This window comes from Carassius carassius, chromosome 47 (genome assembly GCF_963082965.1).
Source record: "Carassius carassius chromosome 47, fCarCar2.1, whole genome shotgun sequence".
Taxonomy (NCBI): Eukaryota; Metazoa; Chordata; class Actinopteri; order Cypriniformes; family Cyprinidae; genus Carassius; species Carassius carassius.
Genome location: NC_081801.1, coordinates 9,552,236 through 9,623,168, shown reverse-complemented (window position 1 = coordinate 9,623,168; position 70,933 = coordinate 9,552,236). Strand labels below are relative to the sequence as shown.

Here is a 70,933-nt window from a genome sequence, read left to right as displayed (position 1 = left end):
ATTCAGTGGGATTACTATAAGGATGAATCAGAATGTTATCAAGAGAAGTATTGTTTGAAGCCAAACAGTCTTTAAAGTGTAAAGTCAAGTTTTAATAAATTTCACAAAATATGATTCTATCACAATCTTCAAGCATAAGAAAATATGTCTTGCTCTATAAAATCTATTTTCTAAATTTGAAAAACACTACTGTTCAAAAGTTTGGGTTCAGTAAGTTTCAATTCAATCAAAATGACAGTGAAGACATTTAAAAAGTTTCAAAAGATTTCTGTCAAATGAATGCCATTCTTTTGAAATTTCTATTCATGAAAAAAAATATGTATCTTTTTCCACAAAAACGATCAAGCAGCACAATGGTCTGCAACATTGATAATAATAACACATGTTTATTGAACACCAAATAAGCATATAAGAATGATTTCTGAAGGATCATGTGAAACTGAAGACTGGAGTAATGGCTGTAGAAAATCCAACTTCCATCACAGGGATATTTAAAGCAGATTTAAACAATTTAAAGCTATTTAAAGTTAATTTAAACTACAATAATATTTCACAATATTACGGTTTTTAAAAGTAAAGCATAATTTATACTGCACCAACATATGCATACCAATACAATGGTCCCCAGATTACAGTACGTCATTTCAACACCCAAAAACACCAATTCAATAGGCAAAAATAAGAGCTGACCAATTGAATTGGCCTTAAGTGACAAAAACAAAACTAACTGACTAAATACAGGCCATAAAACAGCTATCTGTATCATTATAAGGCCACTACCATGTTCACCAAGTGTTACATTTTATACAAATAGCGAATGCGATATCACAACAGATAACTTTATCTTAAGCTTAATCATTAATTGGTTTTATCCTAATACTATTATCTTGGCTCATCAACGCTGCCTAGCAAATAGGTAAAGGCAAATATTAATTAGTCTATGACTCACACTCAGCTATTCTTGCTAAAGGCACTTATTAGTCAAGGATTTCAATTCAGAACCAAAAGTGGTACACTTTTATCCACTACAAATAAAATGCCCTCACAATCCTATTATTAATTCAGAACAGTCTTAAAAAATGACTCAATATTAAATATCTTTGTAGAATGAGGTTGCTGACAAAAAATAGGGATGTTAAAATTAACACAGAATATTTCTAATAGGCTTTAATTAAATCCCACTTGATTCTCTCTACAGCGATTACAAATGAGAGTTGAAATATTCGGACATTTTAACTTAAAAGCCCAGACTCATTCAGACCACTTCCACAGCAGCATCCACTTATTCACAAGGGAGCGTAATTTTGTTCTCAAATGCCCCCTCACACTCACTCAACGAGACAGAGGAGTCCAAGTGATCAGATTCCTTCTCTGCATCGCTGGCCACAAAGTGTAATGATTCTCCAGTCAGTCTTTGATTTATAGCCGCGCTTTAACTTCGTTACACTCTATGATACCAGCAGACAAGAGCTGTTCTATTTGCGCTTGCTCGAACCCATACTCTTTCAGCACAGAGCGAGTGTGCTCTCCGATGAAGGGGTCCCGGGAGAGGCAGGGCTCTGCAGGGGAGCGGGACAGAACGGGTGCAGGTCGGGGGCAAATTTCCCCCTGAGAGTCCTTAAAGAACGACCCCCGGGTCTGGTTGTGGGGGTGAGAGAGTACCTCATCCAGTGACAGCACAGGGGTGATACAGGCATCTGTCCCATCGAAAATCTGACTCCACTCTGCTTGTGTCTTGGTTGCAAACACCCGGGTGAATGTCTGCCTGAGCTGCGGCCAATCAGATACACTCATTTGTGCGGGCAGGTCAGCATCATCCAAGCCCAGACCTGTGGTGAATTAGATAATGAAGATAAAAAAGGCGAGGAAATCAATAAAGGAGTTTAGAGGACAAAGATCAAAGAGATCATGAAAGACTTTGAATACAGAAGCCATTAGTACATTGCACTGGCCACAGTAGGTGACTTATTAGGAGACTTTCTTCTTTTGAGGGCCAAACATGAATAGCAATAGAGTCATTATGGTTTCAAAGCAAGATTAAGTACGCGGCATTAGCACTTGGGTCATCGGGTCATAGGGGGAACACCTATGCACATACTAATGAAGCATCCTGTGGCTTTTCCCAAATGTCTACATGCCTATGCAAAATTGACAGCCATGTAGACAAATGCGACCCTGAGAATCTTGTGGTTAATTGTACTGAGATGTCACTGGGGTTATAGTTTTATTTCAGATGAATGAAAAGCAGAAAGTAACACACAGAGCTAAGCTAAAAAAAAAAAATAACACCATAAAATTCCAAAATAATAGAATAAATATTTAAAAAGATCAAGAAAATAATACCAAAAATTATAAAAGAAAAAAAAATCTATAGAAATAAGAAAAAAAAAGAAATATATATATTATTTTTTTTAATATATGATATTTTTACAATTTAAAAAAAAATATATATATATATATATATATATATATATATATATATATATATATATATATATATATATATATATATATATATATATATATATATATATATATATATATATACACACACACATATATATATTATATTTTTACAATTTATAATATATATATATTATATTACATAATATATTACATCTGAAAACTATCCTGAAGAAGACAGCAAGCATTCATATCACCGTTCACACAATGAGAACATCCACCGTATTCAGAAGATGACATACAGGAATATATTAAGAAGAAATATAATGCACAGACCTTTAATAAGCTGTTGATAGAACTGAGGTTCAATCGCTCCCACTGCCATATACTTTCCATCAGACGTACGGTACGTATCATAGAATGGAGCGCCACTATCCAGCATGTTTTCCCCACGAGGACGATTCCACAGGCCGAGGCTACGGGACTTCCACATGAAGGAGCCGACATATGCTGCACCTTCCACCTGCACATAAAACAGAGTTTTATTAAAACTGTAGTTGTTATACATGTTCATCAGATTCAGTTTACAATAACTTCATATGAAGCACATGGTGCAGATAATCACATATAGTTAACTTACATACATGAATGCAATGAACAAGATAGAAATGTGGTACGACAGGGGAAGATTTAAGCATCTTTGTAATTTAAGCACACCACAGTAAAACACAACCTTCATTTCTGTAGAGGTTTGTCAGTAGTTGAATTTCTACATCCAGGGCACAGCAGGACTAGAAAGCAACCATATCATGAGTAATCAAAATGTCTTTTATCTTTTATACATAATAAAGCTTGATGTCCATATGAAAACATAATGTAACCCTCACATATTTCATCCTCAGTCCACAAAAAGCATTAATTGATAATAAATATAAAAAATTTAGTTACTTTTGCAGCGATATGCAGAATTTATTAAATACATGACCATCCTTGCTGATAAAAAATTGATAGCATTTATTTTTAACAAGGTCCCTGATCTTTTTAGTGTGATTTAAAGAGTTTGTATGGTATATTAATACTGTAGTCTTCACAAAAGGCTGGTATTAAAAGAAGGGTAAGGTAAAAACTATATTTGAAACAACAATAAACTCTCAAAGGCAGCTGCACAGAAAGCAATACATATTGTTTATAATTTCAAATGCAATGGGGACATTTCACAAAACAATAAAGAATTAAATAAAAAACAGGCTGTTTATTTCAGAGAAAGAGTGAAACTGGCAATGAAATCTAGAATATGACTATCTCACACAAATAAACTTACTAGCACGAGTAGACTTATGTCAAATATGTATAATATGACCCCTTTAAAGAATAACAGCACTTAGATCTTGAACTTAATCTTTTCTGAATGATAAATTTGGCATCAAGCCTGAGGTTAAAGGGTCTGTAGCAAGTGTTCCAGAAACATTTTCACACATGAAAAGAAATGTTTGTGGGTCAAATCCTCCAGACTCATGCATAAAAATAAATATATATGCATTTCAAAGACTGTGACCTTGCCAAATTAACTTTAATGTGGATATACTTCATATAATCCCCAGTGAACCCAGCCTTCAAAGAGACTTTGACAATCTGGGTTTCTATTTGAGCCCATGATTGGCCTGACCACAAAGAAGTCACTCTCCCGCTAGTCGCTTGGCCTAATACTGAATGAGTGTTCACATTTTTTTTCCGGGTTTTTTTTTTTTTTTCCCCTCACACTTCCACCTTTCATTTTGGTCAGAGAAAGACATGTGGAGCAAAGTAGAATATTTAGCTCTATAGCTCTGAAAAATAATGAGTTAATGTAAAGTGTGTTAACTCACTTGTTGCCTATGACTTATTTGGATGTCAATGTGAAGATGACAGTGGTCAAACACTATTTAGGATATAAACTGAAACATAGTAACATAACCCCAAAACAAATGAATAGCTAATGAAACACCCAGGCCGCCTTTTAAATTTCCAATAAGCATTTAAATGAAAAACTTTGCATAAAGCATAACGTTTGCAGTTTATAATAAAAGCAATGTGCCGCCTTGCGTGTTAATAACACTGACATTGCTAAAAGCGGCTGTCAGTATCAAACCACATGTTATCAAAGAGTGGCAAGGTGACTCTCACAGGAACGTGCTTCAGATATCTTTACTGCCTAACAGACAAACATCTAATCATCATTTTCACAGCTCCTGCCCACACTGACATTAGAATCTTTATTGTCATTATACATCCTATTTCAACATACACTAAAATAAATAAATAAAAGACCAATATGTTTATAATACATACAACCATCCATAAACACACATGCACATGTATTTACAGTAAAAATAAGTAAAAATAATAATATATATACAGTATATACTTTAAGCAGCAATAGTTACATATCCATCACAGTTGCAGCAGCTTTTGAATACACCACTGTGAATAATTGCAGAGTTCATTTGCACTACAATCATCATTACAATCACTAACATTAGCTTGGCGCACACGCGGCTATCAGGAGAAACTCTCCACTAGCACTGCAGCTCTGCTCCAGGTCTGAATTGCTGATGTGAGAGGAGCTTAAATATTGAATGGTCACATATTAAGTTTTATGTTTACCACAGCTTATTTCCTTAAGGGTTTAAAGTGGCGGAGATCAGACTGTGTTAGAACAAACTACATAACCTCAGTTGAATTAGAGCTCCACTGTCTGGTTGAGGTTTTCTAATGCATAAAAATGCACATATAATGTCATAATGTCATGTTTAATTAACAGAAGCAGAATAGCAATTGCTAAACGCCATTATTTTTCAGCTGAACCCAGTGTAGTGTGAACATTGTGCCAACAAACCTTAAACTGCTTTTTTCCCCAACTGCTTCAACAAACACCAACAGGGTTAGCACAGAGATTTAATGCCGCAAGTGTGAACTAGACCCTAGCGGTTTTAACAACCCTTTATGTGTGCTAAATGATTCACCAGAAAAACCTAAATGAATTACTCACTTAATTAATTATAATCAAATACAACTTAAATGTTAAGTCACCCTGCAAATACTTCAGATTGATGCCAACTATGGTTGTAATTGCTGCCAAACATGTTGCATCTGCTTAACTGAATAAATGACTTTTTAACCACATAAAATGTCTTATACTATATATTACTTCCGTATGAATATTGCTTTGATATTTTCTAATACAGAATACGTCCTAAATGTAACACTGAAACAAGCATTTTCTGTGATTTGCTGCTTTATATCAATATTGTAGAAAGTGCTATATAAATTAACTTGCATTTAATTTTTTTCCCACTGCTTGCTCATTTTCATGTCATAACATATGTATGCATGTATGTATGCATGTATATATATATATATATATATATATATATATATATATATATATATATATATTACAAAGTATTACAAATATAGGGAATGCAGTATGAGAATCTCAGTGAGCTGTAAAATAACATCAAGATTGTAATTTCTCATGGTTAAGCGACCTACTCCTTAGTTATTATACTTTATTGGTTAGCGAGCATTAATGATGAGCCTTGCAGCCGAATATTTCAAGTCCAAATTCAAACGCATATTATCAGTGAATACCTAGATAAACAATTTAGTTTCTTGATTTTTTTTCAAAATGAATTACAGTACACTGATTTGGAGGCACGTTTAGTTTCTCAAGGACCCAATGGACAGGCAAGACTATGATATTAGCTTTTCCTTACCTACTGGGTAATCCTTACATGGAAAATAACCATTCTAACAGTACTCACAAATAGCTGTGGGAATGAAAATAGATTTTGCCAATATAAGCAACTTGAAAGGAAAAAACCGAGCAATTATTGGAAAATCCAGATTGCAGAAAACTATTGACAGGCTGGTCAGAACATGGGGTGATCTTATTGAGATAAACAAGGCTTATAATTCCCTTATTCAATGCAGTGCTTGCTCAAAACGTTTTTTTTAGCACTGTGGGGAGAAAACAATTTCACAACACCCTCAGTAGGATAAAACTTTGATGGTAGGGAATTAAAGCAAGTCAGCACAATTCCTCCTTTTTCCTGTAACTCTTTAACTTTAGCTTTACCAGCCCAAAAGAGTCTGTAGGAAACAGGAAATTGTTCTATTGGTATTTCAAAGAAAAGTTAATAAAAATTTGTAAGCAGAAACCCATTTTAAGACGAAGTGCTGTATCTTACCATGCTGGCATCAATGATCTGGCCTTGTCCTGACCTGCTCCTTTCCAGGAGAGCCAACACAATCCCAAAAGCACACGTGAGACCTCCTCCAGCAAAGTCTGCCACCAAATTCAGTGGAGCGTAGGGTTTCTCTGAGCTGCGGCCCAGCATGGACAGTAACCCTATTACAGACAGAGAAGGATATAGACATGTTGAGAACTGTATAATGAAGAATAGCTGAATAATTACTGTAACAGTTATTTTTAAATTACAGTTAAAGGTCAGCTAAAAATATCACCAATTATGCCAACTGCCTCACATGCGATCATTAGAGCACAACCTCTGTGCTTCTGTTCAGTGGTGTTAAGAATAGTGTAGCGGATGAACAAAAATAAAACAATTATCACAAAGGAAAGCATTAAATAATTCAGATTTAACACACATAGACTTACTGATAATAAGGTAACAAATGTGCATTGTACTGTTTGCAAACATAATGTCACAGCAAATAGACAACAAAGGGCTCAAAAAAGGGCCAAACGTTGGGCCAGACTTGACCTTCACAAACTATTGACAGCACCTGAATGAAAAGAACGCAACAGAACCATGGCAATGTACAGTAGTTCACAGTTATAGTCTGGCAAGGTTCCTTGACACCAATAAAACTGTTATTTGACACATCAATGGTTCAAAATCAGGTATCGTCTTTTTGCATGAAAGCAACACTGATGCACAGTATGGCTTTATTTTATGGATATTTTGTATCCAAAGCAGCTTAAAATGAATTTTCAGTATACACTAACTATTATTATTTATAAAGCTTTTATTGTAATAATGACTGCATTGTATTCAGATTAAAATGATGATTTCAAAGTGGAAACATACATTATTAATGCATTTTCTCTCGCAATGCCTGAATATATAGTGTACTCATTAGGCCTGTAATTCCTGCATCTTTTCAGGCTTCCACATATTCTGCGGCTAACAGAAACAAATTAATTTAAAATATTAGCACTGGACGCCTCTAGGCTAAAACTGCACCTTATCTTATTGGTTGATCAGCAGCAGTCAGTTACACAATATGCTAAAAATAGATATTCAGTAAAAGTTTGGACTGAGTACCCATCATGCATGCGTATGCAAAAACTCCAACCAGGCCAACTGATCTTTTTTTAGCAAAAAAAACCCTCAGAAATTCCCTTAAAGACGACAGTTTTGGGGCACTGTTAATAATGTACCTACAAATTGTAGAACGTTATTATCAAATGTAATTTTTTGGAAGTCTTTTAGGAAGCTGCATTCAAAATTTATTTGGCTCAAAAATCTGAGAGGGCACATTTGAATGGACTTGGCGCCTCTGGAGCTATGTGTAAATCATAAAATATTCAAAAAGAAAAATAATTTAAAAATCCTCTCATGATCAAAGATCAACACAGCTTAATTTGCATTGAAATTATTTTAATTAATAACATCACAGACCCACACTGGTCCACATGGCTTCAGTCTGCATGCAATCTGAGAAGGGCTGGTTCACAGTCATGTCTTAGTGTGGAGGACACACTGACTCTGTTTGTATAAAAAGTGGAAGAAAAGTTTTCCACCAAAGATATTTTGAACTTCACATGACTCTAATCTTCTCTGTTTTACAACCACTGCGCCTAAAGGCAGTCTGGGGAAAGCTTACTAGTCAGGCTCCTCTGTAGCGGTTTAACACTGGTGTTTACCTGACATGGCCAGATAGTTGATATCATGGCCGGCAGCCTTGGCGTAGGATCCGCTCTGACCGTAGCCTGTGAGTCGTGCATAGATCAGGCGCGGGTTCTCTTTTAGTAAATCTGCAGGACCTAATCCCATCTTCTCCATAACACCTTAATTATACCGGAGAGAGATATAACATCGAAGCATGAAAAGAAAAAAGCCTTGCAGGTAAATAAATTTGAATTTAGAAGACCAGAGGTTAAAAGGTAGCTAATAATTCGTGCTTGGATGTAAAATCAGGAAAGAAATCGCAATTGTAAATTTAAGTCAGGGACATTTTTATTTATTTATTTATTTACGTTAATCAACAATGCTTTCATTAAAGCAAGTGAATGTATTTAGACAAAATAAACAATATGGCCAGAGGTTAATGGTTTAAAAAACAAAGAGTAATTAATTCGGAAACAAAAAGAACTAATTGTGCTACAACATGCTGTACAATCTTGCATTAAAATGGAAGAACGTTGGTTTGCTAGAAGTTGATTAACTGGAAGATGCTCTGTCGACATATGTAGAACATTATAAGAATTAACCATGTGAAAGTGGAGTCATGTTTCCTTCTTTTAATTAAGACATTGACCTTTACGATAGGGCTCCAGAAGCACATCTGACTGGACACACAGTCTTCTGAAAACAGCCACACCTTTGGGATTCTTCAGATTCAAGGCCACTGATCGTTTGCCTCTTGCCTGAGTATCTACAGTCATTGTCCCCTTCGTCCGATCTACCCGGATCACTCTTGCACCGAAGTCCGCCAGTATCATCCCGCAGAAGGGTGCAGGGGCCAGTCCCGCGAGCTCTATTACACGCACTCCTGCCAGAGCCATAATGTATTCTGTTCATAAATAAACACGTGAAATAAATACTTTAAAAATATTATACTGTGTAGGAGTGGAGGAAACACACTGAAACATGTAGGCCTATCTACTTTATAATGACACAATATGCGATGCTCGGAGAAAAAAAAAAATATTAATAAAGCACCACAAACAAATGATCTTGTTATTTGGGTCACAGTTCACTCCAGCTGTCAATTTCAAACGTATTATAAAACTAATATAGCACTAAATAACAACAGTTCTTTATCTATGTTTTCTGTCCAAAACACCTCTGAGCAAACAACATAAGATAAAACACTACGAGACACGACTTTGATACAAAGTAAACACTACATACCTTTTAAATGTTGAACTTCGAAAGTAGCGGACCGGCGCGCGTTTATGACGTATGCACAGGATTGTGGTTGTTGTAGTTTTAATGATCTCTTTTAAAGACGTATACATTTCAATAATATAAATTGTGTAACTGACAAAGTTACTGATAAAAGAATAAAATAAAGATAATGTAAATTTTTTGTGACCATTGTGTGATTGGGTTAGGCTTTTCAACTTTCATCCATTTTTATTTGATTGGTTCAGGATTTATAACTATAAATAAAACTAAACTTTTTTAAATTTTTATTTGTTTAGAAAACAAAAGACAAGAGAAAAAGAGACAAATTCGGGACTGTTTTTGCGGTCTGCTGGTCTGCTGAAGCATAAATGCAACTATTTGGTAGACAATAATGATTTATGAACACTCCATTTCAAACCAAATTAGTATGCACATGAAATGTAAAATGGATGATATGCCTTTTTATTAAATAATTTCTATTTTATTTAATCTTTCTAAATCACTTTGTATTTCATTTTCGGCTACCAAAATAACAGATTGTTCCCTCAAAATGTGTTATGCCTTTATACATTTTGCAAATATTGCAGTCAGAAATGAATCATTGAAAATATGCTAAATAAGTGATAAATGGGATCAAATTTAAAACATTGCTTGAAAACAGCCACGTTCAGTATTCCATAAATAAATGATACTGACAGGAAAATGTTTGGAGACTTGCTGTAGCCTAAATTAATTTTCCAATACTGCTCTACATCCATGCATGAGTTTATTTATGAGCTGACTTCATGGCCTTTCACACAATAGCAGTTTTGCACAACATATCAGTTCATTTAATCAGTTCAAGTAGTGGAGGGAGAAGATATACAGCACATGATATTGAAAATACAATGAGAGTTTCAGGAATTACATTTCTAAAGATGTTTTGAATAATTTAGGCCTGGGACACAAACGAATTTCAAATCTTAATTTATTTTAAAACCATAAGAGACCACAGACATGAAGACAGTTTCAACCTAGACTTAAAGGGTTAGATCAACAAAAAATGAAAATTATGTCATTAATGACTTACCCTCATGTCGTTGGAACGACATGAGGGTGAGTCATTAATGACATAATTAAAATTTTTGGATTGAGTACAGCTACAGCTACAACGTGGCTTAACGGTCAGGTGGTACAACTGTAACAACTGTTACAAATGATCTGCTCTTATCATCTGATCGTGGTTGTATCTCTGTGTTAGTTTTATTGGATCTTAGTGATGCGTTTGACACAATTGAACACAACATTCTTTTGCATAGACTTGAACACTTTGTTGGCATTAATGGAAGTGCATTAACATGGTTTAAATCATACTTATATGACCGCCATCAGTTCGTAGCAGTGAATGAAGATGCATCATATCGATCACAAGTGCAGTATGGAGTACCTCAAGGCTCAGTACTAGGGCCGCTACTCTTCACGCTTTATATGTTACCCTTGGGAGATATCATCAGGAAACATGGTGTTAGCTTTCACTGTTATGCTGATGATACTCAGCTTTATATTTCTTCGTGGCCCGGTGAAACACACCAATTTAAAAAACTAATGCAATGCATAGTCGATATAAAAAACTGGATGACGAGTAATTTCTTACTTCTAAATTCTGAAAAAACAGGGGTGTTAATTATAGGACCTAAAAACTCTGCATGTAATAACCTAGAACACTGTCTAAGACTTGATGGCTGCTCTGTCAATTCTTCGTCATCTGTTAGGAACCTAGGTGTGCTATTTGATCGCAATTTTTCCTTAGAAAGCCACGTTTCTAGCATTTGTAAAACTGCATTTTTCTATTTCAAAAATATATCTAAATTATATCTCAATGTCAAATGCAGAAATGTTAATCCATGCATTTATGACCTCAAGGTTAGACTATTGTAATGCTTTATTGGGTGGTTGTTCTGCACGCTTAGTAAACAAACTACAGCTAGTCCAAAATGCAGCAGCAAGAGTTCTTACTAGAACCAGGAAGTATGAACATATTAGCCCGGTCCTGTCAACACTGCACTGGCTCCCTATCAAAAATCGTACAGATTTTAAAATAGTGCTTATTACTTATAAAGCCCTGAATGGTTTAGCACCTCAGTATTTGAATGAGCTCCTTTTACATTATAATCCTCTATGTCCGCTACGTTCTCAAAACTCAGGCAATTTGATAATACCTAGAATATCAAAATCAACTGCGGGCGGCAGATCCTTTTCCTATTTGGCGCCTAAACTCTGGAAAAACCTACCTAACATTGTTCGGGAGGCAGACACACTCTTGCAGTTTAAATCTAGATTAAAGACCCATCTCTTTAACCTGGCTTACACATAACATACTAATATGCTTTTAATATCCAAATCCGTTAAAGGATTTTTAGACTGCATTAATTAGGTAAACCGGAACCGGGAACACTTCCCATAACACCCGATGTACTTGCTACATCATTAGAAGAATGGCATCTATGCTAATATTAGTCTGTTTCTCTCTTATTCCGAGGTCACCGTAGCCACCAGATCCAGTCTGTATCCAGATCAGAGGGTCACTGCAGTCACCCGGATCCAGTACGTATCCAGACCAGATGGTGGATCAGCACCTAGAAGGAACCTCTACAGCCCTGAAAGACAGCGGAGACCAGGACAACTAGAACCCCAGATACAGATCCCCTGTAAAGACCTTGTCTCAGAGGACCACCAGGACAAGACCACAGGAAACAAACGATTCTTCTGCACAATCTGACTTTGCTGCAGCCTGGAATTGAACTACTGGTTTCGTCTGGTCAGAGGAGAACTGGCCCCCCAACTGAGCCTGGTTTCTCCCAAGGTTTTTTTCTCCATTCTGTCACAGATGGAGTTTCGGTTCCTTGCCGCTGTCACCTCTGGCTTGCTTAGTTGGGGTCACTTCATCTACAGCGATATTGTTGACTTGATTGCAAATAAATGCACAGACACTATTTAAACTGAACAGAGATGACATCACTGAATTCAATGATGAACTGCCTTTAACTATCATTTTGCATTATTGACATACTGTTTTCCTAATGAATGTTGTTCAGTTGCTTTGACGCAATGTATTTTGTTTAAAGCGCTATATAAATAAAGGTGACTTGACTTGACGTGGTCCAATTCGTAACTCTCAGGACATTCAGAGCTTACAAGTTGGAGCATGCGAAGGCTTTGGCATTGATAGCGTTGCCATAGAAGCACATAGCTCAGCTCTGTTTTGTCATGTCATGAAGGCAGCTTTACAATCCTCTGAAGGCACACACTAGAGGTGAGTTCCTATTGACAGGGTCCCTATGCAGTGTTCACTGCCTAAGTATAGGATATTCGTTGAAGTGGACTTCGCTGACAATAATCACTTATTTGGAACACTCTGGAATGTCATCAGAGAAAGGCAATGATGGGGTCACACAGATATAACTTTCAAAATTAAATAAATACACAATTAGGTATCAAAGAAATATAGTTGAAATTGATGTTTAGGGATTGTAGTGGTTTCATCTCATGCGCTTTCTTTCATATGTGCAGCCTCATTGTAACTCTCCTGAGGTAGGCCTAAATAAAGTAAAATAAAAAATAGCAGAGCCTAAGCTGTTTATTGCCGGTTTTAATTAGTTTCACCTCTTCATACAATATGCAAACCTAACATTCTGCCATAACCATTCATAAATATTGTAATTTGAATAATAATAACAACATTTATTGCAACCCTCCATTCTTTAAAACGGCTCTGCTTTATCATTAGTTCTGACTGGTGACACAGTGTGCAATGACAGTTAGGTGATTTTCCCTCTCCACTTCCTGTGAATTGTTGTATTGATGTTCCCTTATTGCCTATGCCATTCGCAGTGCCCTTCAAACTAAACATGTCTACTCCCTTTGGAATTGGAATCTCACTTAAGATTGCCTAATACCGTGTAAAGTCCACTTCGCAGTCCACTTACTGTCAAATACAACGCACCTATGATGATGATTCGACCAGACCGTGAGACCACACACTTGTTGACTGTAGGAACAAATTCACAGTGACACAAAAGGCTTGCTTGAGATGAGCAGAATACAGGTATAAAGTTTCAAATATACACAGCCAAAACAACATGACACTAAATTTGCAGAGTCATTTTGAATTCATTGTCAGAAGACACTGGATTCATTGTCATCCAGCAGTGTCAAAGCAATTAAAATCAACCTTATTGTCACTGAGAAGACATAGTTTTGCTTATAATTTCTTATAACTCAGCACTTTAAATTTAAGTCGCACCTGAGTATAAAAAAATTATGAATTTAGCAGACGCTTTTATCCAAAGCGACTTACAGTGCATTCAGGCTATCAATTTTTACATATCATATTATGTGTTCCCGGGGAATCGAACCCCCAACCTTGCGCTTGATAAGGCAGTGCTCTACCAATTGAGCTACAGTAAGTCGCATCAGTCCAAAAATACGTCATGATGAGAAAAAAAACATATATAAGTCGCACTGGACTATAAGTCTCATTTATTTAGACCCAAGAACCAAGAGAAAACATTACCGTCTACAGCCGCGAGAGGACGCTCTATGTTTTCAGTGTAGACTACAGGAGCACTGAGCAGCATAGAGCGCCCTCTCGCGGCTGTAGACGGTAATGTTTTCTCTTGGTTCATGTCTCTTAGTTCATTTCTCTTGGTTCATGTCAAATTAATTTTGATAAATAAGTCGCACCTGACTATAAGTTGCAGGACTAGCCAAACTATGAAAAAAGTGCGACTTATAGTCCGGAAAATACGGTATCTATTTATGTTTGACATCCCTGATGTTTTGTGGATAGAAGGAATTGCTTCACAAGATTCTCGTTCTTTTCAAAATTAAATTAGACATCGGAAATCATACTGTCTCAATTTTCACCTTCAACTTAAATACAGTATATTCAGTACAAAAAAGCATTTCTTTGCCAGTAGTACAATGCTTGCTCCAATGAGAAATGTTTTCTTTTTGACATAAGCGCTGTTCCAAAATATAGTAAACTGCCTACATAGGAAGCATCCTAATCTTGTACCCTCATAATAAGTGTTGGGGGTGACATATTACAAGTAACATGAGTTAAGTAATTAGGTTTCTTTTTCAAATAACTAGTAACCAATTACATTTTAATTACAAGAAAATATCTGGGTTACCTTTTCAGAGTCTTGGCATGGAAGCCAAGACACACATAACCATGAGCCAGCAGTGTTAAGCTGCTCGGCATGGTAGTCCAGGCACACATAGATAGTTATACATGCAGTTCACATGGCTCTTTGGAGCAGCTGCATTACATATCTCTTGGCAATAGATCTGCTTGATTAGGAGGTATTTGTTCTATTCTGACCTGTTTTCATTCTTTCCATATGTGTGGATATATGCATGTCAATGTATGCATATGTGCATGGACTATTACCTTTTTACAATATTTAAAATGTTAAAAATGTGGCGTGGAGGACACAGTAGAGCAAATGCAGCACAGTGATATGGAGTGACACAGAAGACACCATTGACAAAGGAATTATTGAATAAAGTCATTATTATGGTTTTCTGCGCTTACAAAAAGTGTTCCCGTCGCATCATATAACCCAGATTGCACGTGTGATGGCAGATGGAGTATTCTGACGAGGACTTTTCATTCCCTTTACGGACCTTGACACTGTTATTTACTTGGCAATCTATGGGACAGTCTCAAGTCTCTGGGTTTTCATCCATATATATCTTAAATTGTGTTCCGAGGATGAACAGAGCTTTTATGGGTTTGGAATGACAATATTAATTTTAGGATAGGAGTATCCCTTTAATTCAGCTGAGTGGTTAAAAGAGCTACTTCATTCTTACTAATAACTGATTCCAAAGTTCACAATCCAGTCCACAAATAATTAATAACAGCGATATATGTTATTTTTGGGTGGAGTAACCTTTTAATAATTTAATAAAGAAGAGAGAATGGTAATGATGTTGAACTCTTTTTGATCCTGGGGAGAATGTAATGGCGTCACAGGCAGGTTCATCTCAAATTAAGACCATCCAATTACTGTCCTGTCTTTAGGACAGCGCACACCAACACAGCTAAGTGTAAATGCCACAAGACAGCCGTCCTAATGTTGCATGAAAGTTCTAACCAATTATCAAAATCTGCAGAAAAAAAACGAACGCGTAAACATCAGTTACAATTCTTATTTTGCATTATATCACTGTTGTCGAAGATTCTTAATAGCAGTTTAAATAATTTAACATTTGTATAATAAATTAAAATAGAAAAATAATATATTTTTAATTTGGAATATACATAAAATATAGAAATTAGACCATAGGTATATTAGTATGCTTTGGCATCTTTTCCTGTTCAGTTAAGATTTTATTCACACACTGAACTTCCAGATGAATATATCAGGTAGATGTTTCTGTTCAACTAGTTATGAAATGTAATGAAGTGAATCGTTATCTTATGTGAATGTTTCCCTTATAGTAGTCAGTAGCCTACTTGCACATCAAATATGAGATGCACAGAAAGGTTCTTCATAAAATTGCAAATTAAGATCTTTCCTAAGACATTTCTATCATTCAGAGGAGCTGAGCAGTTTTTAATGGAAAATAAATATGAATGAGAAAGGCTGAGGACTTTGTTACCTAATCTGAACTGTTGCTGAAATTCTACAGCTGCTGGGGAATGTTTGATTATACAGCGTATTTTCATCAAAAAGCTCTGTTAGATATGCGAGCAAGATCTAGGAGGATAAAACGAACATAAAGCCTCAAGGTCCTCTGCCCAAATAAAGATTAGTTTGGACTAATTAAACAGATCAAAACAAATGTCCTGGTTGCTTATTCTGGGATGTTTACAGCTTGTTAAAGTCAAACCGCTTCCCAGGTCTCCTGGAGCACTCTGCTTTACTGCTTTATGAATTTCAAGACAGCCCAGACTGAATGTGTAAATGTCAACCACACACTCTTTCTGAATTACAAAACTGGCAGAGATGTTCATCTCCAGCTGACTGCAAAATTGTCTGTTTGGTATCAGCTCTCACAAATTTGCATTAGTCATTATTATATATAAAAATACAGCCTATTTTTTCATATAAAAAGGCAATGTGACCGACAAAAAAAGCCATTGTCATAATGAAAAAAAAAGGTCTACAGTGTATCTATATATATCTATAAAACTGATATTCTATAAAACATACTCTTTGCTTTGTTTTACTACCTTCAGTGTAAATAACTAAAACAAATAATAATAATAATAATAATAAAAGCCTACATGAAGCACAATAACCAAGATATTATGTGCTGTATAAAACTGAAGTGTCATGCATATAATCTGTAAACCAGCTATTCTGTGTGTCCTTGCGCTGTTCCTGCTTGAACATAATTTGCACGTGCAGTGTAGTAGCTGGGATGAATATGAAGGAATTGATTCCTTGTTCTCTGCTTGGCCATTTAAAATGAAACCCCAATTCCCAATTGAATTCCCAATAATGTGTCTTCCAAATGATTCCGTGTTGATTCTCTATGAGAATTTCATGTTTTTTGTCATTATTGACAATCATAGCTTTTGTTTTTAACTTAGCTTCAGAACAAACACACTTATAGATTTAAATGTCACACTCTTCATAAACAGGAGAAGGCAATGCAGTATTTTGTGACTCCTTGGGGATTTGATTTAAAATGTCGCTCCTTATTGTGAAGAACATTCTATGTATTGGTTTCCTTTGTCCCCTTTCTTCTTCTTCGTTTTTTTTTTTTGAGCTATGTAACCACACACATCATTTCTAAGCAACCATGACAAGTACTCTGCTTCAAAACCTATTGAGCTGCCTACAGCAGAAGCATTTTAGGGCATAATATGTGATGTCAAGACTATTCTATTCTATTCTATTCCGAGGCTTTACCACTGTGAAAAAAAGTAGCTAAAGAAATATTTAATTACTGGATACTGAAAAGTATATATATAAAAAATAGCTAAATATCTCTTACTAAATACTACTGTAATTTATGTTTATGAGCAAACTGTTATTTGTCTGAGTTGCTGCCTATGTAAAGCATTGAGCAGTGTTGGGGCAAGTTACTTTTAAAAGTAATGCATGACAACATTGTGTTACTCCCTAAAAGGGTAACTAATTACATTACTTAGCTACTTTTTATGGTGTGTTACATTACTTTTGCCTTCATTTTTAAATCTGGGAGGGGCTATGCTTGTTTGTTTGAAAGACAAAAGTTGTTTATATAAAGTCCTTTTTGCTTAGTTAGAATGCACACTATGTTTAATTAATTGGCTAACTGGTTACTGATACATGTGAATAATGATGCCATTAAGAGTTTCATGACAGAACTTTGTATTTGATGCCAAAGGTAATATTAATTTAAACTCCAGCAGTCACTTCATAGATCTGTGCCTCAAGCCAAACAACCATATGATCACACTTATTTCATGATAAAACATTTACACTTTTTTTAAAGTAAATGGGGGGAAGTGGGGTAAGATGTGCCATTATATATATATATATATATATATATATATATATATATATATATATATATATATATATATATATATATATATATATATATATATATATATATATATAAACCTATGTGGTCCTCAAAATAAGGGAAAATGGACAAAAATTCCAATCCTCCCATTTGTTTCTCCTTTTCACAGTCTGGCAGAAATGATGGGTTGTTCCCTAATGCAAGATCACATGACAGTAAAAGTGCACAGTTGCCAAGATACAGGCGGTGGGTCAACTTATCCACTGGCTCAACTTACTCCAATCTCCCCTATGACTTTCATGGATGCCATACTGACATTTAAACTATAAAAAAAGGATGTCAAAAATGTGTGTGTCTGTGCCATGCAGGAAGTCTCACTTAAGCCCGATTCGGACGGTAATTGTTTCTTATATGGACATCTGTAAAAAATACATTTACAAACTACCTCAGTGATAAAACTCATGGATTCGGATGGTGATTTATTCACAGTGGAGGATCGAATTCTGTGATCCTATACCCGGGATCGTGCTGCTCACGTGGCCAGTCACATGATTGTCTGCTATAAATAAAATTCATTTTATTTACAAATGTATTCTTTTTGTGTCAAATGTATTTGAAAATACTTATGTAAAATGTATTCTTATTATTCCAAGCATATTTTTATCATATATAATCCATATAAATTACCACACGACCTTGGTGTTTGTCAAAAAACAGTATAGCCTAGATAATTCGGCCGGGGATTTTTTACGGGGGTTGTGAGAGAAAAACACCAATATCCTGGATTTGGATGGCAATTAAATAACCAACTACCCCCTGTAAATGGTGAAAATCACTTAGGCTACGTCCCCCTGAGAAACAATTACTGTCTGAATAGGGCTTTAGATGCCAAATCAGTTGCTCTTCCTCACACAATGTCAGCATGATTTCTAAACCAATTAAGAATAATGAGCAACACCTATCTCACATTGCACCATATGACGTCTATGTTGACATGAGCAGCACAAACAATTACATACTTAGTGAAACACACTTTTGTATTAAAGAGGTCATATGACGTTGCTAAAAAGAACGTTGTGTTTTGTATTTGGTGTAATGCAATGTGTTTATGCGGTTTAAGGTTAAAAAATACATTATTTTCCACATAATGTACATTATTGTTGCTCCTCTATGCCCAGCTTTTCTGAAAATGCGGTTGGGGACTTGCAGCAATCACATGTGACGACCCCGGGCTGGCCTCTGCTGCGCGAAGTTGATGTATTTCCTCAGCATGGATCAGCTCTATCATAGCCAATGACGCCATTACGTCAAGCGCAAAAGAACCGGTGAACCATTTTCTTCAACCGGTTTATTGAATCGAACTGTCTGAAAGAAGTACTGGTGATCCAAAAACCGATGCAACCGGTTCTTGACTTGAAAACGAGTCAGTCTATTGTTCATTATCTGGTTCGGCTCTGTGTTCATCTTCAGTTCTCTCTTCAGAGCAGTTCAGTCAGTGTACTGTTTGAGTAAATGAATTATTCCGGGATATTGGTTTGTTTGAACTCAGAGGGAGTGTCAGCCACATTAAAAAAGTTAACAGTTTAAGTCATTTGTGGATTGATGCGTATTGGATACGCGAACCGTTTAAAACGATTCAGTTCGATTTGGTGAACTGGTTCAAAAAGATCCGGTTAAATCGAATGATTCGTTCGCGAACCAGATATCACAAACTGCTTTGTTTTGAACTGTCTTACAACAGACACGGAAGAGAAGACTGTGACGAGTGGGGCGGGGCCAAGAGCAGTGGGAACGGAGCGAGGCCGGTGGAGTGATTGGAAATGAACGACACCTGGGACACTCACCAGTCTCGCGTCCCACGGAGGAGATGGAGGGATACAAAAGGGGAGCGACGACATTGAAGGACGAGAGAGGACCGGGCCTGGGTTTTATTTCATGTTTTGGGTTTTGTTTGTGCGCGGCAGTCGTCCACGAGGGGCTCTCACGCTATTTGTCTGTTATTATTAAAGTGATTTGATTGTCCGCCGGTTCCCGCCTCCTTTTTCCCTCGAAAGAACGTTGTTACAAAGACAACGCTGAATAAAGTCGTAGTTTTTGCTATTTTTAGACCAAAATGTATTTTCGATGCTGACCCTCTGATGTCACATGAACTACTTTGATGATGTTTTTCTTACCTTTCTGGACACGGACAGTATACCACACACAGTTTCAATGGAGGGACTGAGAGCTCTCTGACTAAATCTAAAATATCTTAAACTGTGTTCCGAAGATAAATGGAGGTCTCACTGGTTTGGAACGACATGAGGGTTATTAATTACATAATTTTGATTATTGGGTGAACTAACCCTTTAATTTTAATAAATATATCTCTTTGGATTTGAGAGTTTAGTCTTTGCAACTTTACAGATCTTCTTTACGCACCAAGATCTTGTAACACTTCAAAGAGAAAGGAAACATTTAAATCATATAATTTGACCCCTTTAAAAAACAGCTTTATATGAGCAGTCAGTGTTTTCGCTCAACAGACTGTCTTGTTTTTGAGACATTGTCCAATGTCCTAATCTAAAATTGTGATTTTCCACTTGTCCCCTGATGCTCCACATGTTCTGTTCACCTTCCACTGTACCATTTACCAGCACAAAGATGAATCAGATTTTTTGATTTTGGTTTTACTATATACAACAGGGTGCAGTTAGGTGAATTTCAGACAACAAAGAGCTGACAAAAAAAACACACACACATTTCATTCTCAGTCTGTGCTTTCAGAAAAAAAAAGTCGTCTAAAAAATATCAAAGCCACAACGAATCTTACCTTGGCTGAAAAAGTATAGCTTGATGTGAATTGTGAATGCATATGGGCCTGCAAACTGTCACAGCAACCAGCTTCTGTGTAAATATGATGGCTATAAATGCTTTTATGAGAAGCAAACTAAATACATCCCCAGCTGCTTAGATACAGTCATCTCTGCAGCCGACATCTTCATAATTAAGTGATAGTGTGACGGATGTCTTTAAATATTCACTGATGGTTCACAAAACAAAACATATTCCCCTTGTTCACTGTGCTTAGCAATTTTCTGAATAAATGGCTACCCTGCTAGAGATAACTGTTCTTTGACAAATCAAACAAAAGCATTTCTATTCTGTGACAATTTGTTTTTTATAACGGTTGGTTTATCATGCACATATTTGTTTAAATAAAGAGTATTTTTTTTATCATTTGCAACAACCCACACATATCTCTGTATGTTTGATATTTTTTTAAAGCACCAATAAATTGTAAATGTCTGTAAAAGTTGTTTTTGATTAAAAACCTTTATTATAGAAACTAGAAGTGTCAATAAATTAAAATTAACTTTGATTAATGTGGTGTAACCAGAAGTTTCAACAACTTTTTAATTCAAGTAACATAATATCAGTACATGCTGTACACTTTGACGTTTAGCTATTTAACTTACATTCAATTATTTTAATATTTACATTTTCCAACATTTAAAGTTTGTGAAGGGCCCGGTTAAGAGCCACTAATTTAAATGTCCTCTTTTTCTCTGTTTCCGACTAAATATATTATTAAATGGCACATTGTCAAATTATTAGTTATTGTGAAAGAACACAGGATTATTTGTCTGTCTCTGAAGATAAACAGCATTTCTGATCTTAGTTGTCACCATGACAATGCAATAAAAGCAGCACTAGTGCTGTACACCTCATAACTGTGCAGCTATATAAGCTTGCAATATTTAGAAATGATCAAATTATGTATATTTCAAATGCTTCTTCATATATAGCTCCTTTTTAATATTTGGTATTTTTAATCAAGACAGCATCACTGCTTGTTAGTACCCTATTGTGCCCTTTTGGTTAATACATGTTTGGTACATTTTGGTAAATTAAAATTAAATCATAAACAAACACGCACCATTTAATACATTTCATATAATTGCCTAAAAATAACAGCACTATCAAATAACCTTGACATTCACTGACCTTTTAATTTAACCCTCCATTACTGTACTGGTCACTTGTTATTGTAGGGAATTGCAGTCACCTCCTCTCGGATCTCTTCTTTATCCTTATATAATGTGTGGTGAGTCATGCTGACATTCCCATATATATACTGTTACACAGTAGAAGCATGAGAAGGAATGAAACATCATTCACCTTTAAGACCATGTCAAAATCAAAAGACCTTCAGAGTAATATAAAGATCCAGGTTTAGACCATGCAATTTAAAGTCTGCCAAATGGACCGGATCCCAATCTGCTGGGTCAATGCATGGTCAGTTACACAAAGCCACCTGCTAGTGCAATGCTGCTGGTCAAGCTCCGCACAGCTCTCTGACAAAAAGCAGATGGACTTACAGCTGTTCCATGATTATGAAAGTGATAATTAGGTGTGCAAAATGATTGCATTGTACCAGTTCTGGTAGAGAAAGACATGCAAAAACGGCAAAAATGCACAATAAAAATGTCATTAAAAGCTGTCCGTATGCCTTGTGACCAACATTTCAAGTCTTCTGAAGCAATTCAGTTGCTTAATTTAAGTCATTATTCACCAAAAATCTACCTCGCCTGAAAGCTATTCATAAGACTTTTTGTCTGTATGTCAATGAATCAGTTGATGCAATGAAGTGATTTGCTCACAAAGCTCACTGTCTCACAAATGTATATATCATATGGCTTCTGAAGACCTTATCTCCTGCTGAAAGAGTGAGACACACCTTCTGCTTTTATTTCCTGCCACTTTAGTTCAGGGGAAATTCAGCTGAAGGACACATTCGTCACATATCTTTGCTATGATAGAAGGAACGGAACCTCAAAAGGGCCTAAGATCTTCTCATCTATCATAGCCTTTCCATCATGCAACAAAAATTACTATAAAATCTCTTTTTAGAGTGTTTTTCTCTTTTTAAATCTAAAAGCTTTCCAAAAATATCAAGAAAACATGTTTGAAATCAGTGCATTCAGTCGTCTGGTTAAGTGATGTTCTGATGAAACATTTGACACAGCATTAAAAATATCATGGAAAAACATCTGCCTCACAAGAACCCACCGAGGTGCTGGATTCCTGTCATTCTCCAACTCCTGACATCAGAAAAAGTTAAGCTATTTATGGCCGTGCTGCTCACACCAGCCAGTTTCTATTGGCATCAGACCACACCGAGGATTCAAACATATATGAGTAATAAAAGTTCTTAAGACAAGACGGCTCTTCAAAGCTTTATCTATAATGATAAAGGTTAAATAATCCCACTGGCTGGATGTTTTTGAGGGCAGCTGTAACTAGGGCAAAAAACAAACAATAAAGTAGATGGAACATTTCCTGGAAACATGATCGGTGGACAGTTTATTCTAGTTAAGCACCCTTACACATTCCATTGGCATTTTCCACCATGGTGTGAAGAAATGATCGGTTTATGTACCATATTCACATTGTTTACAGAACACAATGCAAGCATTTACAATACCACAAAAAAACAAAAAAAAAAACAACAACTACTAACTGGAAGACCTACAGAAAATTGTTTCTTGTGTAACATTACAGTCATAAAAATACTGCCATGTGCAAGTTCAAAAAGACATTTTATGTTATGAAGCAAATAGAATTTGAACTACATCTAAAATATTTTAAATCTCAAAAAAAAAAAAAACCTATCAATAAAGACAAAAAGTCTCACTAATGGTAATTTCACAACTTAAAAGTGACTTGACATTCAGCCAAGTATGGTGACCCATACTCAGAATTTGTGCTCTGCATTTAACCCATCCGAAGTGCACACACACAGAGCAGTGAACACACACATACACTGTGAGCACACACCCGGAGCAGTGGGCAGCGATTTACGCTGCGGCGCCCGGGGAGCAGTTGGGGGTTCGATGCCTTGCTCAAGGGCACCTAAGTCATGGTATTGAAGGTGGAGAGAGAACTGTACATGCACTCCCCCCACCCACAATTCCTGCCGGCCCAGGACTCAAACTCACAACCTTTCGATTGGGAGTCCGACTCTCTAACCATTAGGCCACGACTTCCCTTCATCCCAAAATATATGTGACCACCCTACATATAGTTTGGGTCACAAATTTAATTATTTATATATATTTCATTTTTATTTTTACACATTACTTTCTATTTACATGTATGTATATAAGTTTTATTTTAATTACTTAAATATATGATGAGTTTGCACTGTGTAGTTCAGCTGCATTTTCTGAACTCTGGGTGACAGTTGAGAGAGTAGAGTTACCATGACGATTGCAGCGCATCCTTAGACAACAAAGAGGACCGTTAAGGAAACAACTAATTCTTGTCTCTCTCTCTCATTTAATCTCAAGGTTAGTTAAATTAATTAATTGTCATACCAAACTGTAATTTACATGTTTTAATGTTCAAACAATTTGTTATTATTTATTTTATTAATAATTTTAAGACACTTACAGTATGTCATAGAAAAGTTTACTCATGTATGACTTACCTGAAATACTTAAGTTGTTTTCTTAAGATAACATACTTACCTGAATTCAGGCCAGTTGTAAGAATTAGGGGATTTCTGTACATTCGGTTAAGGTTGCTATCATTTATTTATTGTTTATTTGATCTATACAGTGTGTATTATTTTTTACCAACATGTTTATGAATAATTTTGTGATTCAAAGTGTCTTACTTACTCTGAAATACAAATGTGTATCCGTATTAAAAGACAACAAAGAGGACCGTTAAGGAAACAACTAATTCTTGTCTCTCTCTCTCATTTAATCTCAAGTTGATTACTGCTTACAGTCTTCCCGACTGCCCGAGATCTGTAACATATACACCAAACAAAACATTCTGTTTGTACATGTTAATAAATAAATTAATAAAAAAAGAGAAAATGTTGGTCCATTAATGTCGGGAGAAGTACTTCCTTAAACTGTTGAATCATATAACAAATTATTATTTACCTTAATATCTTATTTAGTCAAATCCAATATAGCACCCCCCCCCCCCCCAATATTCTGTGCTTCATATGCAATATAAACAGGACTATATTTAAACCAACATAAATCGGCTTTGTTTGCATTCAGCATATTGCAAGCTATCAATTATTTGAATTATGATACACTTTCACATTACAGCCATTCTGAAGGCATATACATTCAGATCATCTCCCACTTTTCTTCGGAAATGTCTGAAAATAAATTGTTGTATGAAGAATGGAGGAAACGGTAGCACATAGAATGGCAAAGGTTGCCTGACACACCATTTCTTCAAAGTTCATTTAAAGTCCACTCAGGATTACTGTAAAGCACTGATTTCATCACTCGGCAGGACAACTTCTTTTCACACCACAATCAGGTCACTGGCAGGATCACTTCACTGTTTCACTGAAAGAAAAAGATCATTATAACCATCTATTTGAGCTAAAAGTTGATCTGACTGCCTGGCAAACAAGCTCTGAACAGTGACAATAATCACACACATCAGACATTTTGCTTATTGTTTCCAAACTTTCCCTTCTAGAGCCAGCAGTGTGCTTCTAAAATGCTAGAGGATGACAGGTCAGTGCCCTTGTACTGTATGGAAAGACTGCCACATAAAGGCTAGCCAATTTTGTCAGATGCAAATATAGAAAGAACATACACAAAACTAGGCAAGATAAAAGAAAATATGACTCATACTTTATTAAATACAGGTTCACTTGGAACAAAGAGAAATATGGTTTGTCCTGACCACAGTGCATTTTATGCAGTGTATTATTGGTTGCATACACTGCATGAAATAATAGAAAAGGTTAGGGCTGATAATTAATCGAAATTAAATAGACAAGAATTGACACAAGATTTAACTACTTACATTGATTCAACGTGACTAATAAACTCATGACTACAGCAATATGTGGTTTATCTGAGTTCTTATGATTATAATTTATCATAATAAAGTATATCTATAATGAAATACTAATCGACATTATCACTGCTTAGAATACAATGAAATATTGTGCGCCTCTATTTTAAGAAGCCACATCATCTCACAGAAGGATTTATTTAAAACACTGGACTGATGTTATAAAATGAATTAGGAGTTAAAACATGTTATTAAATGTGGTATTTTCATGTGCTCTCAGATGGAGCAGCATTTACTACACGGATCCATGGTTCACAGAGAAGATAAGCAACCAGCTACGATTATGAACGCGATTTTTCATAGCTTGTCAGAGAACTATGGCTCGGTGTAGTACATGCTGCTCCATCTGAAAGCAGGTGATGGAGATTTACTGCTTATCACAGAACCGGCTTTACTGACTAAATTTGCATGACAATCGCAATTTTTTGCATTCGGTTAATCGTGCAGCCCTAGAAAAGGGCATTTACCACTAAAAAAAACACATGAAACTATTTTTAAAGATATTTTGTTTTGTACAACCCGAATTCCGGAAAAGTTGGGACGTTTTTTTAATTTTAATAAAATGAAAACTAAAAGACTTTCAAATCACATGAGCCAATAATTTATTCACAATAGAACATAGATAACATAGCAAATGTTTAAACTGAGGAAGTTTACAATTTTATGCACAAAATGAGCTCATTTCAATTTTGATTTCTGCTACAGGTCTCAAAATAGTTGGGACGGGGCATGTTTACCATGGTGTAGCATCTCCTTTTCTTTTCAAAACAGTTTGAAGACGTCTGGGCATTGAGGCTATGAGTTGCTGGAGTTTTGCTGTTGGAATTTGGTCCCATTCTTGCCTTATATAGATTTCCAGCTGCTGAAGAGTTCGTGGTCGTCTTTGACGTATTTTTCGTTTAATGATGCGCCAAATGTTCTCTATAGGTGAAAGATCTGGACTGCAGGCAGGCCAGGTTAGCACCCGGACTCTTCTACGACGAAGCCATGCTGTTGTTATAGCTGCAGTATGTGGTTTTGCATTGTCCTGCTGAAATAAACAAGGCCTTGAAATAGACGTTGTTTGGAGGGAAGCATATGTTGCTCTAAAACCTTTATATACCTTTCAGCATTCACAGAGCCTTCCAAAACATGCAAGCTGCCCATAACGTATGCACTTATGCACCCCCATACCATCAGAGATGCTGGCTTTTGAACTGAACGCTGATAACATGCTGGAAGGTCTCCCTCCTCTTTAGCCCGGAGGACACGGCGTCCGTGATTTCCAACAAGAATGTCAAATTTGGACTCATCTGACCATAAAACACTATTCCACTTTGAAATAGTCCATTTTAAATGAGCCTTGGCCCACAGGACACGACGGCGCTTCTGGACCATGTTCACATATGGCTTCCTTTTTGCATGATAGAGCTTTAGTTGGCATCTGCTGATGGCACGGCGGATTGTGTTTACCGACAGTGGTTTCTGAAAGTATTCCTGGGCCCATTTAGTAATGTCATTGACACAATCATGCCGATGAGTGATGCAGTGTCGTCTGAGAGCCCGAAGACCACGGGCATCCAATAAAGGTCTCCGGCCTTGTCCCTTACGCACAGAGATTTCTCCAGTTTCTCTGAATCTTTTGATGATGTTATGCACTGTAGATGATGAGATTTGCAAAGCCTTTGCAATTTGACGTTGAGGAACATTGTTTTCCACAATTTTTTTACGCAGTCTTTCACAGATTGGACAGCCTCTGCCCATCTTTACTTCTGAGAGACTCTGCTTCTCTAAGACAAAGCTTTTATAGCTAATCATGTTACAGACCTGATATCAATTAACTTAATTAATCACTAGATGTTCTCCCAGCTGAATCTTTTCAAAACTGCTTGCTTTTTTAACCATTTGTTGCCCCCGTGCCAACTTTTTTGAGACCTGTAGCAGGCATTAAATTTTAAATGAGCTAATTAAGTGGATAAAAGTGTAAAATTTCTCAGTTTAAACATTTGCTACGTTATCTATGTTCTATGGTGAATAAAATATTGGCTCATGTGATTTGAAATTCCTTTAGTTTTCATTTTATTAAAATTTAAAAAACGTCCCAACTTTTCCGGAATTCGGGTTGTATGATAAACAATTATGGTAGTGTATTGGGTTGCCACTTGATATCCAATGTAAAATCTGAGTCCTGAATCATATGAGAGTTTGGCTGAATAATCTGAATAGTAAGTGCCCCGTTGCACAATGTACTTAACGTAAACTGAATGAAGCAAGAGAAGAAATGAACACACTCACTTCATACAGCATGTGTGTCAGATGTGTCAAACGGAGCAGCTAAAGCTTCACGTGTGTTTAGTGCACCGAGCTTCTCATTTTCATCACTTGTTTGCTTTTTTCTCTTCTTTCTTCTACATGGTTTATATCGTTTGCTGTAAAAAAAAAGGGACAAGAAGACAAGGGAAAAAATCATTCAAGGTTAAACACACTGAAGATTGATTCTGTTAGGCTATGAAAGTATTAATAACGTAACATCACTCACTGTGTACAGACACATATGAAGATGATGAGCAGAATCAGAAAGATCAATCCTGCGACCACACATCCGATGATAATTTTCCTTCGCTCTCCTACATGGTAATCAAGATCAAGATAGTCACACCTAGAGCCAATATATCCTGCTTCACATCTGTGCAAAAAAATAAAAAGTAAAATAAATAAAAATCAACATTTTCATATCTGACTGGTTGAGAGATGGACAGGTCGAAGTCTCACCTGCATGAAGGAGTGTTCTGCTCCTTTAAAAATCTGCAAACACCATGGATACAGTAATGCTTGTATTCTGTTGGACACGTAGAAAAATGCCCACTCCATTTGTGCTCATCATTTGAATCTAGATTTGATAGATTACACACATTATATATGCATACGATTTTTGAGTGTTTCTGAAAGACTCTTCCCAAGGCTGGATTTATTTGACCGTAAAAACAGTAATATTGTGAAGTATTATTACAATTCAAAATAACTGTTTTCTGTTTTCATAATATATTCCAGTGATGGCAAAGCTGAATTTTTTGTCCTATGATCCTTCAGATATCATTATTTGCTGCTCAAGAAACACTTATTATTATAATCAATGTTGAAAACAGTCGCTGCTTAATAATTTGTGGAAGAATTGATACTTTTTTTTCAAGACTCTTGGAAGAACAGAAAGCTCGAAAGACTTCACTGACACTCTTAAGGTGAGACACTGCAGGCAAAAACAGTGTTTTTTCAAGCACCTGTCAATTTTGAGATTTTGGGCTTTTTGGTTTTTCATAAAGTGCTTTTTCAAACTAGTGGAAGGAAAACATCCAAAAGACACTGTTAAGTGTTTCTTTTATAGCACTTTATCTGTTTGTGTCAATAGATTTCAATTACAATACATATTTTTAAAGGCCGTTTTCTCAAAATGAGTTTTTTCTTCAACACTAAGCCATAAATCTCCACTTCAGTAGCACTTACACACACCAAACTTGACATTTTTATTCCTGTCTATATTCTGAAGATTTTTACAGAGGGATTTGTTCATATATATTTTCCTTGATTATATACAACATTTTATTCCCCCCAAAATTGTGAAAATATATAGTTTTCTGGCTGTTCAAAGTATTTTCTGAATTATGGAGTGACAAAAAAGATAACCAGAATTCCCTCTGTAAAACATTTGACTCTAATATGTCAAAAAAATTAAACAAAAAATTTGAAACTGACTTCATCTAGTGTTCAGATTTTTGTACTAGACATTTATGCAAATTAGCACATATTTCATTAAATAATGCCTCATTTGCATATTTAAACATAACATTTGTGAAAACTTGTAATACAAAAAATGTTTGCAATAATCAATGTAATCAATCAACTGGGTAAGTAAGGTGATAACTATTAGTTATTTTTTTTGCCCTATTCACCTGCAGTGTCTCGCCTTAATCAATTTAAAACATCCTTGTTTAATGAAATTAATCTATTTAGTTGACTGGTAAGTAAAATACAGTGGGAATTGACAAATACTAAATTCTGGCCAGTAATTATGTTCATGCTATAGGCTGATATACAATTTAACTATTTATATATTCTATACTTTGTCTAAATAAAATTAAAAAATACACCAAAAACTAAAATCAGTCATTTAAAAAGATGAATATAGGCATGTATTGCTGTATATAAAATACTGCATGAAAAAAAATATATTCACTTTGAGATTTGTTAAAGATTACATTTACCAGTGTTATAAAAGCTGTTTGTGTTTATAAAAAAAAACTTCATGTGAATGTTAGCTAATGACAAAGATGGTAAATATGAACATACACAATAAAGATCCTGTATCGATCAATATAATACATGTTTTAAAAAAAAGCTCTAACATCAGAGATAAATAAAATAATATCTATATATTGTGGATCCTTATAATACATAGTAACTAAACCAGGGTTGTCTGTTTACCTATTTACAATATTATGCATGTCATTATACAAGCTAACTGTAAAAGATAAACTGTGGTCTATAATCACTGAAACTGGAGCTTTAACTTCAGAATGAACTAAAAATTGAATGGAAAAGGATCTAATTACCACCTCTGGCAACATGTAACAAGATACGAGTTCAGTCAGACAGGATTATTTGCTATACAGAGATGCTAAACTTGAACTTGGGAGCGTTATCGCTTCTTAGATTCAATTACAAGACTTAAAAGTGTCTAAGAAGCTTTGTTATAATCACAACAGCCGAATTTTTCTCAGTGTATGCAAATGCATTTGGCTGAATTCTGTGGTGATCAAATAACACCAGTGAAAATGTTTCATGCCATAAGAAAATCTTTTCATTTAATATTCTATTTATCTCTTCAGCAGGTGGTCAGGCTATCAAGACTTTCATGTCATGCCCCGCGGAAGCCCTTTTTTTTTTTTTTTTTTTACAACACAACAGGGGCAAACACAGTATTAGATCTCACGTATTCCAAGTCATTGGTAGTCAAACTTCACCACTGCTTCAAACTATGCTTTTTTATAGCCTATATATGGAAAATATTAAAGCTTGGCTGGGTTTGCTTATCTCACTAGGGGTGACAATGCTATTTACCTGTGCAGTTGTTGCTGTTGTCATGGTGATCGCTTGGTGTCTTTGTGGTATTCCATTCAGCCTGGGAGTATTTGCATAGGACAACAGCTGAGGGCAAACAACAAAGAAATCACAGGTGGCAACATGCACGTCTCCAGAACTCTGCATTACATTGCTTTGCAGGATTCCAGGCAAATGTTATAGTGGGTTATATAGGCCTTTTGATTGTAGTTACCCTTTGAAATCCCTCCCTCTATGATTAACCAATAGAGTGCCTTCTAATGTTCCAAACTGGCTTCCAGTGCTAAGAATAGAAACTTTCATAGTATTATAAAAGAAGTCTGACACTCAACTGAAGTAAAGACGCACCCGCTGCTGATGTCACGAGCACATTCATAAATGCAAGTAAATAAAAGACGGAAAAGTTGGCAAACGGGTACTTCTACAATCTGCGGTGTCGTAAAATGTTCTATAGATGTTGCAAACGAACAAAACACGGTGAAAGGCGTTGAATAAACCAACAATGGTGGACAGTACCTGTTATTATTCCTAAAATGAACCTGCGCGTCCTGTCCATTTTGTGTTGCAGATCAAGCCGAAGACTTCCCTCCCTGTGTTGCTTCAGAAGTCATGTCCTTCATTTTAGAGAGATTATTTTATTGAACAACAACACCGAGTTGCTAAAAACTTTCCAGCAGCCTTCCCAAAATTAACCTGCGGGTTTCCTCAAGTTTAGAGGGGAGTGACGGATTGGATGGCGATTACTACTTGGATTATTGAACCGACCGCGTGTGGGCGGCGCTAGTGAGTTTTCTCCGCCCTCATTTACGACGGGCTTTTAGATTAGTTTAGATTAGTTTGACAGAGATGTTTAGCTATAATATGTGTTTACTATAATAGCATGTGAATGCTGCCATATTAATGAATACATGTATTTACATACTTTATGATGCATACATTTTTTTTTTAGGAATAATGGTTTGATAGTAAAAAATAAAAATAAGTCAGTCCTATACTTTAAAGCATCTATTGGAAACCCCTGAGCTCTGAAACGCATGTATAGCCATGGAATGGCAGCAAGGTTTAGAGGGAGCCTAAAGCATAAAGATTTTTATTGAGTGCCAAAAAAAAAATCAATGACCCAGTATCACACAATATAATCTTGATGTGGAGGAGTACCATCTCTGAAACCTCGATGGAAGAAGAAATACAATCTTAGGAGAAAAATGAAGAAGAAAAAAAAATCAAGAGTAGAAAGTTTTCACATAATTGAACTGCAAGAGGGTCAACAAACAATTTGAGAAAGAATATATGTGTAAAATGAATTAAGAGCTGTCAAAGTTTATGTGTCATATGTTACGTATTTTTATGATTTATTAACATATTTACAGATTATTATTATTTTTTTTTATAAATTAAATGATGAAAAATTAAATTAACAAAAATAAAAGTAAAAAGGAGAAAACGCATGTCATATTCTTTGTGCCCTTGGAATCAGAAAGTTCAAAACCCCTGGTTCACTGAGTCATTAGAAATACTTCAGTCAGGGTTGCCCAAGGGGTAGCCTACATCTCTGACTCTCCCTAAATCCCCTTAAGTTTCCAGACGGCACCTCTTAATGAAGCTGAGAGGGCTCTGTGGACACAGCACACTGCTGGAGTGAGGACTTGTGTTCACTGGCCGTGGGATATCTCATGGGAGATGGAGAAGATGTGTGACTGGCACTCAAGCCAGGGTTGCCAGAGTTTGCTCTCCTCGTCGCACACAAGTCACGTATTATCAAGGGTCACTGCAAACAATGACCCCTTCAGCATCTGCCATGCTCAGCTTAGCACATACACGGCAGAGTTTACTGTGCTCATTCATGAGAGAGCCACGTAAACTGTGATTATATATATATATATATATATATAAATATGATTAAAAAAAAAACAAATTGGATCAAATAGAAATAGAGCTAGTGTTAGATGGTCAAGTTATTTTATTTTTTATAATAAATCATAAGAAAACAAGTAGAACAAATAGAATCGAGAGTGCTGGTGTTAGAGGGTGAATAAATAATAATAATAAAATAACACAAGTAGATAGAATAGAAATAGAAGAAATGTTAGTGTTTGAGGATCAGGTGTAGATGGAAGTGATGTGTTTTCAGCCATTTCTTGAAGATGACTAAGGACTTGGATTGATAGCTGCTTGGATCGTGTTAGGCTTTGGGTGTCCGAAACAGTGTATTTAGGTAAAGGGGTTATAAGAAAAATAGTTATGACAAAAAGGGATAAAATGATAACAGAAATTATGACAATATTAATTGAGTCAAAAGTTATGACAAAAAGTCAAAATTATAAGACAGTTATAATTAGCCTACTACATAACTCAAAGTTAGGTGAGAAAACAATTATGAGATAAAAAGTAAAAAAAAATATGAGAAAAGCCACAAATATGACAAAGACTTAATTAAAGGGGTCTTATGATACGATTTCAAATTTTCCTTTCTCTTTGGAGTGTTACAAGCTCTTGGTGCCAAAATTCTCATCTCAACAAAGCTGGATTATGGTTTTTGCAATGAACCTGTTCAACCCTTTGGGGTATATGTCACATAAAAGTAGGTTAAGTATTTATCCCAAACTAAAACCTCACAACACTGAAAATCACCAACAATTAATAATGCTTGTGGTCTATCTTACATGTGTAATGTGGCTTCCAAAATTATTCTTGGCCAATTCAGACTCTCAACAGTGGTTAACATCGCCACCCGGTGAGGAAAACAACCCACTGCAGGGGTTTGTCCATTAGTTTAAGACACAAATTAGGCAAAGAGCAAATAAAATGTTGAATGACTTTCTATTTTTGGAAATCTATGCAAAAGCCATTTTAAAACCCCATTAGCAAACCAACAGGTGGTTGGTTAAATAAAACTGCAGTCATAACTTCCAATCCATATACTGATGGCTTATTTTAGATGAGGCCATGCTTTTTCAAAAAGTTACAATGTTAACGTTAAATGTTTACATGACAAAACCTGTCATGCTTTAAAAATCCTCCCATATATTTAAAAAAATCTAAATCTGTTCACAGATTACACAAGCAGCCAGAGTCAAAGACTATTTATCTGTATTTATACCAGCTGTGTTCTCACTTAGTATCCTACGTTTCAATCCTCTAACATACTCTCTCTGCTACAATCATCATGCACAAAGAGCAACGAGTGCAAGGAGACCTCTTATGATTCTTGAATGCATCAGTTTATGATATATCTCTAAATTTAGCTGAATACACACACGGATGTGACTCACACAGACAGAAAATGACTAAGAATCAAAAGGCTTGATTGATACAAGCGCAGAGGGCTGCATATCTGCATGAAAAATAATCAATCATTTTAACATGTCAAATAAAATCTCCTGACAAATGAGTACAATGATTAAAATCTGTTTATTTTAACAGACGTAAAATAGATTAAATCCAGTGCAAGTTGTTCATGAAATATTAAACAGGTTCTTTGCGGCAACAGCTTGATACTTGTAATAAATATGAATTTTCATAAATAGAAAATGTTGATTTTATATTAAGAGACTGGTTCATTTTATTTTGAGTTTGAAGTTCCCTCACACAAAATAATCTCACAGCCAAATTTTTTTTTTATCACACATTTTGTGTCCCTGAGTCTCCAGTAAAAGCAGTCTTTATGAGAGCTCATTTGCACACCGGAGCTTGTGCTTCAATCAGAACATAGAATGCAAATGAGAACCCAGGCAGCTTGATGTGTTCTCCAGGCGGCAGCTCACGTCCCTTCAGCGGAGGAAGTGTTCGGTCATCAACCATCCTCAGCACTTGTCCATTCAATTTGACTGACCTAGAAGATGGACAAAAAGTGGAATTGAACAATTACAAGGTTGTTACTACAAGAGTTGATGTATAATGTGTATTATAGCTTCCAAGATTTTAGGTTAAAATGCTTATGAATAAATAAGGGAAAGTGTATATCTTAACTGGTCATATTTCTTTACACTTTTATACCACTTTCATCCACATTTCTGACTCATTTTAAACAGTTTTAATAAATTACCTAATAAAATGATTAAATGTTGACTATTAAATGCAGTCTTACTATTAATATGAGGTAATAAAAGTATAGTAAAGTCTAGTATAGCATGTCACTCCAAAAAAAACATTATTGCATTGTACAGTCCAAACATTGTGAGATCATGAGACATTACCTGGAATAAAGACTCTGTTCACCAGCCTCAGATGACTGTAGCACAAATTCTTCAATTGTGCTGTTGGCCATGTGGTCAGGCAGAATAATAGTGATTTCATTTTTGTTTAGGTTTAAGGCAAAAAAGGTCACAGCACCTGGTCTATAATGAGTGCTGAAGAATAAAAAGATACCGTATGAAAAGTTAAAGTCAATGTCTTTAGAAAAAAAATATTGTGAACAAGAGAATACAAGTACCTATTTCTGTTGGTGCAGTGAAGGTATACCCGTATTGGTTTCATTGGTCTTGAATTTATATTAACTTCTGCTTTTAAAACCTCTGGGCCAACAAGCCTTTTGTATAGCAATGATAGCCAATAATCCTACCATAAAATACAAAATGTAATGTAAAGAAAGAATTAAAAATAGGATGACTGACTGGTCCAAGTTCCTGGACTGATCCAGAAGTTATGTAACAAAGATCGAACACATAAGAAACACTTACTGGAAGAGGATCTAGGTTATCATCCACTAAATGGTAAGTGCCAGAACCAATCAACACCTGTCTAATGACGACATCCAAACCAAGTTTGGCAGCAAGTCCCAGTTTGTCCAGCCACCTTTGATAAACAAAACAGATTTAAATATCTATAAATAATAATAATAATAATAATAATAAATAAATAAATATATTGCAATAAATTTATACTTTCATTCAGTAAGGATGCATTACATTGATCAAAGGTGACAGTAAAGACATTTATCATTTTACAAATATTTATAGTTCAAGGAACTACTTCATATTCAAAGAATCCTGACAATATTTTCCACAAAAATATTGAGCACCACAACTGTTTTTAACATTGACAATAAATGTTTCTTGAGGACCAAATCAATATGTTAGAATGATTTCTGAAAGATCATATGACACTGAAGAGTGGAGTAATAACTGCTGAAAATTCAGCTTTTCCACCATAATAAATTATATTTTATAATATATTAAATTAAAACAGTAATTTTAAATTGTAATAATATTTCACAATATTACTGTTTTTAGTTTACTGGTATTTTTTTTATTAAATAAATGCAGACTATACATAAAAAAACTACTAATCCCAAACGTTTGAATGGTAGTTTAATTATTATTATATTTAAACTGTTGAATTCACATTCAATTATAATTACTTAAATGTAAATCATATTATTTTTTAATAAGGACAAGTATAATAATTATGGAAACTTGTATATCACAACCTAGGTCAAACCTGCTATTTCTTTCATTTTCATTGGCATTTTTCTAAACTGATTTGATTGCACATTAAACACACTGGAAGTGTTCATTTACTGACAAATTTTCATCCATAAGTGTTTTTTTTTTACTTACATGAAACCAGCTACAAATGTGTCGGAGAGGCCAACAGCACCTCCACCGTATGCCGAGCTCGTCTCTCCTAGCCAGACCTTCTTCCCCGGAGAAACAGATTCAACTATCTGAAGGCAGAATGTTCATTTCAGTTATTATATCTGACACTGCTCACTGCTGAATGTGATAAATCTGATTGCCACAAAAGACTTTCTATTTTAATATACGTGTATTGCGCAGGATTACTCTGGTACCTCGAGGACCTCTTTAATTTTTGTTCCGAGAGTATCAAGCACTTCAGGGTCAAGGAAATCCTCTAAAGACGTGTCTCGGCCATTCACATAATAGCTGTAAAGAAGAAAAACAAGAACAAGTTCAATACAAAGTAAATTTAATTTATTTTATATTTATTTTTTCAATTTAATTTGTTTTTGTGAAAGGAAGTAAATCATAACTTACTGATGCCAGGTGCATGCAGTTATGGCCTTGGCTCCAGTCTCCAAAAACCTATAAAAGTGAACAAGTTCAACCATGTTACCATTCTTCGATACCCAAATACATTAGTAAGACTGATGGTGCAGACAAGATGCATCTCTGAAAGTCCATTACAAAATTGAAGAACTGTTTTTTCTGGACACTTACCCAGTTAACAAATATTTGCGGTGATCTCGTGGCTGACCTACATCTGGTCCATATAGTCCCGTTGAGTGGTAGACCGCAGATTGCTGAAGGATTTGATGCAAATGGACAAAATCCTGACCGAGCTGGTACCCATCCACTCTGATTCCAGCTTTCTTCTCATAACTGTTGGGTTCTAAATCAACAGATTTAATGCTGAAGCATCAACTTAAATAATAACAGATAATCATCTAAAAATTGTAAGGCAATTCAAAACAGATGCATGTGTACAAAAATCTAACGAAATATCCCAAATCGTACCATTCCCCAGTTCCCAGGACATCGCATACTGTCTGGACTCACAGTACTTCAACAGCAGTTCTGCGTTTGTGCTGTCCCATGTGTTTTCACTGGTTCGGAGCAAAGCATTCAAACCGAAGATTAGGTCCAAACCAGAGCAGTTCGCAAAAGCGTATAGCAGATCGACTGCATATTCTGTGAGAAACACAGACACTTGACTCTTCCATTCACAATAGTGATCAGTGAAAATCTGAGTACATTTACAAAAAATATAGCTTTACATTTTCTGACACGTACAAATGTGGGTCAGCAGAACTTATAACTGTCGAGATCTGAAATCTGAAAACAAATTTAAATAGTTGCGAAAGAATGTTGTTTTGCTATTGCATCTCGACTACACTACTGTAACTCTTTATATGTTGGATTGGATCAGTCATCTCTTCATCTCTTACAGTTAGTCCAGAATGCAGCAGCTCGTCTTCTAACTGCGACTAAAAAGCTTGACCACATTACCCCAGTTTTAGCCTTGCTCCACTGGCTTCCTGTCCATTTCGGGGATTGATTTTAAGATTTTATTGCTTGTTTTTAAGATTAAAATGGATTGGCACCACCTTATTTATCAGAGCTTTAACATGTCCACACTCTTGTCAAAGTGCTAAGCTGGTCCAATCAGATGCTCCTCGACATTCCCAGATCCAGGTTAAAAAATAAAGGTGATCAAGCTATTTCAGTGGCTGCTCCTAATGTCTGGAATAGTCTACCTGTTCACATAAGAACAGCTCGGACTACTGAGATTCGTTGCTTAAGACCCATCTGTATTCCTTAGCTTTCATTTCTGTGACATTTGTATTGTGTTTGTATTGTTTATTTGTTTGTTTTGTTTGTGTTTTCTGATATTGTTGAGCACTTTGGTCAACCATGGCTGTTTTTTTTATGTGCTATATAAATAAAATTGAAAACTGAAATTGCTGTACTAACTCATGATAAATTCCCCATTGGATAATAATTTAAAAGAAGTGAAATTTAACTTACCAGAGAATTTTGTCTTTCTGTATTTTCCCTCTAGTTCTTCCTGAAGTAAGGTCTTTGACTGTAGGACCCATTCTTGCTTTAACCTATTTTCCAACAATGGAGGCAATTCAAGTCTCTCACATAATTTTTCTGTAAGAATAACAGTAGATGTGGCTGATTAAATAAATGCAAACATTTTTTTATATATATCTATAATATATATATATATATATATATATATATATATATGGGGGGGGGGGGGGAAGAGAGAGAGAGAGAGAGAGAGAGTCATTGTTTTCATTCTCATGAATACAAAGGTATAAGTGTCCAAATAAATGTAGGTGCATTGTATGATCAGGGTGTTTATGTGAATGATTTTATTGTTCCCTCATTAAAGCAAAACCAGAATCATGCTGTTGAAGTCAGATGACAAAAACCACAGTCAGCTTTCTCATGATGAGAAGCTAAGTGACAGAGGTTACCTAGAACAGCGCTGCTGCTGTTGTCTCTCGCTTGAAAATATCTTCCGCGTGGATTGAATTTCATAAAATCCTGTTTGGTACCTCCAAATCGCAGAAACGCTGGGATCAAGGCTTTGGCGAGGGTTCTTAACTTTGGTGAACTGTAGAAACACCATCACTCCTATTAAAATTACATCACAACTTCACTCATTTGAGGTCCGCTTTAAGAAGAGTTAACGTTACTTACTTCAGTAGGTTCATGAACTTCTCCTCGGCGATTAAACTCGCATCTATAGCCACAGAGAGAAACCTTTCGTCCACCCGTCGGGCCACATGGGACAGATCCAGGTCAAGACGTACGGACTGTACATCATCAACAGAGATCACTGTTTTTGCTCCGACATACAATGCGCCAAAGAAAGCAAGAGCTACAATCGTGGAACCTGCTGTGGCCGCAGACTTCATCGGTTCAAATAATGCCACCTATCAGATTACCAACAGTAAATCGTCAGAACACGCGCTCATCCAAAACACACAGACGAACTATTTATTTTTATTTACTTGTTGTTTATGTTTTTTGGCACCATCAAAGGTTCTTCCTTCCTTCTTTCTTGTTAGACCAATTCATGACACTTTTTTTAAATATCTCACGCTAGTGACTGCAGGCGTGGCTTCACGCGGATTCTTTTTTTTTTTTTTTTGATTGGCTGAAACCGTTTTATAGTCTATGACTGGAACTCACAACATCAAAGGCAGCGCTGGAATTTGTTTCTCCTTTGTGGCTGACTGGTTATAAAGTATTTATGACCAAATAACACATGATGATGATCATGGAAATGAGTAACAGATGCTACTAAAAAGAGGTTACTTCCATTTTTATTTCAGCCAGACATGTAGGCACAAAATATTTTACATAATGCCAGGCTGATTATTAAATAATATGCATGTCTATGTACATCATATAAATAAAAATAAACACAAATTTACAAAGATGGGAGATCAGATGGCAGCATAAGCAGGTCATCAACCTCCTCCTGCAAGGCCTCTGCTTTCTCTTTTATTAACATCTGAAAATGAACATTGAGACAGTTAACATGAATAAACAAGTGTTTTTTTTTGTCGCATATATGTGCATCTTAAAAGGATAGTTCAACCCTCATGTTATTCCAAACCTGTATTACTTACTTTCTGACGTAGAACAAAGAATCTCCTGAATTTCCTGGTCAGTCTTTTTCATGATTTGACAATAAATAGTGACCAAAAAATGTTCAGAATCACTAAAATCATCATAAAAGTAGCATTGACACACTCCGAGGAAGGCTGAAGGCCCAAATGCATCAGTGTGCAGTGTTTTAGTCATTTTAAATAATTATATTGTGATGTCCATAATGGGAATAAAGGCTTGTTAACTTTTTTGGACCAGAAAAAGTGCATGAATTCCTTTCTTTAATAAAAGTAGCCTTCTTATCCATATGGTAGTGATCATGTGAGGAAATAAATGTATGATGCCTTTATGATGATTTGATCTTTTTGAAAGCCAACATCAACATTTGATGTCAATGCATGAAAGAAGAGAAGAAGAAGAAGAAGAAAAAAACATTCTTCATAATTTCTCAAGTATGAAAGTCATGCAGGTTTGGCTTGAGGGTGAATCAATGAAGACACTTTTTATTTTGGATGAACTTAAAAAGAAAAGATAAGCTGGAAATATAATGTTGCTCTATAGAGCAGCATTGTACTTACTTTTGCTGATGCAATAATTTGATTTGCTTGTCTTTTGAAGAGGTTTTCAATAGTTTGGACCAGAATTTGTGGATCTGCGTTGGCAAGATGTGCCAGTGTCTTGTAACCAGCATTATACAACTGCTTAGCACGATGCTGAATTATAAGAAATGAAAGAAGAAAAAATAAAATCACTCAAATCGAGCTCTCCAGCAAATGTTCTGGTCATAGTTATTTTAAAAAGACTGACAGTCAAGATGAGCAGCAAAAACACACACCTCCATGACTCCAGCCACCTCCATGAGTGGAATGAGCTCGGCCTGCACACAGTAAGTCAATCTACGAGTCAGCTCTGAGAGAAGAGCCTTATAGGCCCAAAACTCCTCTAGCTCCTGGAATGGACAGAAAAAACTCATAGTATTCCCATCCTTTTATGAATGTAAGATAGGAACAGATGTAGATACTGTATGTCATCTGAGATGTCTTAAATGATGCGTGGATGTGCCCTAACCTCAGTGAAGTGCAGCACGGAGGAGCCAAATGCAGAAGCTGAGCTGAGAAGAGTCTGTACGAAGCCTCTGGTCAGCTGGAATCTATCGGATATGTTCCACAGGTTTGTCTCCTTCAATAGGGAGTACAGCACCAGAGCCAGATACAACCTATTCACTACCAAAATGTCCACAGACTGAGACACAGAAAAGAGAAAACAGGAACAAAAACCATCACTGTGAAATCTAATTCTAATGATGTTTCATTTATGTCACAGTAAACCTTTATTTTTCACCTCAGGAACTTAAGGGTTAAATGTTAATGCTGTAGATTTAGCATTAACACGCTGTAATCCTTTAAGAGGATAAGGATATTAGTGGAACTATATTCAAGACACATTAAAACATTTTTTTTTTTACAACATTCTTGCTAATTATATCTTTTTTTCAGCCATTTTAGGCTTATTATACCTATGCTGTTCAATCCCAAACAAACAAAAAGTTGTGAATTACTAGGATGGTATTCTGCAATATGAAAGGAATGCAGTTCTGCCAACCTTCCTCACGCTTTTCCCGCTGCCATTCTAGCCACAAAACTTTCAGGAACCCCGACTGCAGTGGCCATCTTCTGCTCAGCAGCTGACAAATTTGTAAACTGGTACAATGAAACATTTGAGGTATGAATACAGGGTTGAGACTAAAGTAGAAGATAACACTGTCATTAATAAAAACAAATTGCATAAAAACACTGATGCCTTAAAATATAGCCTTAAAAGTGGTTTAGTTAGTAATATGCACTACTGTTCAAAGTTTGGGGTCATTAAGATTAGATCTTAAGAAATTAATATTTTTATTCAGCAAGGGTGCATTGAATTGATGACAGAGACAGTAAAGACATTTATAATAATATTATTTTTTTTACTTTCTATTCATCAAGGAATCCCTATCAAATAAATGCAACCTACGGTGAACATAAGAGGATTCTTTCAAAAACATGACATAAACCTTCCCAAGTCCAAACTTTGGAGCGGCAGTGTACCACTAAAATTGATTAAACTTGACGAAAGCATCCCACCTGCCTGAAGTAGATCATCCAATCTGGCTTGCATTGATGCACCATATCATATGGAGTGACCAGATAAACTAAGTGAAGAAAACTATTGAGGAGTAAACCCTCCAGCCCTTTTGATAAGTCTCGGTAAAGCAGATCACAGCAGCTTAGGTCTACTGAACCTGGAACAACAAGTACCAATTTAAATGGAAACATTACAAAAGGGAGGCTCTGAAAAACCAATAATAATAAAAAGAAAGGTTAGAAATGTTTCTTCTGCTAATGTATAATTTTTAAACTGGGTCATATTGCCACCATGTGGCAAATGAGTAAATATATAGAATCATTTCTCACTCATCGAAACATTACATTATTCAAATCCTTATGCCATGTTTGGTTTTACCTTTGAATGTTGCTCTCCCCAGCCTGGTGATTTGGAGAATGGTTTGATTGTGTACATCAGCAGAGACCTCGATGAGGCTCTTCTGCTTCAGTGTCTCTATGGACTCGACTGTAAGATCCCACAAATTCCTCTCTGGACTGACCTGAGCCTCCTGCACACTAAGCAGTGTGCCTTTTATGAAATCCCTCACTTGTTCTACAGTTGTAGTTATCTGGAAACAAATGAAACACATTACTCTTTGTATTTCTAGACTAGACATAATTTCTCTTTTTGATGCACATTGCATCAAAACATTTCACATACTTTTAGCCCGATGAGTGACAGGACAAGACTGAGGAGGCCCCTTCCTCCATCGTGCAGCAGGTTACTGTAACACTTCTCCATTGGTGCAGACAGTAGTTTTTTGGCCTGGGGAGTAAACAGTTGCATGATATATGGTATGATATGTGATATGATATGAGATATGATATTTAAAAATCTGAGTTCTTTACCATATTTATATCTTTGTCCTGCAGGATCAGGATACTCTCACCCATGGCATCGATACCTGCTCGTCCTGCTCTTCCCACCATCTGTTTGTACTGACTTCTCTTTAAAAACTCTGCAGCTACATATGGGGACCGCAGAATCACCCTGAGAAGTAGCACATGCACATGGTTAAGAAACACGTTTCAATCTTAAAAAGATTTGTTTTTACCACTTGTGCTTTCAGATGTATAGACCTAGACAAACCTGCGTGCGGGAAGGTTGATGCCAGCGGCGAGAGTTGAGGTGCAGGTGAGGAGGCAGAGCACCCCTGAGGAATAGGCCTCTTCCACCAACTTCTTCTCATCACTGGTCAGGCCACTGTGGTGGTAGGCCAGGCCAAAGGGCACAATCTTCTGTAGCACAGGACACAAGGATCCATTCCCACTGCTCTTCAGTTCACCCAGAAGAGTGGCTTTCTCTGCCTCCTTGTGTTTCAGAAACTCCCTGGTGGTTTCATTTCATACGTCAAGGAAACAAAAAAGGCATTTTAAAGTTATAGTCCACCCAAAAATGAAAATTCTGAAAATATGTTTTTTTTTTGAAGAATGGTAATCAAACAGTTTCAGGTGCCACTGAATTCCATAGTATTTGTTGTCACTACTATGGAAGTCAATAAGACCCAAAACCATTTGGTTACCAACATTCTTCAAAATATCTTCTTTTGTGTTCTGCAGAAGAAATAAAGTCCTACAGGTTTGGAATGACATTTATTGCTATTTTTGGGCCAAAATATATTTTCGATGCTTCAAAAAATTCTAACTGACCCTCTGATGTCACATGGACTACTTTGATGATGTTTTTATTACCTTTCTGGACATGGACAGTATACCGTGCACACAGTTTCAATGGAGGGACTGAGAGCTCTCGGACTAAATCTAAAATATCTTAAACTGTGTTCCGAAGATAAACGGAGGTCTTACGGGTTTGGAACGACATGAGGGTGAGTTATTAATGAAATAATTTTGATTATTGGCTGAACTAACCCTTTAAGGACTCTAAAGGTCTACTCACTTATTTAAATACTTGCAGATCATTCCAGCTACATTCTCACAGTTCTTCTTAGTGGCACAGAAAATGAGGCAGGACTGGTGAGGGATGACTTCAGTAGCCAGAGCTATGATGCGGTCAGGGTCCATTTTCTGCATTCCACTGGAGTACTGAAAAAGCCCATCGCACAAAGGTTCAATAAACTCAATAGATTGATATCTTATTGAGTTTAAAAAAGCTTAGCACTGTTGGGCTTTGGCCATGACAGTTTATCAATACCTTAAAATCTAGGAGTCTTGAGAAACTGAAGCATGTCTCTTCCCTTGGGTCAACTTCGTATATGCTGTCCTTTATTTTTACATACTCTTTCAGCTCAACCTACAGAATCACCAGTTGTTTATTTGAACTGAGCTGATCAAATTTAAAGCCTTATTAAATCATAGTCACAGTCTTACAGGTCTGAAGTCATTGGTGTAGTTTTCAGCTTTCAGGAAGGTCTGAAGATCTCCCACGTTGCCTAGTGTCGCACTCATACCAATAATTTGGGTGGATTCTGTGGAGAAATAACAATGGAGTCAACCGAATCTGTCATGTGACCATCACACAAATAGAGTACTGCATGTGTGATTTTCATTTACTCACTGCTCGTGTACAGAATCTTTGACAAAGTCATTTCAAGAATTGCCCCCCTGCTCCCATCACCAAGCATATGGAGCTGAAAAAAATAGACATTCATTTAAGAGCTTATATACACTACTGTTCAAAAGTTTGTGGTCAGTAAGATTTTTACTTTTACTAAGCAAGGATGCATTACATTGATCACAAATGGCATTTAAAACATTGTTACAAAAATATATTTCAAATAAATGCTGCTGAATATTGAAAAAAAAAAACACAAAAAAAGAAATATTTATTGACCACCTAATCAGTATATTCGAATGATTTCTAAAGGATTATGTGATACTGAAGACTGGACCAATGGCTTCTGAAAATTCAGCTTTACCATCAAAGAGATAACTTACATTTTAAAATATATTAATAGAATTGTTTTAAACTGTAATAATATTTTATAATATACTGTATGTATCAAAAATAATAAATAAATGTATCCCTGGGGAGCACAAGAGAACTCTTTCAAATAAATCCTACCGGACCCAAACTTTTTGGTAGTGTATCAAAGCAAAACTGAAACCAGTGAAAAATACACTTTTAATAATAATAATAATAATAGTTTGTGATACATACCTCATCCACAACAACCAGGCCAATACTGTCTAGACGGTCATTCTCGATCAGTGAATTGACAAGACTGTGTCCCTTCTCAATAGTTGTGATGTACAGAGAGTTTTTATTTCTTCTCTTGACTGGAGGAAACCTCCCTTTACTGCCAGCATACTCCTCGACCATGAAATCCAACTCAATTCCAAAGCTAGATAACCCTCGAACCTAAAGGCAAATCAATTCATATAAGTGGATTAAAAATACAGTAATAATTATCCAAAACTGCTTGATTTATACTTGATTGCCCTACTGTTTAGATAATACATAAAACATGCATAAGTACATAAACATATACCTTTTCCTGAACCAAGGATATGTATGGCAAAATAAGCAGTGCATCTTTCTTTCTACACAAGAGCTCTTTTAATATGAGAATCTCTGCCACTAGAGTCTTTCCTCCACTTGTTGGTAAAGAATAAATTAGATTTCTCCTTTGTTGCAGTGAATCCAGGCTCAAACATGTTTCCTGCCATTCTGAAACCAAAAGAGAATGGAAAATAACAAGAGGATTCAAACACTGGTTTACCCGATCCCGATAAAGACAAAACTGGAATGGAAAGGATATGAAATACTTACCATACAAATCCTGGATCCCCTTTAATATCAAAATAAGGTCTTTAACTTTGGATGGGAGACCAAAAAAAGGGCCCAGGTCCTGCTCGGCTGATATGGACTCCATGGCCTGCATGGCAAAACTAATTTCTTCAGTCATCACAGCTTCCTTCTGTTGTAGTGTCTTGGAGACAGTACTGGATGTTGCTGCATTGTCTATCAGTACTTTCTTAAGATGGTCTTTCATGCTTCTTCTGGCCTTTGGGGGTGGCTTGTTGACATTGAGATCTGCATGATTGACAGCTGGCCTGGGTTTCATCAGATCAGGGGTAGAAGTGTTATGTGCACCCCTGGAAGGGCTTTTGTGTGGGGTCGTGACAGCTTTTTGAATATCAAGTTGAGAGCTCGGCAAAGCTCTGGATTGTGAATCTCTGAAATCCTCTGCTAAGACTGAGTCTGAAAGATCATCCTCAAAGGCAATCGGAGTCTGCTGGTCGTGGCACTGCCTCATTTGGAGCTCCACATCTTCAAGCTTAGCCAAAAAAGAGCTGTCACCCACAATGCTGTCATAACCCTCAAATAAGTCCTCATTGTCACTGCAGCACTGCTTAATAAAAGAAACACCATTGGCATGATTGAAAACGATGTACATCTTTCACTGAAAGTAAGAAAGGGTCTGCTTACCAGCTCTGTGGCTTTATTCATACTCATGTCTTGAGTATAAGTGTGTCCTTCAACAGTAGAGCATGTAACTGATGTGAAACTGGACCGCTTCTTGGATGGAGTGATGTGACTTCTCAGTCCATCCCTTGATCTCTTTCTTGAGGAAGAGTTGCGCTTTACCACAATCTCGTGCATGTGGTTGTCAGTATACATTACTACTGTAAAGCTACAGGACACTGATTTTACAGCATTGCGTGATAATACTGATTTACTGTAGGGTCAGTAATTGGCACCACAACATACAGACGAAGCTGTTTATTCATCCATATTTAAGTCTGTATGACAGTTCAGTAGCTGACCTTAATCACTAGATCAAAACCACAACATAAAAAAAAACTATTATTACACAAAATAATAGTGAGCGGCGACACACTAACCAATGTTGTTTACCAAAAGCAAGGACTTTCGAAAAGATGAGTGATGGAGATGACCAATAGGAGTTCGCCTTTGGACCACGTGACTGTTAAAGCGTCAAGACGAGAAAAAGGCAGAACAGAAGTCCCTTCAGTCCTGGACAGAAACAGACTTAAGTAAACTCTTCTGGAGAAAAAAAAATAAAAATAAAAACACTACAAACCTTCATAAGCTCTTTATTTATTTATTTATTATAAATGTTACATTAAATTGTAGTTTGCACTGATTCTTTATTAATGACAAGCCATAAAAGCTGATTGCATTGTTTTCAAGAATGCAAAATGATTCATGCACTTGCAAAATCTATAACTACAAACTATCTATAACTATAACTACAAAATCTTTTCAGACAAATTATCTATTATTTCGTTATATTTTATTTTTTATTATTTACCGTTGGTTCTTTATTAGAGAAACTCTGTCAATTATGCCTAAAGTTAACTAATGTTTTTCGAATGTATTAAAATATTCTCTTTCCAAAAACGAGGGGTTTTCCAGATCGATCCATATACTTATGTGTGTGTGTGTGTGTGTGTGTGTGTGTGTGTGTGTGTGTGTGTAAAAATCTACAAAACCACTTAAGCTTTTTATACAAATTTCCCAATATTTATTATTTTATTTTACCATTGATTCTTCAACTGTGAAATATTATTTATAGGATCAGTTATTATATATCAATAACTAAAACATTCAATGTATCATTAACTAAAAACGTTTTTCAAACGTCCTTTGTCCAACAATAGTGAAATAAAGCTGATTGCGAGTCTTTCAAGGATGCAAAATCTACTACTTCAGAATTTTATACAAACTTTATATTATTTTATTTGACCTTATTTACATTTGAACCTTTATCATTTCTTTTGTATATCAATTACATGTAAAGGCTCTTGAAGTCAATGACTGCGTTTACATGCAGCCAATAACCCGTTCAAAACCGGGATATTAGCAATAACCCGGTCGCGCACGGCCATGTAAACACCGGCAAAAACCCGGATATGCTCATATCCCGGTTTTCAAAAACCGGTATATTATACCTGGGGTACCCCTTTTCTAACCCGAATATTTGGTCTTGTAAACAGTTGTAAACTTGTACAGTAGTGTCAAGTGCTGCTGGTGGATCAGTACCAGCGCCAAAGCGCAAACAAAGACTATCGCTATCTGCCCCAAACTATTCATTATCCGCCTGCTGCTGCTGTTGTTGTTGTTGTGTTTGGATACAGGAAGAAGAATCGGAAATGACGCATATTGCGTCTTGTTGTCCGTACGTCCAGACGCTAACCGTGCGTCGCCGTTTACATCGGGATTGGTAACTCTCTCTGCTCACGCATGTAAACGGGTTATCCCGAATGTTTCAGAAACCCAAATATTGACCTTAACCCGACCATAACCCGAATTTTAACAGCATGTAAACGTAGTCAGTGACATCATATGTCTATGCTTGAAGTCGCGTGCTCCTGTCCTGTAGGTGGCTGCAGATCGCACTAAACGACTCTGCAGAAGAAGTAGGAAGAAACTGTCATGGTGGCCTCGTGAACACATCGAGGAATGTTTGCCCTTTCTTTTAGTCGCCTGTTATTACAGGCTCTTCCCAAGCAACCTGTCACACCTAGGGCTACAGGTATCTCTGCAACATTATTTTCTCAATCTTTTTGTATGCAGAATGCTTTCCAGGACATTTAGTTCTCTTATCCAGTAACTAGTACATTTTCGTAAGCACACAGCTTAATAATGTAATTATTTGATTAACCTAGATGTCCTTACCTGTTATTTTTTATGATGGAAGTCATGAAATGTAAAAATATTTCATCTGTTCAGCACAATGCCTCAGAAGTCTGACAACATCCCAGCAAGAACCTCTTAAGAAAGGGAATATGGTAAGTTGTCTTTGCTTTTTTTTTTAACATGCGTTTTCTGAAACCATTTGAATAATGATTTGCATTAATACTACAACACGATGTCTTATCCAGCCTATCAAAATAGAAAACCCCTACAAGACCCCTCTGAAAACTTGCGTCCTGTGCAATATAACTGTAGACTTCAGAAACGTTCAGGTTGGTAGAATGATCAGGAATATGAATGTCAGTACAATTTTATTGGCAAAATAAAAAAAAAAAACGCTCTTTTTCTCCAGCTGTTGTCTCAGTTCATTTCACCACACACAGGTAGAATATATGGCAGACACATAACAGGTGAGTGGACAGAGTTCAGATGTTTACATTAATATTTTATAAATGTGATTTAAGTAATTTAGGACACCGTTACTCTTTCTCACAGGCTTGTGTGGTCGAAAGCAGAAAGAAGTATCAAAGGCAATAAAGCAAGCTCGTTCAATTGGTAAAGAATTTATAACTTTAATTTTATTTTAATATTTAATGAATGAAATATGCATGTTTTCAGTACAATATTCATAGATGTACAGTAAAACCAGGATATTTGACTAACAAAGGTCTTTGTAATGTCTACAGGTTTTATGTCGGTCACTCTGAAGGATCCACAGTTTATTAAAGACCCCGATATTTGTGGTATCAAACATTTTGAATAGGTTCTGTATGAAGACTGAAATTGCAGGCCAGCCTTTTGTTTCTGTAAATCTGTGGTTTGTAAAATATCTAAAATGATGAAAAATAAAGTGGAACATAATTATAACCAGATGAACCAGAAATCCGTGGAATATTCTACTACTACAATGAAAAAATAATTACAATTCAATTAAATAAAAATGCAACATGTGAATTCAGTATTTAATTTAAGGAATTTATAAACATTTACAAATAAAGTAAAAAAAAAGAAGCAATTAATAAAATAGCGCGACTTTAGATGAACACGCATATTAAGATAAAGCAACCTCCAGTCTCGGTTAGATTTCTGTACCAATAAAACCAGGCTCAGATGCATTCTTTAAAAGATAGGAGAGTTACTTCTGCTCTGTCCGTTCATCTCAACCTCTGTATCTGACCCACTCTCAGAGGCCAACTCGCTGGTATCATTCATTTTCCTCTTCCTTTTAAGTCTTTGAGGATAATTTGCGACGAGGCATTTTTTCCTGAGTCGGGGGGCTGTGTCCTTCTTCTTGGTGTGTTGATTCTCCAGAATCAGAGGCAGCTTGGAGGGAATATCAATGTTATGATTGGTATTACAGCACAGTTCTAATACAGGGAAGCCCTGAACAGTGAGGGTTGGTGTCTGTAATGAAGGCGCATCAGGGAAGAGCGTTCTGAGAGCTGAGCACAGAAGAACATTCTCTTTGAGTTCATCTGGAGAGGCGTGCTTTTGGGCTGAAAGGCAATGTTATTCATAGTGTTACAACTGCAATATTTAACCTCTGTACCCAAGCGCACACTAACAGACTGAAGTCCTTTTATGTTTTAAATCTGTGACAAGACGCCTCAGTTCGTAGTGTGCTAGTTGCAAACAGTTCTATCTTTCAGTGTGTGACAGGCCTTGAAGGAATTCATATAAAGTGCACTAGAAACATTAATGAATTGATGATGTTTTAACTGTGACATAGTTCTGTGGTTTCAGTAAAATATCTGTGGACAAAATCAGGATGTTTGAAAAACAAAGGTCTTTGACTTACCCTATTTATAAGGTCTACATCAGTCACAGTTTATAAAATACCCTGATATTTGTTGTATCACACACTGAATTGTTTCTGAATGATTGTAAATTGTTATTGTAAATCTATGGAAGTGTCATTTTTGTATCACTGACGTACTGTTCTAGTTTTGTATACAGTATATACATTATTTTATACATCGTTTTCATTTTAAATTTAAAGTTTTAAGTATTTTCATATTTTTATTTTATATTCCTGTATAGTTATTTTTTAATTATTTTAGTACTTCAGCTTAAACGAAGACAAGAAATGTTGCTTTGACAACTAGCTGAAATTTTATAGATTTTGTTTTAAGTAATGAAACTTGTTTTTAGTTATGGTTAAAGAAAATAAACCTCATCTGCAGTTTGTACAAACCAATATAAAAAAGAACAATTATAATAATCCTATAACCCAAAAATGTATGTAATATAATGCTCTTGCAATGAGAACAGGACTAAAATGTAGCAGTTAAATACAAAAATAGCGTTACAAGTTCAACCTTACAACGATCTTTATCGAAGCGCACAGTACAAGACTGAAGGCCTTTTATGTTTGAAATCGTCAATGACAAGGCTCAGTTCATAGTCATAGAGCACACTAGAGATAATGGACCTTACTTTCATTGTTCTCAGAGTTTCTCTTCTGATTCCTGATCGCCTCCTTGAGCTGTGTGATGTCTTCTTGAAGCTTCTCTACTGCTCTTTCGCTCTTCTCCACTTCCTCACACATTTTCTGTAGAACAACAGATGGATAAGAACATTTCATGTGCTTTACATATATTCAAATCACACTAGATCAAATTTACATCGATACTAACCTGCATTTCTCCTAACAAGGCATCATTCATGTTGTTGATTCCGACCTCTTTTAAATCATCCCCGGAGCAGAAGAATTTTGTCCTGACACATAAGAAAAAAAAATCAATTGATCACTTCTAAAGAAGAAGATAGATTTGTATATTTTCTGAAGGAAATGTGAGCAGTGCTTGCTCATGCATTGCCAGGCGCTAAGGTTTCCTAAATATGTTTTTGTTTAAAAACAATATAAAGGTTTTCTGAATGTGCACTGATATTTGGTTTTAAGGATTGTTTTTAATGTCATGATCCTCCAGACCATTTTGATATTATGACCTCTAGATGAACCTCCTTAATTTTAAGCCAATGGGAAGTTTTTAGCATCTAACAGAGAAAAAAGATTGTCTTGACAAGCACCACTAAAAAGCCTTGAAAGATATAGTTCATTCAAAAATGACCATTTGCTAAAAATGCATCCATTCAAGATATAGATGAGTTCAGACTGAGAAATGTAGCATTACATCATTGCTCACCAATGGATCCTCTGCAGTGAATGGGTGCCATCAGAATGAGAGTCAGAACAGCTGATAAAAACATCACGACAATTCAAAAGTAATCCACACTTCAGTCCATCAATTAATATCTTGTGAAGCAATACAACACTTGATAGTCTAGAGTGTGTATTATTGTGATGTTTTTATCAGCTGTTTGGACTCTCATTCTAACTGCACCCATCCACTGCAGAAGATCCACTGGTAAGCAAATAATGTGATGCTAAGTTTCCCCAAAACTGTTCCAATGAAGAAACAAACCCATCTACATGTTCAGCAAATACATCTACATTGTCAGTTAAATTTCATTTTTGTGTTAACTATTCCTTTAACCGCAATCAAAAACATATATTCTGAATGTACCTGTGTCGATTAACAGTTTGACTCTCTCCTAAAGATGGACACGTGCCTGACACTCTCCAGTAGTCCTGCTGTTCAAGGTTGCCCAGGTTGCTCACCAAGATGGGGATGTTGATGTACTGGCTGCATGGAGATAATAAAAACATTTAGTTACATTAGTTCTCGAAGCTTAAAAAAAAAATCTGCTGAGTGTTTGAGTGACAAAGTTGAGTGTAAAATCTTCAGATCTCACCTGCTGTGCCAAATGAAAGCAGAGAATTCAAGGCGATGGGTTGAGCCTGATGCTGTTGCCTGAGACGGTGTGAGCAGCATGAAAAGTTCTTGACCGGACAGAATCTTTCTCATATTCCGATGAATCACTTGTTCCATGAAGGTCATTTGCTGTCTGGAATTTCTTCGTTGTCTGTACCAACCGATCACATTCTCCTTGACCCAAGTGAATGTGTAATGAAAAAAAAACACTATTTGTTAATGCAAACCACATTTTCGGATAAATTCAGCATTAGAAAATGAGCAAATGTTTTAAAAAGCAGGAAATACCTCTTTGTATTCAGACAAAATTTGTCTTATTTTCTCCTCAATCACATCACCAACATTACTGTAGAAGCTTCCAAGAGGATTGAGGCAATGGTAAATAAAATGTCTATGTTTTTAAAACCTCTGTATCAGTGGTTTTCAACTGGTGAGTTGTGGTCCAAATAAATTTATAGAATAGTAATACACTGTATAAATATATATATATAAAAAACTATAATTTTTTCATAAGTCCTTTTTATGCAATATTTGCTTTTCAGTATGTTTGTATGATAAACGATTATGCACCCTGGCTCACCACTTTATGTCCGAATTAAAATCCCAAGGCATAAAGCAAATCCAGTTGAGAACCATTGCTTTATATATAAAAAGGTTTATTGGAAAAAATACTGAACAATTGCCTTACCTTTGGAGATTCTGACAAGGAATATGTTTCTGAATATCTGAAAAAGATAAAACAGAATGACACTACTGTTTTGTTGTTATTGCATTTGTGTTGTCATTGATTATATGATATATATATTCCTTCTCGGCACACTTTCCCCCGGTTTCACAGACAAGGCTCAAGCCTAGTCCTAGACTAAATGCAAATCTGAGTTGTTTCAACTGAAAGAAACTTGCACTAACTGATCTTAAAACAGGCCAGTGCCTTTGCTTTGTCTTAAGATGAACACTAGTAATGCTTATTTCTAAGGCATGTTTATAAAAATTGCTTAAATGTCCTAATTGAACTATGGCTTAATCCTAGGCTTAGGCTAAGCCCTGTCTATGAAACCGGGCCTTTAGGTTTTGGATTTGGACTATTGTATAAAAATATGAAATAATTACAGTCAACTTACTTATATTGTGCTCAAACTGTATGTGATGATCAATTTGTGAGTCTGTGATCCTACAGTTCTCCTCTCCCACACTTTCTCCAAGAATAAGACCTTCCTTTTAAAATACAGCAGATGTAAACAGAAGTTAGGGGACTGAGGAAGTGCTTCGCATACATATTTGACTTCTCAGTTTGCAATTTAATCTAAACAAGGATCGTGTGGTCACATTAGGATCTTTTGACACTTACCACATCCGCATCACTGTTCAAATGATGAAACATCAGTGAACTCAACACGAAACCCGAAACACGGACGGTTGTCTTGAATTCCTCCATGCTTTTGGACTAAAAAAGTCTGAGACCTATCGCAACGTCATAGTTTTAAGTTTACATGTATAAACTTTCTGCGCTTGTAGATTTCGTTTACTTACTCTCTGCATAACAGACGGCAGTTTACAGTAGTTTACAGTTTACGGCAGTTATTCAATGTATATTGATAAATTATCAGAAGATATAGCGTATTTATTAAAGTTGTTTCTTTTACTGTCTATGAAACAACCACGATTATAATGCATTTCATAACGTGACACAAGGTGGCGCTAATGCATCATGCAGAACCTTGTGTCCGAACTTTGTAAACAGTCACACGTAAACTTTTTCGGATGTAGTTTCACGTTCTGGGACATGTAGACAATGTAACATCAACTCCAGACGTCTGGAATGAAGAAATGAATGCTATCGAGGTATTGTGGAGGCGTTAACTTCCTCAATCTTCATCTTTGTTAGGTTGTTGTTGTTTTACTGCTCATGTGACACTCTTGTTACGCTCTTTTGGCACAGCGGTTTCTGATACGTTAACTGAAATGAGACGTACAGCTTAAGCGCTAAAAGTTTTAGATAATTATTTTTATAGGTACCATTATAGTTCACCAAAATCATCTAGTAAACGTGTATTTAGATAAAATGCATTTCTGATATGCTTTAAATGCATTACCGAGACCCTTACAGTTTCCGCCAAAATAAGTTAGGCTACTACAACTATTAACCACAAATATATATCATACCATATCATATCATAAAATAACTTATTAAACGCTTCTGTGGAATACTTCATTCTGATTGGTCAGTCACGTCATTCCGCGGTATGTTATCCAGATGTGATCCCTCGATAACAACCGCTAAAAGCTGATAACACAGGCTCATCCGGGGAACTGAAGTCGGCGCAGTATTCTTGCTATTCACAATGTCATAATAATAAATAAAATATAAATTCCGACGGCTATAGCCACAAATATATTATATCATATCATACCATATAAAATATCACAATAATTACTACAACTATCCACATTGTCATATATAAATTCCTACAGCTATATCCTCAAATATCATAAAATAAAAATACCAGCAGCTATTCAGCTATTATACCAATAGAATAATCAACTTGTAGATATATTAGCTGTCATTATAATAAAAACAAGAAAATGACAACAATATTCAGGTAGGTTCTTATTGGCTGTTTGATTTTACATATTTTTGTAAAATCATAATTTAGGCTAACAATTAGGCTAACAGATTAATATAATTTTTTTAAGTGCTTTAAAAATGTTTACAGTGTTATTTGTTAAGGTGAACTCAGAGATTAATAGGTCAGATGTTTTACAGTAATACAGAAGCAGGCCACCAACCACATGAAAAAAAAATCCCCCAGAGGCAGTACTAACACACTGACTACGACATTTTAAACATGCACCACTTCTGTTTTGGTTTCACCTTCAACTGCTTGAGCAGATGGCCCGAGTTTAGAGCCCTGTCCCATAGACTGACAGGAAGGACAGCAGAGAGATGGAAGGTGCTTGGGACATTGCATTCGTGCTCTTCCAGATGTGGCTGTCTATAGTAGTGGGGCTGATCATGTTACCTGCTATGTTTGGCATGTCCCTGGGCTTCACAGATATCTACATCAAGGTGCTGGTTAAGATACTGGAGGTAAAAGCTCTAAATCATGTCTAATCTTTAAAGAGATATGTCTATTAATTGCTTTCCATATCTGATCGTATAAAAAATAATTGTAAATGCAAACATAGAAAATGTTTTTTCCTTTACCTAGACCTGAAAGAATTTGATGATGCCGAAACAATCTTAAGGGGCCAAAAGGCATGAAACAAAAATTTAATTGTCGGGAGTTTAGTTTCTAGTATTTAATTTAGAAGAGGACATATTGATATCTAAATTGTCCATGACAGTTTAATCCATCCTTGTATGTAGGAAGCACTGTGTCAAAGGTTACATGAAAATAAACTTGCATTCTGTGGCAGTGGGCGACTCTCAGGATCCAAAGAGGACTGAAGGAACAGCCAACAATGCCATCACAGTCAGCCAATGGTGAGTGAAATGAGCATGTCTGTCAATGCAAAACTATTTGTAAGTGCACGACATCATGTACGTAAAACACAAGTGTTTTATTTCAAGATAACATCATGTGAAGCCACCGCTTCCTCTTAAGAATTACTGATGCTGCATATTAAACAAGAATTAAAAAGCCTGCTTTGATTTACTGCCTTTGTTTGCTGTTTTATGTTTTCCTTTTTAGCATTTATGCAGTCAGTTTATATGATAACATATCTCAAAAGTTTCCTGTTTTAGTTGACACAACTCTTTCCAGTAAGAACATAATGTTTAAAATGCTTTTATTGTTGGCCTGCTGTCATGGTCAGTCTGTTGAACTTATTGGTATTGCAGTGGATTTCATAATTTCAGTTGATCTTATTTATGAACTTTACCCGTATTCAGACACAAATAAAATCATGTTTACATTATTATCAGGGGAAATCATTACCTAGTTGTTAGAGAGTTTGAATCCTAACCCTAGGGTTGTGGGTTTGAGTCTCGGGCCGGCAATACCACGACTTAGTTGCCCTCGAGCAAGGATGGGTTAAATGCAGAGCACGAATTCTGAGTATGGGTCACCATACTTGGCTGTATGTCACGTCACTTTCACTTCATATCCAGACAAAAAATAAATAAATAAATAAAATAAAAACAACAACAACAGATCAATTAGTGTAAATGGAGGCAACTGCCAACAAGCCTTGTGTAGTTTTCTCCTTCTCTATCTGGTCTCATTTCAAATCCATAATGTGTTCTCAGGGATCATAAAGAAAAGTGATGGCTCTATGGAGGAGGAGATTGGAGAGCTGCGAAGATCCCATCCTAAAGATCTGGTGGGGGCAGACTTTACACTGTGTGATGCCTTCTATTTCTGTAAGAAAGGCATTGAGAACATTGTTGAGGATCAGGTGACTCAGCGCTTCACGTCGGAGGAACTGGCTTCTTGGAACCTCCTCACGCGGACCAACAACAACTTTCGTTATATCAGTGTGCGGCTCACCATCATATGGGGCCTGGGAGTTTTTATACGTTACTTTATCTTGTTGCCTATCAGGTAAGACTAAAGTGATATTTCATTTATCAAGTGACATTAAGTCATCAAGGATGCATTAAATTGATCAAAAGTGACAGTGAATTTTTTTACATTGCCTATTTACATTACGAATACTATTATTTTAAACTTATAATCATCATAAAAAAATGTAAATAATGTATCATGGTTTCCACAAAATATTAAGCAGCACAGCTATTTCCAACATAACAAAAAACATATATTTTACACTGAAATAATATTTCAGCATTTTAAATTTAAATTTAATTTTATTACATATTACAAATCTCATTACTGTGACCTAGAAATTCTGACCTGGATGTCTTTTTTATGATTCACCTATATGTGTATTTAATCATGTTATTGCTCTTTGTCATAGGATCACGTTGGCTGTTATCGGATTGAGTTGGTTGGTGATAGGAACTACTCTTGTTGGATTGCTTCCTAGCAGCAAGTAATTAATACTGCATGACATAATTAATTAGATCATACCCTCCTGTCTTTTATTTATGGACAGATCGAATAAGAAATTTGTCAAACCAACTCAACTAAGTTTGTTATATATGGATGGAATGTTGATTTTTAATTTCATATTAAAGTTTAAAGAAGCATGACCTAACAGGAAGGGTCTGTGTCTATTTCAGTGTGAAGAACTGGCTCAGTGATTTGGTTCATATTAAATGCTACAGAATATGTGCCAGAGCCCTGTCTGCTACCATCTGCTATCATAATAAGTGAGTCAGTCAGTGTCTCTTTTTTTCATATTGATCTCAGTGTCTTCGCTTTCCCTCTGCTTCTCTGTGTTTTTCAGCTGCTGTCTCCCAAGCATTGATCGTAAAACAGTCATGCATCAAATGTCATTAATTGAGGGAAAAAATATATATATATATTTATAACTCTAGTCTCACCTGAGAGGCAACAAGATTTCTAAAAATTATATATATATATATGATTTGGCATTTTGCATATCCTTTGCAGCACTTTAGCAATTTTTTGGGGTGGATGTAAAACATGCCTAAAAGTTATGTGGGTTTTTGTAAACTATGAATTCCACTAACTGTATTTTACCTACCAAATGAATAAAACATTCAGGAATAAAACATTCAGTGACAAGATGGAGAATAAGATAAGAAGTAAGTGCTAGATATTATGATGGCTTGCAATGTATTTGCTAAAACTGAGATGGGGATGGGGCCATTATTATGTCTCATTGTCATTCTTGGCCCATGCACACACCTCTTTCTTTTAAACACTCACTAATATAGTCAAATGACCGCTGTTTCTTATATTTGTCTCATGGGATGCATAACAGAGAGAATCGGCCAAAAAAAGGAGGTATCACTGTTGCCAACCACACCTCCCCGATTGACGTTGTCATTCTGGCGAATGATGGATGTTATGCTATGGTGAGTCTCACTCACTACAGACATTGTGTTTCTGTAGTGTGTCTCGGGTGTCTTTAACTCAATTTCATTCTCCTCAGGTAGGTCAAGTACATGGAGGCCTCATGGGGGTCATCCAAAGGGCAATGGTGCGGTCCTGTCCCCATGTGTGGTTTGAGAGATCCGAGATGAAAGATCGCCATGCGGTTGCCAAAAGGTGACAAAGTGTGTGTTGATCAATCGTGTGGAGTATAACATGTCTTTGCTTAGGAAATAAAGCCTCTATTTTCCTGTTTCTGCAGGATGAAAGACCATATTGCTGATAAAACTAAGCTGCCAATCCTGATTTTCCCAGAGGGTAAAAGTTATACTCATGTGATTAGTAATGCAATAATTATGCAGTATCAATCTACTGTAAAATAAAGTATAAATATGGAAGGTAGTTCCCGCCATAGAAAAAAATAATATATCTATATATAAATAAAATATAAATTATATATATATATATAAACTTAATAAGAAAATGCAAGATATAACTTGCAGTTATGAGAAAAAAAAAATAACTTTTTGATTCTTTATTCAATGGCAGAAAAAAAAACAGAATTATGAGATGTAAACTCAAAATTCCAATAAAAGTCAGAATTTGCAAGGTTTAAACTCATAATTGCAAGTTTTGTGATTCTAAAGAAAAAAGTCAGAACAGTGAACCGTAAACTTCTGTAAAATGAAAATGAAGTAAAAAAAAAAAAAAAAGTTATATTCTGTGGTGGAAAAAAGCTTCCATATAGAAGTATAAATAATAATACATATTTCATTCATAATAGTGCTGTCAAATGATTAATAGTGATTAATTGCATTCAAAATAAAAGTTGTTTACGTAATAAATGTGTACTGTTTATATTTATTATGTATATAAATGCATACACATACAGTATATATTTTGGAAATATTTAATTGTATATATTTATATGTATATAATTTATATTTTAAAATATATATTTATTTATATATTATAATATATTTATTTATTATATAAACAGCATATTTTTCTGAAATATATACATGTATGTGTGTGTATTATACACATTATGTAAACAAAGACTTTTATTTTGGATGCGATTAATCGTGAATAATCATTTGAAAGCACTAATTAATCTACATATTACATGTATTTATTTGAACAAATCTCTGTCATTTGTTATCCTATTCCCTATGGTCTGTCTTTGTGTTCATTGTAGGAACTTGCATTAATAATACGTCAGTCATGATGTTCAAGAAGGGAAGCTTTGAAATCGGTGGAACTATATATCCAGTAGCAATCAAGGTATCGAATACCAACAACCCAGTGTTTTCCTGCAGCAGTATTACGGTTACGCTCTGAAATGGAAACACCTCATTTACTTCTCTCTTGCAGTATGACCCAAAGTTTGGAGATGCCTTCTGGAACAGTGCCAAGTACAACATAGTGAGCTACATCCTCAGACTGATGACAAGCTGGGCCATTGTGTGCAACGTATGGTACCTCCCACCTATGACTCGACAGGTAATATATATGTATGTATATATGTGTGTGTGTGTGTGTGTGTGTGTGTGTGTGTGTGTGTGTTTTATACATGGGAAACCCCTTCAATTCTGTTAAAAAGCATCCCAAAATGCAACAGAGCATGCAGAGCTATAAGCATAGGGTTACTACTAACTACTCTAAATAAACTTCAATCTAAGATAGGTGTGATTTGTTTAACACTTTTTCCCCACTTCCATTACTACTTACTACTTAGTTTTTCTTACTTGGTTTTACAGACTTTTTTTGAGAATTTTAGGTGTTTCTAAACTTTTGGCTGGTACAGCCTTCCTACCTTTTTTTCGTATCTGTATATCTGATATGTGTTTTGTAGGATGGAGAGGATGCTGTTCACTTTGCTAACAGAGTGAAATCAGCCATAGCACAGCAGGCAAGTCTGGTGAATTTGTCCTGGTAAGTATGCATATATATATTTTCTTTCTTGTTTAATTTACCATAAATATTACATTCAAACATATATTTTTTATAACTTTAGTTTTTTCTTATGATAATTATTATAATTAATTGTTATTTTCTACTCTGAAAAGACATTGTGATTAAATATGTACTGTAAACATGCATTAAATAGTGAAATGTCTGTAGAATGCCTATAGAGTGTATATTTATTAGTGCAATCTTGGCATGACCAAATATTGGCCTGGCTAATATGAGTCTTTCATAATTTTTTAATGTTCACAAAGTATAATTGTGTTGCAGGGATGGAGGACTGAAGAGGGAAAAGGTGAAAGACTCATTAAAGAAGGAGCAGCAGGAGAACTACTAATTAGACTGTCACAAAGCCTCTTTTGGTCTCGCGTAAATTTCATCTCACACTATTTATGAACTTGATCCGAAAGTATGAAACATTTCTTGCTCAGTCACCAGACACAATCATTCAGCTTCCATCAGCACAGGCCCACTGCTTGCGTGATGCTGTACTTTCTGATTCAGCTATATTTTTTTGTTAAACTAGATTAAATGTTTTTTTGAACTGAACTTGTAATTCGTTGGGCATGTTTTTAAATGTTCTTTATCACAATCTTAAAAATTGTGATGATTTATAGTTACATGACTTACTGAAACACTTTGTATGTTCACATTGTTCTCAATCATTGTTGGGAGTTAGTATGTCTAGTTTCCTTTCACTTTATAGATTTGCATGTTAAAATATTCGCTTTGTGCATCTTGATATCTTCTATGCCTGTTACATGATTTCTTAAAGATCCTAAAGCTGCACACACTTCTCTCATGTTCAGAGGGCTGTTCTTTCGTGGACACTAGAGGTCGCTCTCACCAAACGAAAAATAAAATTCAAGCCACATCACACAGCTCACTATCACGATTGCCTTTCCTAATAAAATAATGAAATTAAATCTTCATCTCTCAAAGCATCTGTCCCTTTATTTAACTTGATATTTAGCAGTCCTATAACAGAGTCACTCCTATTCTCAAAGTACACAACGTGAGTAAAACCAGTGTAGAATGTAAATACACAACAATTACATTAAGCCTTTTCAGCCCTCTGTGAAAAGGCAAATCTGTCTCCCTTGTGTCAATTAGTGATGGGTGATGCACAAAGCACCATTGAGCTCTTGATTGTAGGAGCACCAGCTCATTTTACTTAGAGCTCCATTGAAACGCCTGCCATTATAAAGTCATTAGGCGCTAAGATTTCGTTGGGGAAAGTGGACCGAAAGTTTCCCAGCATGGGAAAAGGAGAGGGTGAAGTCACGGTAAATTCAAAGAGGGGACGCTGAGCAATATGTGCTTGCCCCGATGGCAGTTTAATAAAGAAAGCATAGAGTGTGAAATAGAACATAGTTATTCTCTGGCACAGAGGGCTGGAGCAGGCTTAGTTTTCTCTCTTTCTCTCCGTCTCATCCCCAGACGATACTCCAGCCCGCATGAAAGGCAGCAGCGGGCTTAAATAAGAGTCCTGCAACTTAAATTGCTTGAACAGAAATGTTTGTTCTCCCCTAAAAGGATTGTAAATTATTAATCGGATCTCAAGCCGATTTTATAACCTGATTGTTGAGGTGGGATTCTCCACGAGCAGTGCTCTGGCACACCATTTACTGTGATGTATGTGTCTGCACATCTTTATATCCAATTTAATGTGATTCGGATAGATTTCAAAGCGACATCATAAAAAGCATGGAAGTGACCCCGGCAGAGCCTCGAATGTAGACCCCGAGCGACAGACGACCACGGCTCTGTGTTTTGATTCGATTTTCCCGATTTCTGTTTTTACCCAGATGTGATCCATACAAATGTAATGCCAGTACACTCAGTAAATATGAATAAATCTCTAAATTAGATCATTTTCCTGAAGAATGTAGTTCAAGCTGGACATCATTTTAAACAGTTTGCCTGGAACTGACTGGCTTAGCTAATCAGAAGGGTAAATGACCTGGCTTCTGCCGAGGACCTGCCATTAGTTAGAGCCGAATGTTTTTTAAATACATTGTTCTACCATCGCTTCTGTGACTCGAGTGGACCTCCTACACTAATGCACGAGATCTTGAGGTACAATACGTCTCTGAGGGAAAAAAATCAATAGAAAGAAGTCTCAGCAGACTCTTTTCTCGAAAAGCTCCGCACCTCACAAGAAGTTTTAGTGCTTGAATATGCTTAACTACAACTCTGTTAAACAACCAGTTTTAATATAAAACCTGGATAAAACATTACACAGGAGTGGAAAGCATCTGCTGATTTATTGTGGTTGGTTGATTAAGTTACTGCTTTCTTTGCATTTTAGTTAAATAATTTACCTTAGACAATTTAATTAGCTTAAATTGATGTTTTAATGATGTCATATATATATATATATATATATATATATATATATATATATATATATATATATATATATATATATATATATATATATATATATATATAAACATTTTTTTTTTTGAGCAGCACACTTCACAATTGATGCTTGCCAGACCTGACTGAAAAAATGAATTAAGGAAAATATATCCAGTCTAAATCAAAGAGCTGGTGGCGTGTCTGAAGAAAGGAAAAATAATACAAAGAAATAAGTGTGCTCTGCTTTTGTCGTGGTCTTAGACATGTCCTCTCCTGGACCATAGCTGGAACCAAAGGATGTGCATGATGCTTTAACATGGTACACTGGGAATTCAGCTTTCAAAACATGTCTCGTCCTCAAACTGAACAGAAGTGTTTAAATGCAGCAAAGAGCAGCATGTTTTCTATATATATATATATATATATATATATATATATATATATATATATATATATATATATATATATATATATATATATATATAATGAATAATAACGGTATATAACAATATAGTGATAGCCTAGATTTCATTAACTTTGAAATCAAGGTAACATGTTCTTAATAGGTAACAGGTGGGTTAATATTTGGTTGATCAGTCCACCAGATGTCAATATGCTTGTAATGTTTCATCAACACTATCTAATGTATATTAGGAGGAAACAAGAGGAGAAATCATATGCCCGACTCATTTGCAATTCTACTTGATTAACATACCTTAATGAAACAGGCTATAATTGGACGCATTGATTTTTTTCCCCTCTTTTTGATTGAGCTAAAATGGAGTCTGAACTTCTTTTAGTCTGAGGGCTGATTGATCTGCGGCTGATATTCAAGACTATTCAGTTTGAAAAATAATTATGTTCTTATAATCAATTTTGATAAAGTATTGTTGCTTAGGTTGAATATTTTACTTCAGGTGCATTCATAAGCTTCCTATATAGCAAAGAATCCAGGAATTATAGTAAACTAATATTGAAACTAAACACTCTTTTTAATTTATTTGAATATATATTTTATATATAGGTTACTTTTTATTTCAGTCAGTTGCCAAGGCAACATTTCTCAAAACAATATTACTAAAACTTGAACTGAAATTAGAATACAAATGGCATTCAAAATATTAATAAAAATGATAGTAAAATAACACTGATTAAACCAAAGGGGTCAAATTAGCAATTTGTAAAATGAGTTTTAATTTAGTTTTACAGTTGGTGTCAGTATTGCAAAATAACTTTTGGAGCTTTCAAAGAAACCAGACAGTTTGCAAATGATTCAGCTTAAGTAACAAGATCATAAATCGTTGCTTTCTGTGCATATGCATGTTTCTCTTTTTATGGAGAGGGAGGCAGAATTTCACCTTGAATGGGAGAGCTGTCGCGGTTCACCGTTTCAGGCGTTTTACCCTTTACTGTGATTGCTTTTGTTTTTCAGGTCAGCTCTCATCTACGCCTGCAACTTTTCCAATTTATCAGGACTTGTTATATGAAGACAAAAGCTACAGTCAGACAGCAGTGCAGGCAGATTGTACACAGAGCCATTTAAGAAACAGCATGAAAGATGTGGAGCGGCACAGATTCATGCTTGGTGAGCAGTGCTTCTAATCACACCTTCGTGAAACACACTGTGCAAGTTCATCAAATGAATAATGAAATAATGGTTGTGGTCCATTAATAGAAAATTATCCAGCATCGTGATTAATTGCATTACACTTATGAAAGTGTGTTTTTTGTACAAATCAAAGGGAGGAAATGATGGATGATGAGGAGGCATGATGAATGAAGAAAGGCTGTGAACTAAATTGAAAGTGTACTCATCCGTTCTCCACTCCAAACTAATGATGAATTGACCATGTCACATTGAACAATACACATTGAGCTTTAAGCATAATGCATTCAAAAATATTTGGGGGGCCAAATATCAAACCTGAAATCACTTTCATTTGGAGCAGCCAACAGTCCACACGAGCAAAAACAGCTTAATAAGCATACTGAATACAATTATAAAAATGCAAAAAAAGGTGTTTAAAGTTTAGCTTTAGGGTTATGGGTAGAAAATATTATTAACTCGGTATAAAATATTTTTTTTAAGCCAATGGAAAATTATGTTTGGAAGAGGTTACGGGTGGTTGATAATCAACTAAAATGGTTGATTTATTTATTTAAAATGGTATGATTTATCATTATTAGTATAGTTATTATACTAATAACTGGGGCGGCTGTGGCTCAGTGGTTCATGTAGGTTATCTACAAACCGGAAGGTTGGTGGTTCAATCCCCGGCTCCACCTGACCAAGTGTCGAGGTGTCCTTGAGCAAGACACCTAACCCCGAGCTTGATGACGCCTTGAATGGCTGACACCGCAGTCGGTGTGTGAATGAATGGGTGAATGTGAGGCAACTTGTAAAGCGCTTTGGATGGCCATGTGGTCTGTTGAAAGCGCTATATAAATGCAGTCCATTTATTAGGTTACAGTAATGGAAATGTGTCTGACTGTTTTCTTAAACTTAAATTTTCTTTAATATAGTTCTTATGAACTATGAAAACTTTTTATATTGTGCTTTTATGTTTTCATTACCTTTATCTCATTCCCTAAATCTGACTCTTTGTATTGGACTCTTTGTATAAAAAATGCACTTGTAATTTGCAGATGCTTTTTCTTCTTCTTCATATTGCAAAAAAAAAGACAAATTGACAAACTGCAAAAGTTACAGATGATCAAATCCATATTAAGACAGCATCTGGCCAGGCTCCAAGCAACAATGTGTATTGTAAATAATATTGCCATCTGTGAGGTGCCGACCGTTGGGGATTAAGAAGTGTCATGATTGTAATTAATGCTGAGATGATAAAAGATGTAGCATGTGCGTAAAAGTTCCTCTTCTTGTTTGTTTGATTTGCCGCCCATCATGTGATGAACGAGAATGATTCTCAAACTCTGAAAAACTATTCAAAATGGAACTAAATATTTGACATCAAAAAGTGCAAACTCAGCATCAGCATGTTCTAAATAATAAATATGTATCTGAATAAATGACATAATTACATATTAATAATTTCTCCACTACCATTCAAAAGTTTGGGATTGGTAAGTTTTTTATTGCTTTTGAAAGAAGTCTCTCATGCCCACTTGATAAAAATAGAGCAAAAATCAGTAATGTTGGGAAATATAGAATTGAAAATAACTTTATGTTTAAATATACATTTTAAAATTGTATTTATTCCTGTGATGGCAAAGCCAATTTTTTCAGCAGCCATTACTCCAGTTTCACAATGAACTCACTTCTATGCTGATTTGATGCTTAAGAAACAATGTTGAAAACAGTTGTGCTGCTTAATATCTGTGTGAAAACCGTAATAAATTTTTTCAGTATTAGTTCATTTCAAAATAACAGCATTAACAGAATACTTTGTGACATTGTAAATGTCTTTTCTGTGACTTTATCAAATTAATGTGTCCTTGCTTGTTTTTTTAATTTCTTTTTAAATTTCGTAAAAAAATATATCTTACTGACCACAAACATTTGACACCAGAATCGTACATATACATATATATATATATATATATATATATATACACGCACACACACACACACACACACACACACACACACACACACACACACACACACACACACACACACATATACTTATACATATATATAAATATATATATATACCCTTACGAAAGGAAAATATATTTACCAATATATTTCTTAAAATATATTGTGATATATTGTAATATATTATTTTCCATTTTTATTTTCTAATATATTATATATTTGAATACATTGAATAATATATTGATGATACATATATTATATTATATATTGCAAAATATACAAATGATTGCCGCTTTCAGTATATTGCAATATATTGGAAAAAATAAATATATATAAGAATATATGCCTAATATATTACATGATATTTTCCAATATACTGCAATATATTTTTGTCCCATAAGGGTATATATACACACATATATATTTATGGGTGACTATGATAAACATTTCATATTGAAATGTATGAACACTGCAATAATGTGTTTTTTTCCCATATCACAGTCAAATAAAAAGGCTCTTGTTAGGTCACAGAGAGACAATGATGGCAGTCACACTAAGTACTTCCTGCACCAAGCCCAACAGACAGAGCGCTGCTGATATTGAAATGCACTGCTTCAGTTTCATCTTCTCCAAAGAGAAAAAAAACATAAAAGTGTGGCAGGCGTGCGTCGCCCATGAATAAGCGCCTCTCGCAGCAGATGTTACTTCGCTGAAAGCAATTCTTCAGATAAGATTTGCAGAAGATTAATTGTGTACAGCTGTTTCATGGCCCGGTGCAATCTTAATACATTTATGATAAGTTTAAAAGCTCACTAGACGCAGCAGACGCTCCCAAGTGAGACCGCACCGAGAAAGGCGAGCTTCATTCCCACATCTGGATTCATATCCTCCATCATATTCATTATTGCCTTTGTGCCAGCCGACGACGGCAGCGCGGCTTATTATTGTGCAAAGTGCAACAGCGCTTAAGTCCTCTACCCGATTCCTTTATCGCTTCTTTTCTTTCTCCTCGCCCCATATTTTCTTCTTCTTCTTTTTTTTTGTTGAAGAGCAAATTATTCAAATCTGTGCAAATGAGTTGTTTCCATTTCTCGTCCCTCTGGGTGGAAATTGAAAGTGACCCGGGTTGACCCTCCTCCATTAATCGTAGCAAATTGCAGCAAGTGCACAATCCGGATCATAGTAATGGTACAGGGTCCCCCAATGACTCATTAATGAGGGAGATATGACCCAGCTGGATTCTCTCACTTGCACTAGTTAAGAACAATCATGGTGTTATGACCCAAACCAGGGGTCTTATGAAGTAGCTTTTCATTTTTCAGAGGACGAATAATCGGTGTGCTCAGCTTGGTCATATGCTAAATGTTCCATGTATGGAGCCAGTTATTCAAAGAAGGCTTTTGAGGTTTCGGAGTCAAAAGAACAGTGGTGATAGGATGTGATCTGGCATATGTTTAACCTGGAAAGATGGCAGAACCCCTGAGGATTGCAGGGATTTTATTTCACCTTGCATGAAAGAAGGCTGGAAAAACGAACTCAGATATATCATAATAATGCTATTTTCTGTCTGTCTTCAAACTAAATGTAAGCCAAAGCAAACAGCTAAAATGTGAAACTGGATTCTACGTAACACTGCCAATTTTCCAATAATGGTGAAATGATCCATTTAATGGGACATATATTTATGACATTTTCATTGTGTAACAAGTCATTATACTGTAGATAGTGTATTATACTCACATAGTGTATTATAGATAACTAAAACCACACAACAAGTTACTTGAAATAAAATGAATGTTAACTGAAATCAAATAAAATGTAAACAAAACTTCAACTTATTCCAGTTGTTTGGCAAGGCAATATTTCTTAGTTTCTTTTGACAAACTTGATGTAAAAAAAATAAATAACTTAAATCGAAATAAGAAATGTGTAAATCAAATAGACGTTAAAAAACGAATATAAATTACAAAAATTTAATGAAAAAGTACAAATAAAAACATTCAAAATATGAACAACTATAATAGTATCTCAATGAAACTAAAACAACTTTGACTGCAGTGACCTTTTTGTAACATTTAAAATAATATTGTAAAATCAAATACAATGATCTCGGTCTCTATGATTATAGTAATGAAATGAAATAATGATTTAATGACCATGGGGGTAAAAAACTATGTGACTTATGTTGTATTATGCACAGCTCTAACACTAATCAGTCTCAGATATCAATGGCCCTGCCCTGCTGTCCAACACATCTGTCCCATCATCACTCTCATAACTGCGCTTCATATTATTACTTCTTTGCACATTAAAGTGCAATAAAAGCCAGTCGAGTATTAACTGACAGATCCGTCATAAATAATACGGACTAACCTTGAGTAATGTCTCACTTCACAGCCACCTTGTGCATCGAACATGACTTAATATGGTGCAATAAAATGAAACCTTCACTTCGTAAATTTGCATGATTTATATGGGAGGTATTAAATTAATTTAACACTATGAATATGCAACTACATGAAACCAATGTAGCCGCATAATGTTCATTTTATCCTAATATGATGACGGTGGGGTGGGGGTGGGGGGGCTTAATTAGTGATTGGTTGCTATTTCCTTCTTTTTGCTCAGGAGGAAAAAATAATTAACTTAATGAACTTAATTTCTCGCCTCCACCAATGCAGTTTGCATCTCATTTCACTTGCTGGGGCGAAACTTCATTTTATAAATATGTGGAATTATTCAATCCAGATGTACGTGACTTACTACACTTTTATGGTGACCCAAGATGTATGAACAGGAAGCCAGAACACATTCAGCAAGATATTTGCGATGTACATCTGGAGAGGGTAACACCGAACCATTCTACGCATCATCAGTGTTAAATGATGATGCAGTTTAGGATGTAAAATGTGCCAGACTGCATCGCCAGCAACCAGCCCCCAATAAATTCTCCTTCCTCTATAAATACATACGGCCAGAGTGGATGCGAGACTCTGCATCCGCCGTCCCTAATCTGATATCATCATTCTGCTCCACCTCCCGTCCCACCTGCACACCTTCACTCAGATAACTGTCACATATGAAAAATAGGATTCCTCCTTAGCAAATGCCACATTCTCTGCAGATTATTTACTTTTAATGGGCGGGGAATGAGAAAAGCACTTAATATGTGGTCACTAAAGATGTGATTTATGGGGTCAGGGGAGCGACAGTGGCACCCTCCATTTTTGCTCTTTTGTTATAAATCTATCAAAGCCCAAAGATTTTTGTAACAAATTGTGTTACAAACATTCCTTCTGGAGACAAATCGCTCAACAGGAAATTAGATTATCTATTTCTACTCTTTTGGTGTACAGACAGAATAGACCTGCTTATTATATGAATTTAAAATGAATGGGGGACATTTACTGTAGCATGCTATTAAAAGGAAATGCTCAGAAATCAAATATGTATTTATATATGAGACTTTGTCATCCGTTTGACATTGGAAGGCTATGATTGCATAATAAGGAACATTTCCTGCATACGCTCCCCTGCTGCTGAATCTTCAGTGCCACGGCAAATCATATTTTACCTTCTGGTGATTGTGAGTATGCAGTATGTATTGAATGTGATGCAATAAAAAGGTTGTGCATCACAAAATAATGGTAAAAAAAAAAACATTTTTTATCGAGCTGTCTTTGCAGCATAGATGGAAACAAATATAAAACCGTGACCATAATTTGATTCACAAATAATTGACTCTTATTAGCCAGTTCTTTTCAGGGAATCAAAAATTTACAACACCAGTTTAGTCTAACTGACAAACACATAACTTATGAGCAGCTTATTTTTAATGAATTAAAAGCATAACCAGTTTAGCATAACCAGTGTAGTCAAATTCCCGAACAACTGTTATGAACTGCCTCTTTTTAGTGAATCCAAAACATACAGCATGATCAGAATAGTCCAACTGATGAACAAATGACTCTTATGAACAGGTTCTTTTTTAATGAATCAGACATATCTAGCTTGACCAGTATAGTCTGATTACTAAACAAATTAGTTGGTCTTCTGATGTATTAAATAAAAATAGCTTGAAGCAGTATGACATCTCCTTCAGTAAACTGAATACATCGGTGTTGTTGAATCAACCTGTGGCTCATTTACTGAACTGTAAGTTATCATTATTTTCAACAATGTTCATATCGAAATGAAGCAAGCTGATTTTCCATATGACAACATGTTACAAACACAGTTGCAAAAGAGTAAAAAAATATAGAATTAAAGAATAGAATTAACCATAATTATATGATATTGTCATTACACATTCAGCTCATCAAATGTGTCTGACTCCTTTGAATGTATTCAGCTTTCAAATGGCTGCATGATCGAATGTATGAGAATTCATAATTCTATTATTAATATCCTGTATAGTGAT

At 35.6% G+C, this 70,933-nt stretch overlaps 7 protein-coding genes across 7 annotated transcripts; 2 read left to right on the top strand and 5 right to left on the bottom strand.

Annotated features, from left to right (window-relative positions):
• Positions 1 to 1,152: 1,152 nt before the first annotated feature.
• LOC132131010 (alpha-methylacyl-CoA racemase-like) lies at positions 1,153 to 9,590 on the bottom strand. The gene is made up of 6 exons (XM_059542961.1): positions 9,546 to 9,590; positions 8,950 to 9,204; positions 8,336 to 8,479; positions 6,633 to 6,793; positions 2,740 to 2,926; positions 1,153 to 1,829 (listed from the first exon to the last, which is right to left on the bottom strand). Exons 2-6 carry the CDS (start codon positions 9,194 to 9,196, stop codon positions 1,420 to 1,422), a joined length of 1,149 nt encoding a protein of 382 aa, XP_059398944.1. The 5' UTR covers positions 9,197 to 9,204; positions 9,546 to 9,590; the 3' UTR covers positions 1,153 to 1,419.
• A 15,675-nt stretch (positions 9,591 to 25,265) lies between these two features.
• On the bottom strand, positions 25,266 to 31,787 carry LOC132130372 (probetacellulin-like). Its single transcript, XM_059542070.1, has 6 exons — positions 31,545 to 31,787; positions 31,029 to 31,115; positions 28,686 to 28,803; positions 28,453 to 28,599; positions 28,209 to 28,342; positions 25,266 to 25,414 (listed from the first exon to the last, which is right to left on the bottom strand). Exons 1-5 carry the CDS (start codon positions 31,582 to 31,584, stop codon positions 28,210 to 28,212), a joined length of 525 nt encoding a protein of 174 aa, XP_059398053.1. The 5' UTR covers positions 31,585 to 31,787; the 3' UTR covers positions 25,266 to 25,414; position 28,209.
• Positions 31,788 to 34,420: 2,633 nt separating this feature from the next.
• Positions 34,421 to 39,552, bottom strand: LOC132130165 (heparanase-like). Its single transcript, XM_059541838.1, has 12 exons — positions 39,203 to 39,552; positions 38,977 to 39,116; positions 38,516 to 38,644; positions 37,505 to 37,678; positions 37,208 to 37,379; positions 37,025 to 37,072; positions 36,820 to 36,913; positions 36,587 to 36,693; positions 35,708 to 35,822; positions 35,461 to 35,585; positions 35,225 to 35,377; positions 34,421 to 34,860 (listed from the first exon to the last, which is right to left on the bottom strand). The coding sequence occupies exons 1-12, from the start codon at positions 39,418 to 39,420 to the stop codon at positions 34,701 to 34,703; spliced, it is 1,635 nt and encodes a 544-aa protein (XP_059397821.1). The 5' UTR covers positions 39,421 to 39,552; the 3' UTR covers positions 34,421 to 34,700.
• Positions 39,553 to 39,814: 262 nt separating this feature from the next.
• LOC132130480 (helicase POLQ-like) lies at positions 39,815 to 46,843 on the bottom strand. Its single transcript, XM_059542192.1, has 18 exons — positions 46,652 to 46,843; positions 45,992 to 46,571; positions 45,711 to 45,889; positions 45,380 to 45,580; positions 44,777 to 44,849; positions 44,590 to 44,687; positions 44,414 to 44,512; positions 44,159 to 44,304; positions 43,352 to 43,591; positions 43,111 to 43,252; positions 42,923 to 43,027; positions 42,620 to 42,830; positions 42,241 to 42,398; positions 41,734 to 41,820; positions 41,189 to 41,374; positions 40,956 to 41,069; positions 40,699 to 40,833; positions 39,815 to 40,022 (listed from the first exon to the last, which is right to left on the bottom strand). Exons 1-18 carry the CDS (start codon positions 46,841 to 46,843, stop codon positions 39,939 to 39,941), a joined length of 3,030 nt encoding a protein of 1,009 aa, XP_059398175.1. The 3' UTR covers positions 39,815 to 39,938.
• Positions 46,844 to 48,567: 1,724 nt separating this feature from the next.
• On the top strand, positions 48,568 to 49,824 carry LOC132130514 (small ribosomal subunit protein bS18m-like). Its single transcript, XM_059542233.1, has 6 exons — positions 48,568 to 48,722; positions 48,920 to 48,978; positions 49,072 to 49,155; positions 49,236 to 49,293; positions 49,379 to 49,438; positions 49,570 to 49,824. The coding sequence occupies exons 1-6, from the start codon at positions 48,650 to 48,652 to the stop codon at positions 49,644 to 49,646; spliced, it is 411 nt and encodes a 136-aa protein (XP_059398216.1). The 5' UTR covers positions 48,568 to 48,649; the 3' UTR covers positions 49,647 to 49,824.
• LOC132130513 (BRCA1-A complex subunit Abraxas 1-like) lies at positions 49,431 to 54,209 on the bottom strand. The gene is made up of 9 exons (XM_059542232.1): positions 54,008 to 54,209; positions 53,781 to 53,874; positions 53,348 to 53,384; positions 52,948 to 53,014; positions 52,640 to 52,833; positions 52,411 to 52,530; positions 51,520 to 51,601; positions 51,320 to 51,434; positions 49,431 to 50,379 (listed from the first exon to the last, which is right to left on the bottom strand). The coding sequence occupies exons 1-9, from the start codon at positions 54,092 to 54,094 to the stop codon at positions 50,003 to 50,005; spliced, it is 1,173 nt and encodes a 390-aa protein (XP_059398215.1). The 5' UTR covers positions 54,095 to 54,209; the 3' UTR covers positions 49,431 to 50,002.
• Positions 54,210 to 54,361: 152 nt separating this feature from the next.
• On the top strand, positions 54,362 to 60,927 carry LOC132130063 (glycerol-3-phosphate acyltransferase 3-like). Its single transcript, XM_059541682.1, has 13 exons — positions 54,362 to 54,501; positions 55,550 to 55,747; positions 56,077 to 56,143; positions 56,909 to 57,203; positions 57,580 to 57,654; positions 57,845 to 57,934; positions 58,513 to 58,606; positions 58,684 to 58,799; positions 58,885 to 58,940; positions 59,821 to 59,906; positions 59,997 to 60,125; positions 60,478 to 60,557; positions 60,861 to 60,927. Exons 2-13 carry the CDS (start codon positions 55,604 to 55,606, stop codon positions 60,925 to 60,927), a joined length of 1,299 nt encoding a protein of 432 aa, XP_059397665.1. The 5' UTR covers positions 54,362 to 54,501; positions 55,550 to 55,603.
• Positions 60,928 to 70,933: the final 10,006 nt, after the last annotated feature.

Bases quoted from the DNA above. Each gene is read 5' to 3' on its own strand.
- LOC132130372 (XM_059542070.1), bottom strand. From the start codon at position 31,584: ATGGACAGGACGCGCAGGTTCATTTTAGGAATAATAACAG. The intron at 31,116-31,544 runs GTACTGTCCACC...GTTTGCCCTCAG, and splicing joins CATTTTAGGAATAATAACAG to CTGTTGTCCTATGCAAATAC. The intron at 28,343-28,452 runs GTGAGTGATGTT...TTTTTTTTACAG, and splicing joins TTCATATGTGTCTGTACACA to CAAACGATATAAACCATGTA.
- LOC132130063 (XM_059541682.1), top strand. From the start codon at position 55,604: ATGGAAGGTGCTTGGGACATTGCATTCGTGCTCTTCCAGATGTGGCTG. The intron at 60,126-60,477 runs GTAATATATATG...TGTGTTTTGTAG, and splicing joins TCCCACCTATGACTCGACAG to GATGGAGAGGATGCTGTTCA. The intron at 60,558-60,860 runs GTAAGTATGCAT...ATTGTGTTGCAG, and splicing joins AGTCTGGTGAATTTGTCCTG to GGATGGAGGACTGAAGAGGG.
- LOC132131010 (XM_059542961.1), bottom strand. From the start codon at position 9,196: ATGGCTCTGGCAGGAGTGCGTGTAATAGAGCTCGCGGGACTGGCCCCT. The intron at 8,480-8,949 runs GTCAATGTCTTA...GGTATAATTAAG, and splicing joins TCTGGAGCCCTATCGTAAAG to GTGTTATGGAGAAGATGGGA. The intron at 2,927-6,632 runs GTAAGATACAGC...TTTTATGTGCAG, and splicing joins AGATCATTGATGCCAGCATG to GTGGAAGGTGCAGCATATGT.
- LOC132130513 (XM_059542232.1), bottom strand. From the start codon at position 54,094: ATGGAGGAATTCAAGACAACCGTCCGTGTTTCGGGTTTCGTGTTGAGT. The intron at 52,834-52,947 runs GTATTTCCTGCT...ACTTGGGTCAAG, and splicing joins TTTTGTCTGAATACAAAGAG to GAGAATGTGATCGGTTGGTA. The intron at 50,380-51,319 runs GTAAGGTCCATT...ATTGCCTTTCAG, and splicing joins AAACTCTGAGAACAATGAAA to CCCAAAAGCACGCCTCTCCA.
- LOC132130514 (XM_059542233.1), top strand. From the start codon at position 48,650: ATGTTTGCCCTTTCTTTTAGTCGCCTGTTATTACAGGCTCTTCCCAAG. The intron at 48,723-48,919 runs GTATCTCTGCAA...TCATCTGTTCAG, and splicing joins TGTCACACCTAGGGCTACAG to CACAATGCCTCAGAAGTCTG. The intron at 48,979-49,071 runs GTAAGTTGTCTT...TGTCTTATCCAG, and splicing joins CTCTTAAGAAAGGGAATATG to CCTATCAAAATAGAAAACCC.
- LOC132130165 (XM_059541838.1), bottom strand. From the start codon at position 39,420: ATGAAGTCTGCGGCCACAGCAGGTTCCACGATTGTAGCTCTTGCTTTC. The intron at 37,073-37,207 runs GTAAGTGTCCAG...TCACTTTTATAG, and splicing joins CGCAAATATTTGTTAACTGG to GTTTTTGGAGACTGGAGCCA. The intron at 35,823-36,586 runs GTAAGTAAAAAA...TGTTTATCAAAG, and splicing joins ACATTTGTAGCTGGTTTCAT to GTGGCTGGACAAACTGGGAC.
- LOC132130480 (XM_059542192.1), bottom strand. From the start codon at position 46,843: ATGTATACTGACAACCACATGCACGAGATTGTGGTAAAGCGCAACTCT. The intron at 41,821-42,240 runs GTGGGATGCTTT...TCATTGTACCAG, and splicing joins GGATGATCTACTTCAGGCAG to TTTACAAATTTGTCAGCTGC. The intron at 40,023-40,698 runs GTAAGTACAATG...GTTCATTTTCAG, and splicing joins AAATTATTGCATCAGCAAAA to ATGTTAATAAAAGAGAAAGC.